This window comes from Dendrobium catenatum, unplaced genomic scaffold (genome assembly GCF_001605985.2).
Source record: "Dendrobium catenatum unplaced genomic scaffold, ASM160598v2 fragScaff_scaffold_273, whole genome shotgun sequence".
Classification (NCBI taxonomy): Eukaryota; Viridiplantae; Streptophyta; class Magnoliopsida; order Asparagales; family Orchidaceae; genus Dendrobium; species Dendrobium catenatum.
The window spans coordinates 1,444,554-1,516,642 of NW_021318735.1; the positions used below are offsets into that span (position 1 = coordinate 1,444,554).

The window sequence follows — 72,089 nt, forward strand, 5'->3', positions numbered from 1 at the left end:
AAATATCTCCTATTTTAACAACCTTTAAACCATAATCAATTCAATTCACTTAACCATACTGGTTACCACTAGGTAACCTAGGCTAACGAGGCTATTAAGTTAACCCCAAGGAAGGTGAAATAAACTTCACAACCTCGATGATAAAGAAAGATGGTAGCTATTTAATATTTAATATATATGTTAAAATAAATTTTAAATTATTAATATTTAAACTTTAATTAAATTTTCCCTTGAGCCTTCCAACCAAATAGAACATCAAGACAACTCTAACCAACTACCATATATAGGATATATCCAAATCACATAGCCAACTTCATGCACTTAAGATAGTTTGCAAGGAAAACAAACTCTAGTCTTAGGCTAGGTTGGTGTTCACTATTTTATTTTGTGCTAAGTTTTTGTGGTTTTCACTACAAGCTGGTTGCTAGTATAAATTGATTTATTAATGTGATTATATTACTTAATTTCTATAATATGTGTGTTGATGTGATGGTCATTAGATTACCCTTAGGTTATGGGCGCTTTAAATGATAATGTAATCTTATGTAGGTGGTCATACTTATCCGAAATGAAAGGGGCCAAATAAAAATTAAGCATTCAATTAACAAATTTTATGCAGGTGCTACACAATGCTAAATCCCCCTTTAAATTAAAAGAACATAGTAATGTGTGCCTTATTTGAGAATTTTAAATTTTATAGATTATTTAAATATTAATTTCCTAGGATATTCCTGCATGTTATTTTTGTCTAGATTTTTACTTTAATATTCAATACAATTTAATTATAATTGAGTTATAATTAAGAATTGTAATGTTAAAGTATTTTGAGATGGGATGTTATAAATCTAGTTTGGAATCCAAAGAGAAAGGAACATCCCTTAGGAGAGAGTTTCTTTCCCTTTGAAGATTCAAATTTAGATGATTTAAAATATCCAAAAGGAAAAGATAACATCTCTTTTGAGGGGGAGTTTTTTTTCATTTGGATATTCGAACCTGATGGGTCCAAAGAATTTGCAGAAGGACAAAGAAATGAAGATTGAGAAGAATCTCATTCTCAAAATCACTTGAGTCTTCGGAGTAGAATCTAGGTTGGTGTTAGTGGTACTCGACCACTTTACTTTATATAATTTTTAGGCTGTAATTTTAAGTGGCACTTGCCACATGGACTATTAAATTTAATTAATTGATTTAATTTATTTTTTTGATTTATTTACTCTACTTGTGATTAGGATTACCTACTTTTTTTAGTTTTCTTTGGCAATTGCGTGTTATAATTTGCTGTAGCCTGGAACCAATCAAAGGCTCATGAGGGTATGAACAAATTTTATACACTTTAATTAAATTTAAAATATTTAAGTCAACATAGAAACTCTAATAATTTTAAAAAGTAAGTACGAAACACAAAGGGTCTCATATATACATTTTGAATACTTCTCTTCCTTATTAGGCAATTCCCTGCCTACAGATTCTAGATAGCCACCTGATCTATTAGGGTGCAGTCCTATCACGTGGAAGTTATGCATTCCTTAAGATAAAACCAAATTTTAAGCTTGATTTTAAAACTACTTCATATTTTTTAAAATATTTATCGAGTCAACTAGCAAGCATCATATTAAATACAAATTTAAAGTATCTAAAAATTTAAGTGTATTTTATTTCAAGCTTCATACCGCCCTACATAAGTTAAGGTGTAAAATTAGGATCTGCTATAGATGTCAGCTTCATTTCCCCAAACTTAATTTAATCAAATGTCCCTTCCACTCTAGCTTAAATGATAAGACCCATGGATTTAAATTGCTTAGGTGGTTAGTTTGCTCTCTAATCTAGACAGGGGTAAGTCTAAATTGGCACTACATTTGCTAGGTTCACGTTACAAATTTTTAGTCCCTAATTTGGACATAAGTTTTAAGGCTGGTTCAAACTATAAGACCTCAACCTTAACGAAATGAATCCCAATTTTCTAATAAAATTAATAACTCAAACTTAAATCTCTTTTAATCCAGAATTTATGCCCAACACTTAAGGTATTCTTGGGTTTTTTTAAAGTGTTTTAGAATCTCAAGTGCCTCCTACGTTTCTTCCTTTGACTACAAAAAATAGTTTTTCAATCCTAATCCAATCCCAATTGAAATGCAAGCCTTACTCCTTTGATATTAGTCTTAAAAAATTCAAAATAAAATTTCTACCATTATTTTAATTGAGAGTATTCATAGGAGAATTTGATTTTCCTATGATATAATTAAGTATGAGGGCTTACACTCATAGGAGATTTAGAAACCGAGATCAAATTTTAAAAAATCAATTTTTTAAAACATCAATTAATTATCTTTAGGAAAATTAAAGTCAACAATCATTTTTGTCATATTCAAATGAATGATAGTAGACGATATCCTCTTTCCTTGAGAATATACATCATTTATTATCATGACTTTGATTCTAAAATTAATGATACCTTATCCAGATTATTATAGTTAAACACTCGATCAAACATCATTTTGACTCTCCAGGGTCATATATGAATTCCTTGAGTTTTATTATGATAATCATGATGAACTTGTAATTTTATAATATGAACTCATTAGGGAATGATATTTTTACCTCTTGGGAAACTATATTATTCATATTGATGTGTTCATTCTCAGAATTGAAATTTCAAAAATTAAATTCTCCCAAAGGAAATTAATCTCTTAAAACTCCAACAATTTTTCAAGTCAAACACTTACTAGATTGAATCTAATCTAACAACTTTAGTATTCTTTGTCACACCTTTTTTGCTTCAAAATTCTTTCCTGCATAGTAGGTTATTCTAGTATGTGAGTAATTAAACTGGATTCCAAATCAATTATCTTTACCACTTCCAACTCAAACCTTTTCATATCACATATTAGATAAGCAGTAGAAGTAAGCATACTATTTACTATTCTAGAATATTTTCTTGTCAACACTTCTACTACTATATTAGCCTTACTAGATTGATACTAAATACCCATCTCATAATCTTTTATTAGCTCAAGTCACCTTCTTTATCTTAGATTTAATTCTTTCTGGGTGATAATATACTTTAGACTTTGGTGGTTGTTAAATATCTCATACCTGGCCCCATACAGATAATATCTACAAAAATTTTAGAGTAATATAAAATACTGCCATTTCCAGATAGAGAGTAAGAGAGATCATTTTATTTGTTTTTAATTGTCTCAAGGCATATGCTATTACTTTCCTCTGCTTCATCAGAATGCATCCCAACCTTTAGGGAAACATCACGAAATACTTGAAATACTTTCATACAATATAGGATAGTCAAGATCAACGATGATATTAGATAATATTTTTTATTCTAAAAACTATATTCATAGTCATCTAATTTCTCAAAAGACAACAACTTCTTTGTCAACCTCATCAAAGGAATGCAATATGATAAAATTCCACTCTAAATTTTCCTTAATTCCAATCATACTCAAATGTTATGTACTTTATATGTAGTAAAAGGTCTTGGCCATTTAGCATATGCTTGTACTTTTTAGGAATCTATAAAAAATCCTTCACTTTCACCATATGCCCCATCAAAGAAATATTTTTTCAGCAAAAATTCACATTTATAAAATTTTTCATTTAGCATGTTTTGCCTTAAAGTCTCTAGAATAATCCTCAAATATGATATATGGTCTTCTTCAAATTTAGAATATACCAGAAAATCATTGACAAATAAAATAATAAACTGATACAAATATTTTTTTGGTATTCTTTTCATTAGATCCATACAAATGATAGGACCATTAGTCACCCAAGAGGCATGACTAAAAACTCAAAGTTACCACCTGATGCTAAAGGAAGTCTTCTCTACATCAACTTCTTTCACCTTGAGCTTGAGATATCCATATCTCATAATAATTTTTGAAAACATAGAATCACCCGCCTATTGATCAAATATAATTTATTCTTAGGAAGAATATATTTATTCTTAATTATTACCTTATTTATTTCCCTGTAATTTATATGCACACTTATTGTTCCATACCTCTTCTTCACAAATAGTGTTAATGAACCCCAAAATGATAACTAGGTTGAACAAATCCTTTATATATTAACTTATGAAATTACACTTTTAACTCTTTATTTTCTTAGGTGTTATCCTATATAGATCTTTAAAAATTGGCGTTGTGCATGGTAGCACTTCAAAATAGAGCTCTACTTTCCTGTTAGATGATAGACTAATCAATTCCTCAGAAGACACATCAAGAAAATCTTTTACCATAGGGATATTCTCAAATAATATAGTAATTATTTTTGTATCTCTCGCATATGGCAAAGTATTATATTCCCCTTTTTCATATTTTATCAACTTACAAAGTAGATATTAGACAAGATATACTCTTCTAACTCCCTAAAAATAATATATCTCATTATTTAGAGGTAAGATTTTTATGCCTTAGAATCAAAATTGAAAGAATTATTCTTTTATCATTTAATAATAATAATAACCACGAGAGCTATCTAATTTATTTTATCAAAAATATAAACTAGTAGTGGAAATCATTTTACTAATCAAAATAAGAAATTATATCTACATTCCAACTCTAAACATCATATCAAATATCTAGGAATTACGCAATCACAACATAAAATGTATCTACCCTTGACTACAAAAGAATAATTAAAGAAAATAATGGAAAACTAGAGGAAATTGTAACTAATCAATCGCACAAGCCCAATCCTCTACCTGATGGAAAATCACATATAATTAGTGAGTAGGTTACTAAATCCTACAACTGAATTCAAAGCATAGTAAAAAAGTAATGTACATGTTGTTAGTCAATTCATAGTAGTACCAGTCAATATAATCATGAATTTATATAGAAATAGTAAAGCACATATAATACTAGTATAATCAATAAAATAATAAAATTATATCATATAAAAACTAGTAAAATAGTGTGATACTAAAATTGTAGAATCATTAAACCAATAAACTTGTGAGTTTGTAGATTAATAGATTAATAAATCAGTATGGTGGTCTAATCAAATAAGAAGTAAATAATCCTTCCCAAATCATACATCGTAGTAGTAAGAAAATCATGTAAATTAATAAACCAAATATATCTATAAAATTTGTTGGAATACATAACAATGCAGTACGATCAAATTAGCATACATAAGATTCAATCATTTTATATCAATAGCCAATAAGTATTTTAAATCACAAGCTTAGTATAAGAATAAGGTGTTCTTTTTTTTTTTTTAAGAAATGCAAATTGCATTAAAAAGAAGAAATAACTAATACAAACTAGAAAGCAAAAATAAGCCCTTTAAAAATATCATAATGGATATGCGATCTACTAAATTCTATTTTAAATCCATTGGGGTGATGGGGACACCAAATATTAAAATAACCCAAAAGGTTGGTTAGTATCCCAGAGTTCCCAAAAGATAAAAAATGAAATCTAGTAAAAATCCCACATTTTATTACAATAATTTCAAAAAGAAAGAAAAACCTACAAGAAAAAAAAAACAACAACAAACTACAATAAGAAAAAGAATAACTAAAACAGTAGCCAAAACATCAAAAAGATCTCCTTCAACATCCTTAGAGGTCAGCGAGCTCCAATCAAGAGTTGAATCCACTGAAACCTCAATGCATCCAATAACAACCACCATGGATGAACAAAATAAAGTCAATGAAGAAACAACACCGACACCCACCTCAAGAGGCTAATAATCAGCCTCAACATTGCCAAAGCCATACGAACTGATAATCACCATCACACATATAATAATGGCAAGAGAAAAACCAGTAAAATTCAAACCCTTTAAGTCTTTAACCAATAAGACTTGTTCTTCAAAGAACAAATAATAATCCATCTTAAGCCTTGATAATATATGCTCCCACCAAAAGCAAGCTCAAATACGTCTTTGATGATCCAAACAACTTTCCATATATGAACGAAACAACAATAGGACACTTACATCAATAACTCTGGCTTCACCATAGCAATTTTCTGAATTATCTCCCATGGAAGATCCACTCAAATCTATCAGAATAACTACATACCCAGCGGCAACCCAACTACTCCAAGTGGTAACAAAATCGAGCAAGAACTCATCAACCATTTCTCTAAGATTCTTGAAGAAATAATAATAAAAAAAAAAACTGCTCCATATATAAATCTCCAAACTAAGTCGAATAAGACAACCAACAAGAAAATTTCTGCATACCATTCTTCAATTGAAGAGTCACATTCCTTAAATGAAAACAAAGGAACAACATAACCTTCATCAACAAATCTTTAGAACAAAATAATCCACATCTATAAGAACAAAATCTACAACAAATTTTCTTGAACAACAAAAAATTCCACTTCAAGAACCTCTCATTTTCAAACCACAAACCAGAAAAATCTTCGGCTCAACGCACCAACTCAAAACATTCATAAAATTCAACCAAATTCAAGCAGCAATTACGATAAATAATGTCAAGACTAACTCCAGCAGAACAACCAAACCACAAGAAACCTTCGGTCAAACATTTTGCCATCATAAACAATGGAAAAATCAGGTCCCAAGCAGAAAAAATTCCAAGAAATACTAAAGGCAATGTCGAGCAAATGAGAAACCTCCTCCAAAATTGACTTCAGATTTGTAATCTTACCAAAATCAATCAAGAATCTAACATCAGAAGAATAAAAACAACAAGCGCAACCATTCGCTAAATCAATACGACGGATAATTGACATCTCTGCCAAAATCAACTTCAAATGGATAGCTTCTTTGCTGAAATACCACCAAGGACCTCTGTCGGCCATACCAGGCCGACAGAGAACAACCGATCACCAAGATTCTGACAAAATCACAAAGATCGCCAAGATCACCTTCTCCTTCGCTTTGCCTTCGACTCAAAGGGATAAATTTCAGCCTAAGATGTTCAATAAAACTAAATAAATTAATTAAATTAGTAAATAGTGAGTTAATAGTAGACTATAGAACAAAGGCTTTAATGTTGTGGCGACAATATCTAGAACCACTACACCTAAAGGCCTAGCAAAGCATGCTCAACACCACAAGCTCTAGTTCATATGAAAATTTATATCTTTCATTTTAAATTTAATTTTAAAAATCATGTTGTTACAAAGGTTACCCTCTTTTTCAAATAATCTATTTGAGCTCTATACAACTTAACCAATCCATACCAAAAGTAACATCAAACATAAATAGAGGTAACTAAATTTCCATTTTTTATAAAAGAACTCTATCTCACACACATAAATATAGCTAGCTTTTGTGTAATTACCAATAGGAATAATAATATTTAAAGCTTATCATAATAAAAAATAAGATAAATTCAATAGAGTAAAGTACATTTCAAGTATGAATGAATGGCTAACCCCATGATAAATTTAAATGCAACATGAAATAGTAAAAATATAAGCTATACATTTCACCACATCATGTGTAATTTATGCCTCATGCTGAGTCAGATTATAAACCCTAACCTAAATAGGAATTGGAGCAACATATGTACTACACTTTTTCTGACTAACTATCCACTATCTCCAAATCAAGATATCACCATCTCAACTAGAATAACTCTTAGTAAAACTATAGGGTTGGACTGCTATCGATCTCTCTTCTATCTACTCTCACCTTAGAATATTTATCGGTTCTAACCCATGGATAATCATCCGTCTTATACCCATTATAGGCACATAAAAAATACCACCTAGTCATCTTATAAAACTACCCCAGATATATCCTTCCATAACTCTAATAGATATATATTCCTTTTATAAACCTTGCAGATCCTATTATAGTACTACCAACACACACACACAAAAATAAACCACTCCTGAAATCTCTAGGTCTACAAACACACACACACACACACACACACACACACACACACACACACACACACAAATAAACCACTCCTAAAATCTCTAGGTCTAAATCTTATATTCTTTCCACTAAAACAAGTACTAGAAGTCTCTACTCCAAATCCCTTCCTCCTAACAATCGACCTCTGCTAAGTAGTTGACAAATTTTTCTTTATCTGATAGGATCTCTCCATAAGTTAAAAAGTATTAAAAATACATAATGACACTAATAACTTCCTCAAGCTATCTTAGAGCCCTTTCAAAATTATATAACATTTCTTCTTAGAACTGCTAACCAATTATGGAACATACCTGACTAAGATAGTGAACTCTGCCTCATCTTGCATCAATGTTCGACTCTCTTGAACTATCCTAAAAAATGACTCATGTATCTATTGCATATTAGAGGGAGGTTCAAACCACTCTTGCAACATATTAGTGAACTCTTCTTGAAATATCAGAGCAATTCTTCCCTAAAATTTTAATTACTGCTAGCCCAACCACCAGCACACAGCCTCTCTATCTAATAAAAGATAGTTAGAGGAACTTTCCTTTAAATTAGATATGGCATACCTTATTTTTTTTTTAACTCAAACCAAACCTTTACTCTTTCGATTCAATAGCACCCTAATCTTTTAGAGGCTTTAGCATTAGAAATATTTGGACATGTTGTTAGTATCAACATATCTCTCTATATACATCCTACTTAGGCCCTCACACATTAGTTGTTCTACCAATCCAACAAATTGACAAATATAATCATAATCGATAGCTCTTATACTCTATACTGATAAAGCTTTCCTAGAACTCTGCCCATCAATTATATACGACTCTTGTTGATTAAACAAATATAGTCGCAAAAGGTGCACTTTGGAATAATATATACACATGAAAATAAAGATAAAATGAATATATGACACTATCCAAAACTTTTTCAATTATTTATAGATCAATCAAAATTTTTTTATTACAATCAATTCATCCAAATCATTACTATGATTCCAAATATTTCTATCATAACCTTGTCCAACATAACTCATTATAGAATAAGTCATATCGTGTCATATTGTAACATGATGGATTTTCTGAAGACCTGTTTGGAGAGAATTTTAGAATTCCCAATTGTATATATACTATAAATCCACTAATTTACTTTAAATAATTACTAAAAATAGTCATAAGAAAATATCTTTTTAATTTATCTAAAAAATTAGATATACATTAAAATAACTATTTATAAAGAGTACTTGACATAGAAGAATACAATAAATGACGACAAGCCATGACTATCATAATCTATAACAAACATACCTACAAATAGATCAAAACTTTGAACCTCTCTCCACTCAATTTACCCTTTTCTCTTAACCTGGAGTTGAAATAAATGTATAATATCAGGTATGAGAAAACTATAACTCAATAGGATACATTTATTTTATCAAATTTTCTATAAATAAAACAGTATAATTTAAGCATAATAGAATGAAAAGGAAACAAAAACTATTTGTATAGATCATTTAACAAATTAGTGATAAAATTGATTAGTAATAGAATACTCAAAACAATGTCAAAATCAAATTAGTGACTCAAAACAAGCCTAATAAATTAGGACACAACATATAATAGAACTAAAAATAGTAAATATAACATACTAGATCATTGGCAATAAAAATTAAACACAATACAATAATTATTCAAAATAAATCACATTCATTCCCTCAGGCTCTTATACCTCCCAATATATATCATGTAAGAGTACGTCATAGGGGATTGTTTGCATGTTTTGTAAATTTTAAAAATATTTCCTTATGGCACTGCTATCACAACCCAACCAAATAATACAAATGAGATAGGCCCTAACATGTTAGTTTACAACACGTCAACCCCATGATCTAAGTTTTTGAAATTTTTTTGATATTTTCTTCAAAAATAACTGACCACATAGCTATTAATAACATCCAGTGTACTAAAAATAAACTCATCCATAAAATTTTCTTTTCATTTTATTATCTAAATATATATATATGTAATAATTACACTATAATATATAGTTATAAATAGGAATGCATAATAGAGTATAATAATAAATATCCATGATTGTACAAAATAAAAAAAATAAAAAAAATGAAAACTTATACAAACTTAAACCCCTAACTCAGCTAATCTACAAACTCTTTTCCTCTCTTAGATCCTGAAAATAAAAGGAAGAATAATTATAAGCTAACTCAGCTCAGCAGATCATATTTACAAATCTAAATTTCTAAATTATCATTATAAAGTGTTTAACTGAATATTTAAAAGTGGTAGATAATTCACCGTGTTGAGCAAAATAGTAACTGTAGTTATCAAATTTTTTTATAATAATATTAGGAAATTAATCAACAAGCAATTCATATACCAAAGTAAAAAATAAAAAATTTTCCCTCAGGTCCTTCTGTCTCTCATAAAAAATAAATATCATGATTTAGATCCTTATAAATCCCCTTGTTACCATAACATAAAACTGACCCTTATCACTCCCAATGTTTAATCTATTTTTTATTGATGAAATATAAATACAATATGTTTCCTACTCATTCTCTTTTCTATTGATGTCATTTAGAGAATATGCATCAATGATCACTCAGTCAAGTGTGAAGCGATAAAAAATAGATTAAACCCTTCCAACCTTAATAACCCTTTAAACTCTTATAGTTTGTTACCTAATAAAAAATCTGCTGACAGTTGAGCTCTGCGGCATCCATGTTGCACTCCCCTTGACTTAGCGGTGCTGGAATTTGACATCGTGGAGCCGTGCAGATAAAGATTGGCCATTTTCTATATTTTTCTATACAAACACAACTAAAATATCATATTTTCACTGATAAATTAACACATAAAACATAACATTATTTACACTTATTAATGACTCCAAGTAAATTCAACATCAAAACTTCCATAACGTATTAGACCTTCTTAGAACCACACATTTAATTTCTTAATAAAATAAGCACATAATTCATTGCTCTATATAAATGAGCTTATTCAAAATTTTACAATATGCTATAACAGCGGACAATACACCACTATATAAAATTCACTATTTTAGAATATAACCAAATTACAAATGAATATGGAAAATATTATTGTAAGCCTTTAATTGTACTATAGCATTATTTTTTTAGTTCAAAATTATTTTCCACATTATTAATAAGATAAAGTTTTCAAAACTCATGTTATAAAATTTCTTGAAAACTATCTAAATTTCTAGAATTTCTATCTCTATAATATACAAAAAATTATGCGGCGTAAGTTTTGTTGGTATTAAATTATCCTTATTTTTTACACAAAAATATAAATTAAGTTATTTTTTTTTAATTTCAAAAATTTGAAAACTAAGAAAGGCAAAATTTAACCTACTCAATCCAAAAAACTTTCAAAACTAGACCATCAACTAAAAAAAGATTAAAGTCGCCTAAATTCATCTCTCTCTCTCTCTCTCACTAGCCTACAACCCTTAATGAATAGAATGAAAATGATATTTTATAATTTAAAATTTAACCTAGTAATGCCCAATGGCTTATTGCGGTCCCCAATTACGCTTGTTGCTACACGCTGTCAATGAGCTAATGAACAGTGCCACAATGCCACCCTTAACACGATTCATTATTTCTTTTTTTTAATTCCAGAGAGCTTAGCATCAAGTGCCACCAACCCCAGCACCACGAGGCCCTCGGTAATGTTTTAGATTTTTTTCAAATATGCAAAGGACTCTCAATACCCACTTTGAAACACATGTAGACTCTCACATGTATATAAAATATTCACAGACACATAAAAGGTTTCAAATACAAAAATTTAACAAATTACCTTAAATCTAGTTGGGTAAGAATGGGTTGAACTGTATAATGACTTTACATGTGTTACATGAAGTCATTGAAAGGATTGCAAAGTTTGCCTTTAAATCACAGGTTCGAGATTATATGACTTATATTCACAACATATTTCATATGTTTCTTTTGAAAAAAATAGGTAGCTAAATCTAGAAGATGAACATCAACAAAAGAAATTTATGTACATTCAAATCTTTGCTATAGAGAAGAACTAGAGAGAATTTTGGCTTATGATGTTAGGAGATTATGAAATAAACATAAAGTTCAATGGAAGAATAAAATGGAAAGAGAAGATACTTTCTACTTGGGAGAATGAATCTGATTGATAGTTTGAGTTTTGAAATATTGATGACGAGGGGAGATTTTTAAGATCTGTAGATTGAATATATAGTTTAACCTATTATAACCCAACTTAATTCAAGATATTCTACTTGATATCTTCATTTGAGCTCTATTGCCTATGTTAGGAAATAATTCATGTTGGTAAGGTATTGAAGCATGGTGATATTACCCATAGAAATGTGGTGAAGTTCATTCTTAAGTTGTATAACTCTGGACCTTTTTGTCGCCTGCAGGCGACGTTCCAGTGTGCTCTAAATGTCACCACACGTATCCAAGTGAAGAATGTAGGAGAAGATACCAAGTGAAATGGTGGCGCAGATTGCCATTGCAAAGTTTTGATCGATGTGAGTCCATCGATTGTAGGCTAGGATGGGGATGGAGGTGCCACTGATGTCTATTAGGATGTGCCGGGGAGCTGGAGATGATTTGTTTAGGAATCCAACGTAATTATTTGAACGAAAATGTTTCAGGATCTAAGATTTTTGTGTGGAGTAGTTTTCAATTGAGATTTGAAGGGGAACTATTGTTTTTATATTGGAGATAAGAAATTTGAGAGAGGAGGGAGTGAGGATTCACTATTAAATTATATCTTTATGGGAGTCAGATGGATAGATATCTAAAAGTAGCAAGGGAGGAGTGCTGTGGTAAGAGATGTTCCCATGTGTAAGTTGCTTGTTAGTGAAAATGGGAGATAAGTTAATGTAAGAGGCATCCCACTTAATCAAGACTCTACCAGGTTGGACATGGCTGACGTTATTGTAACTTTCCTCATAATGAAAGAGTTTGTGATTGTTTCCGAGTCATTTGTAGCTTTGCTGTTGACTTTTGCTTCAAGCATGCAGAAAAAGTTGAGCTTATGGACATTGATAAGATTTTTGCATGCACGAATCCTATCAAGGCCACTGAACCTTCTGACATTCCCGCAAGCAAATGAGGGGAAGATCATAGGGATTTTGTTAGGGTGGTAGCTAATTTTTGTGGCCTTAGTAAACTTTGCGGAAGTTGTATTTTTCTTCTAATAATTTTTTTGTCATTTCAGTTAAATAATTGATAAAAAAAGACTTAGTGCTTTTGCGAGTGTTCAATCATGGCAGAGTTTTCTTAGGGAAGGCTTTAACGAGACGAGACCAAAGTGTTTGATGAAGAAGAAGAGTTGGCGACGAAGTGGAGTTGGTGATTGTAATTGAACCTTGGCTCGAATAAAGATTTACAATTATGTTTGAACTAATTTTATAAATTCTCTTTAAAATTCTCTATTTTTTCTAAATTAAGATCCTGATCAGAAAATATTACTATTTCTCTCATAAATTCTCTATTTGAATGACAATCATGTCTTTAGGGTCTATTTGGGATGAAATTATTCTGTTCGGTCACCAGATGCGATCCAAAGGTGAATCAGGACGCACCACGTTATTTTTTTGCTATGTGCCAGTACTGTGTACTACCACGTATCGGGTGCCGTGGCGCATCATGATTCGCCTCCGGATAATCCAATGAACGCACAAAATAATCTCTCCTATTTGGGAAAACTACAGTTTTTGTAAAGGTTGTGGAAAATAATTTTTCAAAAAATTATTGTAGAAAGTAGTTTTCTAGCACAATATATATTTTTTAAATAAGCCAAAAAAATAATAGACCAATAAAAATCACGATTACTTTTTTTTTGGAAATAAATCATTATAATTGCCATCTAAAAACAAAGCAAAACAGTAAGTTTCCTAAGCTCAATCCTAGGTACTTAGATTCTTTTGGATAGAATATAAAGGTTTTGACATCAAATCTCTTCTTCAAGAACCTTGCCATAACAGCATGTGATTTAAGGATTTTCTAAGCTCGCTTGACTCGAAACTCCTTTTTATTAGGGGAAACCCGCAGAGGGGCCTAAACATAGATTAGAATAAAAAATACAAGATCCTTAAAAGCTATCTCGAGCTCACTACTGCTCAAAAGAGCTATAAAAAAGTCAAAGAAAAACTTAGAAGTAATGATATACAATAAATTAGTGATGTGACATGTCCTGATTGACCACCGGTTGATATCCGGTGACCGCACGTAATAATTTTGCACATCATACATATGCTGTTCTTTTGATTCAATTTTATATTGAATATTTAGTTTCCATATAATTAATGGCTAATTCAATTTAATTTTGAGCACATAGAAGTTGTATTTTTCTTTTAATATTTTTTTGTCATTTCAGATAAATAATTGGTAAAAAGCATAATGCTTTTGCGAGTGTTCAATCATGGCAGAGTTTTCTAAGGTAAGGCGTCAAAGTGGAGTTCGTGATTGAATTTGAACCATGGCTCGAATAAAGTACAATTACGTTTGAACTAATTTCATAAATTCTCTATTTTTACTAAATTATTATAAGATCCTGATCGAAAAATTTTACGATTTCTCTTATAAATTCTCTATTTAAATGACAATCATATTTTTTGAGTCTATTTGGAGAGAAATTATTCTGTACGGAGGCCAACCATAATGCGTCACATAAGCGATACCAAGCCGCGACACCGATCCACCGTACCTAACAAAGGGGTGACGTGTCGCATTCTTGTTGGTCTCCGGACATCGTTCGGCGTCCGCACAAAATAATTAATCCTATTTGAGGCAATTATAAATTTTGTAAATGTAGTTATAAAAATGTTGTGGAGAGTAATTTTTTTAAAGTTATTGTAGGAAATCACTATATTTTTTTTAGCACGGGTGTGATCTATCTGATGACATCCCTCATAGAAGACGTTTGACGACGTAACTAATTCCTAAACCAATCTACCCGAAATCAGACCCAAAAAATGATAGACCAATAAAAACTATGATTATAATTATCATAAGTTTCCTAAACTATGAGCATAGCAATGGCGTCATCGATATGCTGGGAAGTGGCTTGCACCGGCAAATGGGACATGTTGGATGTTGTCGGAGCCATTCATCCACACACCCAGCGTGGAATATATGGCGACAATCAGGTAAGAGTCGTAATATCTGAGAATCTGTATAATCCAATAAACAGATTGAGCAGAACGGATCATTAGCAGTAGATCCCACTTCATCTTCACCATATATGACCTTCGGGAAGCTTTTCAAAGTCGTCTCATCAATCCCCTGCTCCACATCAGCCAGCTCCACCTCCACAACATCGTCGCTCTGATGTTCATAGGCTCTGATGTTCTTGTTTCTCCAACGAAGGAAGTAGTAGATGATGAGAGTAACTGCGGTGATCAGAAGAAAGATGCCCATGGCGACCGCCATGCCATAGCCAAAGCCATGGAAGCCATCGGAGTTTAGGATGCTAACTCCCTCAGTGGCAGAGGAGGAGGAGGTGGTGGCCATGATTAGAATTTGAGGAAAGTAGAGCTGATTGGGGAAGAGAAAGGGGAGGGTGAGGCGATTTATATGTTGGTTGTAGAAGAGAAGGAATGTTGGTTGTGAGAGTTTTTGAAATGCATTTACAGTAAATACTGATCTTTTTTTTGGCTTCATTATGTGATGTTTAAATTAGTTAAAAATATAATATTTTTGAATAATAAAAATATTATATAGAGTTTATGTGGGACAAATTTTGAGCTGCTAATTTTCTTTTATTATTATTGCTTCATGCTTTCAGTCCTGATAATCAATTAGAGAGAGTCCAAAATGTAAGAAATTTCTCTCTCGTTTGATATTCCACCATTATAAATTCTGTTCTTTGAGTCGTTTGACTCAGCAAAAATGATGAAGATAACAAAGGAGATTAAAGAAATCAATTTTAAGCCTACACATTATTTAGGAATCAGAGAGAATTTGAATACAGAGGCTTCATTTGGAATATCTTTTTTAGTACTTTCTAAAGCAGCTTTTTAGTGCTAAATTTTTTGTTCAAAAAATTTGTGTACTAAAAAGTCATTTTAGAAAGCAATAAGAAAATTGTCCCAATTGAAGCCTTAGTTTCAATATAATTATAGTTAATTCAATGTATAATATACATTGAAATAAAATATATTAAGCTTCTCTATCATTCTTCTCACCCTCATTTACTCAAGCTTTTTGTCAACTCTTAGGATTCAACATGGTATTGGAGCTGTCGCCTAATAATACTTTCATGTTTTCTATTTTTTCGTCACCAAAATCTACTTCATCCTTATGGTTGATTCTCCAAACTTCTGATTCTTTGGAAACCTCTAATGTTAAAATGAGACAAATCACAAACCCCATCCCCAAATTTTAAACTTAATTTTATAATGTCTAATATTATACATATTGTTGAAACACAATCAGAGATCTAAGAGTTTGAAACTTTTTAAAGACAATTCTTTTAATAGCTATCTTTATGAGATTAAATTTTATCCTAAATTGCTCCTTAGCCACATTGGCCAAATCTCACGAAACCCAAAATACAACATGTGGATGCTTATAGATAAAAACTTAAGACTGGCATTATTCTTTACATTTTTGCATCAATTCAACCTCATATTCACAATGGAATTTTGTTCCTAGATTTGTCACACCATTAAAATGTTGCTTTAGTCCATAAACCATTATTGAGTTCTTTTTTATAAAGATGAACTTCATAATGTCTTGATGAATACTAAATCTATGACATGATACTTTTCCAAAATAAATTCATGGCCGATGACATTGCAATGACTATTTAACATAGACATTAAATATATTATTCTACATATTTTAACGCTTGACCCAAAATTATCAAGCATTAAAACTACTATCGTCAATAAACATACCCTTATAAGCCTTGAGGATCTTTATTATACGAGAAAATAAATCTTGTCATTGAATCCTTCAAAGACTATTCTTCGTTGATTCCTCCTCTCCATTGCACTCCATGGTTACTTTATTGCAACTAGAGGGAAACAAGAGTCACTTACAATAATATACCCTTTGTTGAGGTTTCTCTTCCGAAGCTTACCCGACTCATTTTGCTCACTCTCCTTCATTGGCAGAAGGTGGTTAACTTTGCTCAATTTACATCAAATGTTAAATTTATGCCAAACATAGACATTCTACCCCTCAATGCTGAAACACCAAAAAAACTTTAATTATTTACCCCTTCCATGCAACAAGCATTCATTATCACTTTTCCAACTTCAACCCCAAATTGGTTCTTAGATTCTAGAGCATCTTCACACTCCAGTTCAAATCTCTCTTCGCTTCGCCAATCCACCATGCAAAAGTATGACAAGTTCTTCATAGAAATGAATATTCATTACAAATCACATAAAAGTTTTATGGTTGCTTCCAACTTTTTCCCACAAGCTTATTCTTTCTCCTCTGCTTCACATTAAAAATATATCTCTTAATTTGCTTTCTATTCAAACAATTATTGTTGATAATCATTTTTTTTTGTCCCTTGATTCTTTTGGATAGAATATAAAGGTTTTGACATCAAATCTCTTCTTCAAGGACCTTGCCATAACAGCATGTGATTTAAGGATTTGCTAAGCTCAAGCCCAGCATGACTCGAAACTCCTTTTTATTAGGGGAAACCCACAAAGGGGCCTAAACATAGATTAGAATAAAAATTACAAGATCCTTAAAAGCTATCTCGAGCTCACTACTGCTCAAAAGAGCTATAAAAAAGTCAAAGAAAAACTTAGGAGCTCAAGATATCAACAAATCAACAATACCAAAAATCCTAGGTACATTCTAGGGAACCAAAAGGCCAACACCTTAAAAATAAAGAGAGAGAAAAAGATTGCCCTTAATCTCCATCTCTCCACCAATAAAATTATGAAACAAAAATCCTGCACAAAAAGGAACATGCAAAAAACGTATGAGAACGAAAAGTTCAAACAACAAAATTCAAACCTAGCATGGTAGTTAACACATATGTTGAAAGAGTCACCTGCAAAGATAAAGATTATAGCCAAATAAATGCACCCAAAATAAAAAAAAAAAACTCAAAGGGAGAGTTACATATTATAAATTTAGAAATAAGATAAAGTAACACAATTCTCCTCCAGTAAAAAACTATTATAAGACTATCACCAAAATGGTCAAACCCATCAGCATAAAATAGAACAAAGAGAGCATGGAAATCTAACAGTAGAGAGAAATCAAGCAGCCATCGAGAGGTAGCACCAAAACCCCCAGGTAAAACACAAAGTCGTATGAATAGGTGAAGTAATACACATAGCAACAAACATCTGAATAAATTTATAACTTTTAATTGAAAAGAGAATCACAAATCATCTCATAAACTAGTTGATAATAATCCTTCAAAATAGCCCCAAATCACTAAGGTTAGCAATATCAATAGTTACGTTATAGCCATGGGTTAAGCAACAATAGATATCATGATAATCACAAGGGAAATAAGCCCAAAGATCCCCCACATTCAGCAGCATATTTTTAAGCCACATATGGAGAATAAACATAGCATGAAGGGTCCTAATCTGAATGATACAATGTTTCAGGTGTGCATTATCATGTTAAAATAACCCATATAAATTACCTAGTACTATATTCTAAACCACCACCGATGCAAAAAATAATATCACCCAATGAGAGAAACCCCATTTAAACCATTAGTAAAAAGGGAAAAAAATCCTAGTGTAATGAAATAGATACATAGCATATCCCACTATATTCCACAGCCAGGGAGCAAAAATTAGTACACCCATCTCCAAAATCGGCAAAACAAATTCCCAAATCAACCAGCCACTAAGGATATAAAAAATAAGTGATTCCATCCGATCATCCATAACAATCACAAGGCAATTACTCTTCCTTAGATATAAGAAAAGCAGCATATGAGATTGTGGCTATAAAAAAATACATTCCAAACATTTCCAGCAAAATTCACAACTAAAATAGCACTTTTGATGGAAAAAAACAAAATAATACAACAAAATCTAGTCCAAAAAAACCCAGGAAATCCAAAAGAATAGAAGGGTAAAGCTAGAACAACGGTTAATGAGGAAGAGGAGTAAACCACTATGAGTTTCTAACATAAGGAAACCCCAATTTGTCTAATATGATGAGACCTTTAACAAAAAAAGGTAAATTATGATAAAAAAGAATAGTACGAAATTGGAAATTACAACCAAGATTGGTTAACCTATCAGCATAAGCATTTCCCTCTCTATGAACATGAGATATTTTAACATTTAGCAGATTTATATAATGCTAAATGTCTCTAAGCAGATAGAAAAGATTAGGGGTACAGGTAACCCTAGTTATATGCCTTCTATTATGCAGACATTAAGGATTTTTTTTTTTTTTTTAGATTCAATATATTCGCATAGATCAATTGCCATTGCTGAACAAGTGCCATTGATGGACCACCACCTTCATTGGACCACCACCAACATTATAGTGTCTCCTAACCACCATTGTTGGATGTTAGCAACCTGACCACAATTACCAAACCACTTCCATTTGTCAAATCACAAACATCAAATCATTGCAACTTGACCACTTCATTTGATATCCACTATTTAAGCATCATTATTTAATAATTGCCTTCACTAAACAACAACCATTGGACCATCTTCGCCCAATCATAGTTATCAGGTCAGCATTACATGTCCAATAATATTGGATCATCGTCACTCTTCTACAACTATTTGAATGCTTTCTACACAATATCAACTTTGTGATATATTTGTACTAACTTACCATACACTTATAAACTTGTCATCTCCAAGTCAAGAGATAGCCAGACATTTATAATCAACATTTTCATACTAAAATAATCATTTTAGCTAGGAAAAGGCCTCATGGTTTTCCCTTTTTTGAATTTTTTATATAAAAAATTTAGTGTCATTTATGCTCTTTTCATTTATATATTTGTGAATAATCACACATGCATTCATAAATATCTACCAAGTAATGATAGAATAACACAGCCTTTAATGGAGTCCTATATGAGGACTCAGCTGTCCATATCAATAGAGGTCACTCACCTATGTTTTTAGGCACTCATTCTACATGGAGAAACTTGAAAGTTTCCCATCAAGTCAGCAACTAAGTTTTCACCAAATGCCTCATCTCTCTATCAACAATTGGCTTCATCTTACAAAGACCATCCCTCAATCTAATATCAGCTAAAGGAAAGTGCCCATCTAGAGTTCCTAACTCACCCTATCAGTACCTACCTACCCTCGATCTCTCAGCTAGCTCAACTAACTCACCCCATTCCTTCATGATGACTCAAGATTCATCATATTAATTTAGCAGCTTCTACTCAACATCATATCACCAAATGCTTTTCATTCTATATTTGCTAGGAAGATTAACCAATAACATGGGGTTTATCTTCTTCTGAATTCACCTAGTGAATGCTTAATGCCACCTCACTCACATAAGGATAGATCATTTATTAGGAGACTACACATGCCGAGGGCATAGTGTAATGTTGTATACATGGATTATGTAACATTATATACTTTTACCTTTTCTTTATGTGACCTTACTTGTATCCCCCATAGACCTATATATAAGGGATCATGAGGAATAATAGGGGAAAGATACCTTTCATTCTTCTAATAATGGACATTTTGTATGAAAGATCTAATCTTATTCCCTTTCATTCTCCAATTCCATTTCTTACTCTCCATCCTCACTTATATTCCTAACATTTACATAGATATCTTGTCAATATGGTTGAGCATCATACACGAATAGATTCAGATCCAATATTCTCCATGGTGCAAGGAGCATGTATTTAGGCCAAGGATCAAAAACCATATTATACTAAACCAACAAAATTAATAGGAGCCATCTGTGAAAATGGAGAATGTGAATTACATGACCCACCAGAATCTCATAAAAAATGTATGAAAAAATCATAAATACAATCCAAGATGCCTTGGGTAGATTCTATGGGGAGTCAAAAAGACAACACTCCAAAGAGTTCTTTTGACTCAATGCTCCTTCACAAAAGACTCACTAGCCAAACAACATCCTTGATGCCCATCTAAAATCTTGCTACATGGCAATGAATGATGATGATTATAACATGCCTTCAAGTTAGAAGCTATTGTTAAAAGATAATCAATCCCTAATGAAATAGATATAGCAGTGGCTTTCTAGAAACCCAAAGCATTCAATTGATCCATGATATGTGAGGTACATGTCATTCTGAAATGATTTATTAATCTACTAATAAGTCTTATCATAGAGATTTTATCTATCACTTTATTGTTAAATACTAGATAGGTTCATTCTTTTATAAGGACCTTTATATTTTGTTGAGTAAGATTCCACAATGGGTTTGGGTTAGTGATTTAAAAATTGCCTTTCCTAAATCTTGATTCACACATAAATTAAGAAATTATGATACTGATGAAAATGGAAAGACCAGAATTCCCACAAGTATGTGCATCACTAATATAATTTTTAGTTTTTATATAAAGCATGAGTTATATATCTTATGAGTAGGACTGCCTAAACCCTTATATGGCTTCTTCTATTTCTAGATAAAAAGAAAGACGACCAATAGTAGTTCGAATGTATACAATGAATTTCTCTTTTTACACTTCCTACTATTCAATAGTGCTTATAAATATAATTATAATTATCGAAATATTTATATTCAACTTCAATGTGAACTTCTCTTGAGTCAATGACGCATTGATCTAGTCTCCACCTGAGCCACAAAGGACTATTTTAATGGATTTTTTTCTGTTGATAAGCTGCAAGTGCATCATAAAAACTAGAAAAATTATTTCTTAATGTTAGTTGAGTCCCCAATTCCCTAGTTGATTCACCCACAATAATGTATATGTCTTAGACAAACTTACCAATGCCTTCTCCAGAGCAATCATGGAGGCCAGAACAACTACTAGGTTTAAGTTCCTAAGCTTAGAATCCTATAGAGGAAATACTAACCCCACTAACCATGAAATTATCTTTGACTCGATGAACTCTCTACTTGACATCATTAATGCCCTTCAATGTGTCTTTTTTCCTTATGAATCTCAAATAATCAGGCCTTTGGGTTACTCACTTTTTTGTCAGCAAGAGTGATCACCTCCTTTTATAAATTAAAGAGAAAGTTCATTACCCATTTTGCTTGTATCTTAAATCCATAGAAGAGTTTATAAGCTTTACTGAAAATGAGGCATGAATAAGGAAAGTTATTGAGGAACTTCATCTTGAAGTTCCAAATATATGCTAGATATAAATGATCTTAAACCAACCATTCTACAGGCTATACAAACCCTAGGGGCCAATTCAGATAATCCCTTGGATTGCAACAACTAAGAACTCTTGCTAAATTGTTATAGCTAGACAACAGTCATGTGAATGCTAATATTTACTATAAATTTGTTGAGCTTCCACATCTACTCAACCTCATGAACTTAACACTGGAAGAGAGGTGGTGAGAGGATGAAAAAGAGAGAAAATCTATCTTGTAGATAAGAGGGACAAAAGACCGAATCTATCTTGATATCGATGTTAACAATAGAACCAAATACAACCCTTCAAGATAGGCTATTGAGAATGGTGAGGAGCCAATTCGCACTGCTCACCCACATCATGAAGAAATCATGCATCATCCACTGACTTATCACACCCACATAATGCTATAAGTGTCCATGGTTAAACTTTTTGAGGTCATTAAGAATAAAGGGTTCTTTAGGCACAAAGTATCGATGAAAGTGATGTCACGCATCAAATAAACCTCAAGGTATTGGACCTTCCATTAAGATCACAATCATGACATGGAGGAGTGTATTCATTAAGAGGCCTTATGGAGGACCTCATTTAAGCTAAAAAGCTACAGGAGTTTATGCTCACAAATCCTAATTGGCTCCCAAGATTGATAATTAAACCCAACGAGCACCTCACAATTTTCCTTAGTAGGTTCCACCCTAATCACCTTCACTAAAGCCAATTGGGCCTTGGAGAGGAAACTAAATAATGATAGTGTGGTCATTACAACCATGATATTTAACTATCAGATCGATAACTTTTTTTTTTTTTTGAAGAAATGCAGAATTGCATTAATAATAAAATAAAGACAACCTAATACAAACTAGGTAAAAGAAGCTAATGATACCTTTTATAACAAGAAAAAGGTACCTTATTGGACATAAATTTGTAAATTTAAACTTCTTATAAATGACAAGAAACCCACTATTTCCTATTTTGAAACTGTTGAGATGCAGGGGATACCAAAATAATAAACAACCCGAGGGTTGATTCGTATCCTAGAGTTCTCATCCGGTTAGAGAATAAGACATAGTAATGATTCCATAATCAATTAGAAAAAGTTTAAAAAGACAAATTCTATGAAAAACAAAGTAACAAAAGCAAAAAAAGAAAGTACATTTAATTAGTAATTCCCAAAAAATACTTAAGAATATCATTGATAGATATTCAATAAGTTTTTCCCAATCTCCAAAATTAGCATTCAATGATTTGATAATCTGCTCCATCTTCAAGTATTTATCCATAGTGATGTTGTTAGCAGGATAACAGACTAGCATATTATTGAGATATAACAGGAGAAGAACCTTTGTTACCATTCTTCACTTTGACTTCAGCCGTCTTCCTTCTAGGAATGTCTTTCACCGGACCAAATGCTTGAAGTTCCTTGAACAATGTGTGCTTAGAACCGGGAGACTTACTCTTCCTAAAAAGACTATTGTCTTTTTTAAGAGCAGTTTTTTTAAAATTCAATGTAATATCTGAAAGTGGAGAAGATCCTCTTAAAGAGTCAAAACTATTTTTTAACTCAGGAAAAATATCTGAATTAACATTATGAGCCGTCAATTCAGTTAGAGGATAGACGTTAACCTCCTGAAAAGCTGATTTTTTGAATTCAAAATCCGGTTGGATAGTTTCTTGACTTTCAGCAATCTGAGATGAACCGGTTGGATCAGCCTCAACACCTTCCTTGATAGCTTCCATAATTTCAGGAAATTTTAATTCATTATTTGAATTCAAATTATTGCTGATGAGATTTAAATTGCTACATTCCACTTTAACGGTTTTAGCCATTACAGAATTTAAATTCTGGACTACCGGGATTTGATCCTAAAAAATTTCCAATGCCTTGTTATCCTCAATAATATGTGGGTTTTGAATTTGAATTTCAGTAAAATTTGGATGAATGGTGGAAGAATCATCTCCATGTCTAACTGCCATATCTTCTTCTTCCTTATTTTCATCCAAATCATGAGCTGTCAAAGGAACATCCTGAGCTGTCAAAGGAACATAAACTTCTGAACCAGTAAATCTGTCTAATTGTTTGTATTCAAGATTTGTAATTTGGGCTATATTCGGCTCAACCAACAGATTTGAATTAATGCTAACAGCAACTTCATCTCTTCCCTTGAATTCAGCAATTTTTCCTTCTGAATTTTGTACTGTCTTCAATTGCTGGTGAATTGAATTCCGGCGAGCTGGTTGAAATTCTGCTCCTTGATTTGAATGATAATTCCTCGTAATACTTTTAGTCTTTCTCTGAGGTTTGAACTTGACATGCATCCAAGGAAAGTAAGATCTATCTTCAACTAATGAATTATCTTTGTGAACTTCCTTTTCATTTAAATCCAGATTTTGAAACACCTTTGGACATACCACATCTTTATGTCCAATTCTTCCACATTTGAAACAAATGGAAGATAAACTCTCAAATTCAAATTTATGATAAAATTTGCCATGAACTCCTTAAACAAAAATACAACTAGGAAGTTTCGAGTTCAATTTGACCCGAACACATGCTCTAGCGAATTCCCTCCTCCCCCATCTAAACATGTTGCCATCCAATAATAATGGAGTTCCTATACTCGAAACAATTCTCGTAATGTTGGTTTCTTCCCAGCAGTGCAACGGTAAGTGGGGAAGATGAACCCAAATCGGAGAAGAAATTCCATCTAAGGAATGAGGAGAAAAATTGGGAGTCCATTTATCTAGCCCAATGAAAAAAACCTCCCACGTACCAAGGGCCTCCATTGAGAACTTCTTCCATTGTCTCCTGAGTTTGAAAGGAGCACAGGAACCAATCTAATCAAAGTGAAGTAATATGAAATCCTCCAAATTTAACCCATTGCTTTCTTAATTCAAAAGCACAATTTGAGAAGGGTAAGTTTCTGCAAAGGATCTTCACTACCAATGAATTTCTTAGAACATGGACATTGGATTTTTCATTTTCCAATTCAAGTTTAACCACACTAGCACCTATACTTCCTTCATGAATTTCATTTGAATTAATTTTAATGTGTGGTTTTCTAATCCACACATTAGTATTATTCAAATTGTGGTTAGTATCACTAGAGGTGGAAGCCTCCAAATCATTAGCTCTAGGGATCAAAACCGGCAAGGTTGAGCAAGACTTACTTTTCATATCCACCAAAATTTCTTTTCCTTTACCATTCTCCATCAAAGATGTTTTCTTAGAAGCACATCCTCCCTCTCTAATCACTAGAGGAGAGTTAAAAAAACTAGGAAAGCTATGATTGAATGTAAAACTACCTTTTGTATCTAACAAAGTTGGACGCATGGTAGATCTAAGGGAATAGGTGTTCCGGTCATCCAAGGATGACCGGCCACCATCCTACATTTACAAAGAATGCAGCCGAAAATTACCTTCCAAATCCTTCCTCAATTTGTGGAGCTTCTCTCTCTTGCACGTCCTCCCTTCAAGAGAATGTCAATTTGGGAGCAAAAAGTTAATTAGCTCAATCGATAACTTCTTAATAGATACAAGTATGAATATAATCTTTAATCTATTTTTGAAAGAATGATCATGTTTAAGTTCCAGCTCACCTCCACTTTCGGACCTCTCTAAGGTTTCTTTGGCGAGCATAGAGCTAGAAGGATTGCTCGCCCTTCTAGTCACATAGAGTTATGGCGACCATTGGTACATAACAATGGTTGGATTTATCATATTCAATGTGTTAGTAACTTAGAAAGCCATTTTAGGAGACCCTTTATCAAAAACTTACCCAATATGACAAAAATACATGACATGCCATATCATATTAAATGGTCAATGGTCAAGCCTAAGATCAAATTTTTCTTCAAAGTAAGCAATCACATAGCTTCTAATTAACGTCTAGTAAGCATAAAAATAAACTCATCCACAAATTTCTATTTTTTGTATTCATCTTCAAAATTTCTATTAAATAATTATACACTATAATATATGGCTCTAAATCAAAATAGAGATAATAAATAAATAAATAGACATAAATATACAAAAAATAGGAAATACTTATATAAACTAAAATACATTTGAACTAGGGACTAAAACTACTCAACCTACTCTATCCCCTTTCTCTGACCTTAAATAGAATGCAGAATAGGTGTGAGCCAACATAGCTTAGTAGGTCACACCCACCATTCTAAATTTCTAAATATTTCACTTATTATGCATTCAATTGAGTTTTAAAAGTGGCCAATAACAAGTCACTCTACTAAACATGATAATGCTTGTAGTTATTAGAAATAAAAATAATAATGTTGCACAATATAACTTCCTCCAACATCAAAGCTTCATAAAATTATGCAAATCAACCAAATAAGCATAGATATATCATTGCGTTACAGTAAAAGAAATATAGATATATCACCAAATAATTTATTGGTAGATAAAATATTTAACTAGCATATAAATCTATTAATGTACTCATAATTATGCATGTATTTTGCCAAAATATATGTTATACCAAATGACAGTAACTTCATGCAAATAATGTATTTCATGTCTAGATGTAGTAAACTAACCTTAAATATTTTGTACTTAGTATTACTCTAATCATTTCTAATAAAATGATATATATTCAAAAATAAAAAGTGAAATCTCAATATGGACTTATCTAAACATTCATGATAATGATATTCACCACATAACAAAAGTGAATCTTATTATATTTATGAGAGGGAAAATAGATAAAACTCAAAATTATCAAAAATAGAGGTTGGGTTAAAGTGGCATACCATGATCAAAGTATTTATTGTAACTGGAGTGATGAAAGATATTAGACTAAACCCTAATTTCTCTCTCCTCTCTCCTTTCCTCTACCCTTCTCTCCTCTTCTCCTCTCATCTCTCACCCAAGATGCAAAAGGGGGATGGGAATGGGATGGAAAGATGAGGTTATTTTATAAAATGGATTTAGACATTTTATATATGACATTACATCATCACTCAAACCCTTAGTGTTATAGTGCTCACTTAAATTATTAAAAAGCAGAGAGATTAGCACTGTAATGTTTCATAAACACAACATCAAAGTGCTCACATAAAAAAATTAGATTTATTAGAATTCTAGTGAAATTAAATTTTAAAGCTAGTACACTGACAACCCATTCAAAGCTATTCTTGCCAAGCTAGATATAGGAAGATTATTTAAGTGGTCGATGGAACTAAGTTAGTTACAAATTACCTACACACTATTAAGACCTAGGTGCTTGTTGACTTCCTAGTCTACTTCAGCAGTCCAAGTAGAAAGTCAAAGGTAGAAACACCATATAACCACTATAACCTATATGTAGATGGTGCATCTAGCTAGTACGAAGTTAACATGGGCATATTTTTAAAGAGCCCTATTGGAATAAGTGTTGCCTAAGTAGCCAACCTTAACTTCTAAGTCACAAACAATCAAGTTACTTCTTAATTGTCTATAACTCACTATAGGATTCAGGACGTCTCAATTGGTTATATAATATGACTCACAGTTAATGATAAATCTGATAAATGGTAAATATGAAGTAAGAGATGCGTTACTCATAAAATACATTTTCATGGTAAAGGAAAAAAAATCAACTAGTTGGAATACTTCAAAATAACTCAAAACCTAGAAAAGTATAACCAACTTACTGATTTCCTTTCCAAAAGGAAAATCTATATGTTTAACTAACAGTGAAGAAGATGAAATCATATAAATAGAGGGAAACCATCTCGTAGGTTGGACCAATCCTTTTATTCAATAGATGAAGATAGAAAAATCAACCTTGAAATTAGGGACCAATGATTGTTCAAGATAAAGGCATCAAACTATCTGCTAATGGGAGGTGAATTGTTAAGAGATCAATAACCACACTCAACTTGAGGTGCATTTTGGAAGATGAGAAAGAGTATTACTGAAAGAAGTTAACTTGGGAAAGTGTTGAAGCCTTTTTGAAGGAATGACACGCACCTACACAGTTTTAAGTTAAGGCTACTTCTCGATGACTTTAACGAAGCACTTAGAGGAATAATTAAAAAGGTTCCCTCATTGCTAAAAAAATCATCCAATGTAACTACAACCCTCACACAAACAATATTTTATTAGCAGCTCTTAGTGATTTATTATTTGGGGAATGGACTTTCAAGGACCATTCCTTAGAGAAAATTAATATTAGTCCTGGTTAACTACTTCACCATGCAGATAGAGTCAAAGGAACTCACAAAAACTATAACTCTTGTGGTAAGAAACTTCCTTTGGAAGAAGTTATTTTTTCAAACAAAATTGGCCACAATTCTTTGACAATACATTCAATTAGAACTGAAATACATTTATATGTTTACTGCAAGCAGTTCACCAGCAAAAAATTAATCGGCCACCAATAAACAGATCCTCAATATCTTGAGAAAAAAGGTAGAAACCCTAAAAGGTAAATGGGTGGAGGGGGTTCCATAGTCTTATGGTTGCTAAGGATGACCCTTTCATCTCCAACCAACCAAATGCTATTCTCACTCTCCAATGATGTTAAGGCAGTGCTACCCTCTAAATTCAACATCAAGGGCTAATAGGTCATTATTATCTTTGAAGAAGATGAATTTAGAGAGTGGAAGATGATTAATTAGGATGGTTTGAAGATTTTCAGCAATTTTCGAAAGGAACTCTAAGCACAAGGTACCCATAGACAAAAATAAATATAAAAAAGAATAACTAAGTACTACAACTCTAGTGTTATGGAGATTACATTTTATTTAGGAAACCTAGTCTTAATGAAAACTAACACAACTGCTCATAACCTTGCACTTGACAAGTTGGCAAGAAAATGGGAATGGCCTATCTCATCATGGTGTAAGCTAAGACTATAATACTTACACACCCACTTAAGAAAAGTGGAGCACTAATGACTTTAAAACCTTGTATTCATAAGGGAATTCCTTCCACTTTTACATTGTATCTTTATTCACATGCTAAAACAAAAAATGAATAAATTTTATCATCTCCCAATTTCATTCCTCACCTAAATTTATCATCTCCCAAATGAATATAAGTAACATTTATAGAGGAAGGAAAGTGTCCACTTAGGTGAGGTCGCTTCCCTATTTCTTATCAAGTCAATTTAGTGAGCAATATTTTTAATTCCACACTTTTATCCAACGAGTTCCTTAAGTAAATAGTAAAAATGTAAAATGAAAGGCAATAAGTTGTGCCATATGAAAATTTCTTATCTGCTATTGCACTAAAGCTAAATATAAGTATTATCACCTATAGGGCCTCATGAGTAGAATAAAAGATAACAAATATGTATATAATTATAAGATAGACAAATCAACTTGTGTTGTCACTAACTCCTTAGGGAAGTCTTTAAAGAAAGTAGTTGTAGCAAGAGAGGGCTTCTAACCAAAAGCACTTGTTAAATAATCAAAATCCTTCAATGGTGGCTTCTGTCACTATCTCTAATACTCAAGCCCTTGGCAACATTAATACTAGGTTTAAGGGAGCTAAGAAAGGCTCAAAAAAAAATTAAGAACACAATGAATAAGTTCAATATTATTCTATGGAATGTTCATGGCTTCAATAGTCAGAATAAAGTTTTTTTATGTAAAAACTTTTCTTGTTTACATAAACTTGATTTACTTTGTATTTTGGAAGCCAAAACTTTCCATCAATCCTTGGATGGGCCTTAGTTTTTTGGCTTCCCATCCTATGATGGGTTATTTTAGATGTTGCAGGTTCCCTAATAAAAAATATGGTGGGCAGTACTTGGCTATTAGTATGTTTTGATATTTAAATAGCATGGTTTTTATTAATGGATTACACGACTTAGCTTTTAATGGTTTATTTTATCCTTGGTATAATCATAGTTTGAAATTCACATTCATATTAGGCTGGATAGGGTGTTAGTTATTGGTCTTTGTCTTGAAAAGTGTCCTTTTTCTTTTGACGAGGTTACCTCTCTTATTTAATGCAATCACTCTCCTTTGATTTTATATTTAAATATATGTTTGCTTGTTAATCATAAGTTCATGTTTAAATATTTTTGGCTTAAGCTCTTGATTATTAGTAGCTCTTCTATCTGTTGTTTCTACGGCTTATCAGGGGGACCCTATTTCTATTTGGTATAAGATGGTGCTTCAGCTTAAAATTAATATTAAGATTAAAAATTTAGCTTCTTCTCACTTGCTTCATGGTCTCCTTTAGCAACAAAAATATTTTCTTTCTAACCTTAATGTCAATCTTGGATCTCATTCTCTTAAAAGCCATTTTAATTTTTTAAACACCATTCTTGCCTTTCTTCATGATTCCATTCTCTTAAAAGCCATTTTAATTTTTTAAACACCATTCTTGCCTTTCTTCATGATTCCATTGCTGCTTAGATTATCCAAAGGCCCAAGGCTATGTGGCTCCATTAAGGTGAGGATGACTGAAATTTATTTTTGGATTGATTAAGGCAATGTTGAACTATTATTGTATCAAAAGCAGTGAGTGGTTGTTCACATTTCCTCAAGTCATCAACCAAAATATGATAAATCATTTTAAAGTTTTATTTAATAGCACTTCACATTTATTTAATGCCCATCCCTATCTTCCCATTGACACTCCCATTCCTTCACATCTCATCACTTCTCAGATTGCTCTTGTTACTAATGAGGGGAGTAAGATAGTATTTTTTTTGTAGTTCTAACTCTTCCACTCTGTCCCTGATAGTTATACTTTTTAGTTTAATAAGAAGTCCTTGTTAGTGAAGGTAATCATGTGTGTATGGATACTAGACATTTCTTTCCTCAAAAAAAAGTCATAGCCTATGTTATTTCTTTGATCCCTGAGGGGCCTCATGATTCTTACATTAGGGACTATATGTTTAATTATTTTTGTAATAAATTTTTTTTTATGATTTTAGCATTGAAACTTAAGATTATGATGCACTTTATCATTCATCACAATAATCTATGTTCATTTAAGGTAGGATTGGCACTGATAATATTAGTGTGGCCTATAAAATTCTATATAAATTTGATGCTTAAGGGAATTCTAAGTTCTTTTGGGCTAAACTTGATATTTTAAAATATTTTGATACAGCTTTTAGGAGATATCTTATTCATATGAAGCTTCAAAAAGGTTTCCTAATAGTTTTTGTGTCCTGGGTTCATGCTTTCATTAATAAGGTTTATTTTTCCATTTGTTATAATGATGGCTTCATGGGTCTTAGGTAAGGTTTTGAAAGTCTAAAAAGGTTGTTAGATGAAAAGCAATTGTCCCAAGGCTAACCAAGAGTGGGGGGGTGGATATTTAATTAAAAACCCTCTTTAATTTTTCTAGAAAACCATTTTTTCAACCACAAAATTAAAATGCAGAAAAATAAAAATGAAATAAAAGTAAAACAAAGAAACACAAAATTTTGTAGTGGTTCGGCCCAACTAGACCTACGTCCACTACCTAAAGACTCCCACTTCAAGTATTGCACTATATCAAAGTGACTCTCCTTTTTTCCCCACAGCAAGGAGAAGAAGCCCTTACAATTTTCCTCTGTTCCACCAAACTTCGACACAGGAGATAAATTTTGTCCTTTCACACCCTCCAGGTATTAGCAGAGTATTGTTATCCTTTTACACCCTCCTGGTGTTGATAGAGAACATGCATTCTTTTACACCTACCTAGTGTTGGTAGAGAACCAAGCATCTTTTTTCACCCTCCTGGTGATGGCTGTGAACTAAGCATCCTTTCTCACCCTTCTGGTGATGGTAGAGAACCAAACATCCTTTTTCACCCTCCTGGTGATTGTAGAGAAATAAGCATCCTTTCTCACCCTTCTGGTGACAGCAGAGATCTAGATCTTTTCCAAAGATCTTCTCTTGAGTGTTTAGAAAGAAGTAAGAAAGAGATTTGATAAACTTACAAAGTGATCCTCACCTTTGGACAACCTTGAGAATCCTTCATAAATTCCACTTGCAAAATCTCTCTATCAACACTCTCAAATACTCTCTCTCAAATCACTCTCACACTTGCTAGCAGAGAAAAGATGAAGAAGGATTCATTTTTAGGTCTTTATATATGAGAGACACAAAAAATCATCCAAGAAAACTGAAATTTCAATTTGACCGTACATGATCGTATAGTACGATCGAATATCGTAAGTACAAATAGTTAAAAAATTTCTCATATAATCCTGTACAAATTGGTCTTGTACTATGGCAGTCAATCATACGAATTAACATCGTATAGTACGATTAGTTCAAAATTGAAGCAAATTGTATGGTACAATTCTATATGAACTGGTTTCATACACTGGATGATGTACTGTATGAACCCCATATCGTACAGTTTGATATATTTTAATCAAACTATGTTTCATTTTAGTACAAAAATGGAGGTGTTCATTTAGTACTCTGGAAGTTGTATGTACGTTCCAAGGATCGTACTGTACGACCAATTCAAAAAATTTAACTATTTGCATGGACAAAAAGATACACACCCATTTCATAATCTGGACGTCGTGTGTATGTACCATAGATCATAAAGTACGAACAGTTTAGAAAAATTTTTAGTTCATTCGTGATGAACTTGAGCGTATCTATTTTATTCTCTAGACATTATCTGTACGATGGTAACTTCGTACAGTATGAATAAGACTTAGAAAATTTTCCTTACACGGTTCGATTAACTACATTTTGGAGGATTGCTCAACTCAAATCATCCCGTACAAGTGGTTCCCATGAAGATCAAAAACAACAAACCTAAACCCAAATAAAAGAAACCAAAACAAAATTACTTGAACAAAAACACGTACCCGAACGAACATTCAAATATTCACAACATTTCAAAACATTTACACATGCACTCAAAGTATACATCAAAACATACACGTTAAAACATACACATTAAAACATACACATCAAAACATACACATTCATAATACACTAATCATCAAACAATATTCTGACTCCTTTTGAACATAATAAAAAGGGAAGTAAATCTTGAAATAAAAGGTTATTATAGTGAAACCAAAAGAGTTGAAAGAGAAAAAGATTTTAAACTAATTGCAAATACAATATCAATTTTATAATACTAAAATAAAAATTTTAAAAGTTTTAAATCAGAGAACAACTAAGATAAGAAAAGTCAATCAGAGTCATTGTTCATACTAGACCAAATAAATAAAATTGATTATTGCAAAAATGACTAAATGAAGATTAGTTAACTTTTAATTCAATATTTAATATGATTTCTAATTAGATGGATTTGGATTAAAGATAGAATGATAAAGGAAATAACTATAAACATTTTTAATTGGTGAGATTACGCATCTTTTTTATTTGGGCTAATTTTGTGCCTCTTTTCACTTTGCAAATTATTACGCAATTTTTTTTGCACGCTTTGTGCAATTTCCCTTTTTTTTTTTACTTTTTTGGTCTTTTCAATATCATTAATCTAAATTCAAATTATATATATATATATATATATATTGAAAAAGAAAATAAAAATAATAAGACATCAATCTTGCAACAATTATAGTTTAGATATATTTGTCTATAAGAACATGAAATTGATTTTCTTGTCTACATCCAATCAAAATTTTAATTTAAACTTTTTGAAAGATTAAATTTTGTAAGGAAATTAATTTGTAAAACAAAATAATTTATAACCCATTTCAATAATCAATTTTAAAAGGTTTTTCTCATTAAAGGAACAAACATTTTAAGAATTAAAAGTTAATACATGTCAACAAAAACATATCCCGTTTCATTGATACAAAAGGATCACATAAAACCATTTCATTAATACCACACATAACAACAATCATCATATAGATACAGAACAATATATAAAACCACTACACTCATAGATGAAATACATCAGAACTACAAGCATAACAACTCAGAAGTAAGAACATGATAGAAGTACATCTAAAAATCTAGGGGTCCTGATTTGGAGGAGGCTAGTTGAACATTGAAAAGTAGCTATTCATCATAGCTACATTCATGTTGATTGTGTCAAATTGACCACCGATCCAACCCATGTATTCCTGATATCTTGCATCTTGCTGATTTAAGTGATTCTCAATTTGATCAAAGTGTTGGTCAAAATGAGTTTTCAATTGATCGAACATCTGGACCATTTCCTTGTAGTAGTTTTAATCAGGTCTAGGAGCATGTGTAGGTGCTGGTACAGGAACTCCCCCTTCTTCCTTAGTATTATCTCCCTCAGAGCTTTGATCTCTCCAAAAAAGTGCCCAAAAAGAGGCATCAATAACATAAACAGGGAGTTCAGTGGGAGGATCAAGATGTACAAGATTGTACTTATTTTCAAGAACATAGGGAACTAAATGTACAAGAGCCACATTTTTCTTTCTTTTATGATAAGGAAGTCCAATTTCAAAAAGGTTATAAATATAGTCCATGATCAATAGGGCTTCATCAAATGGCTTTTAGTCATGATCAAGTAGGTGGTTGTGGATAATAAAGGAGTCATATTAATTCGATCTCTAGCTTTTGGAATGATATAAGTTCTCAAAATATGATGGATGATTCGAAAATTTTGATTCAAAGTGTAAAATTTAGGCAAATGAACCACTTGGGCAACACCTCTAAGAGTTTCGTTAATTTTAGACCAGTCAAAATCAGCTATAGAGGTTAAATTATGTGCATTAATCCCTTGGTTTTTCAAATTGATAAAGTTGTCTAAATCTTCTATGGTAATTTCTACTCGTTATCTCTGGACATAATATGTAATCCTTGAGTGGTCTTGATTTACTCTCATATTAGCCAAAAAGATTTGAAATAGTACTTTGTGGTAGGCATAAATGAGAGTAGGGAATGAAAGAGAGTTGAGTCGAAGCAAACAAGGGCATGACATAATAGTGAAGATCACCTTGAATTTGAAGTCTAGATGGGGTGATTTTGGCAACATAATATCTAAATAAATCATCCTTAAAATCTTTAGATAGAAAATCTTCATTCCTAGTGCTTCTAAAAGGAGAACCCTTAGAAAGATGGGGTCGTTTGCTAGAACTTGTCATTCCTGAGATGAGAGGTCTAGAGGGATTTGAAATTGATATAAAAGTGAATGAAAAATGATTTCAAAGACCCTTCTATTTAAAAGAAAATTACCTATCGTACAGTAAGAAATGGGAATCATACATATGATTTTAAAATCAAACATGATGAAAATATTTTCTTATGTACTAACAGAAACGACCAAAAATGAAACGACTTTTTGTAAAACGCCATTTCTGTGGCATCTTTTTGTACATGATTTTCAACCAAATGATTGTACATAAGAATTGGTGTTCGTCTGGGATGATCAAAATATTAAAGATCATTTTAAAGATGGTTAGGTTCATCCCCCATAGAAACTAACAATTGGATCATACAAATGAAATGTGATTTCATACATAAGACCGGTATTAAATAACTGACCTAACCAGAAAACCGTCCCCATACGTACAGATGAAAATGCATATCGTACAGTACAATGACATCATCATATAGTATGAACCATATTAAAACCAAGTTTCATGTGCTCAACTCGGAGACCTATTATGTACAAGCTAAAAAATTCGTATGGGATGAAAAATATTTTGTACAGTATGAACATAACACATAGAAAATAAGACATGATAATTAGAAAACATTCTCAAAACCAATATTTTTTATTAAATGAATAGCTTCACAGTAAAATAAAAATAAAATAAAAAAACATAAAAAACTAAACACACAAAAATAAATAAAATAATTAAACAAAGACAGACTAAACAATCACATATTTACAACAAATCAAGTTTGCATAATTTTCCATTTAAGTATTAATATCAATCACACCTAACCCGGTTCTTAAGATGCTAAATGTGCCAAAGGCTTGTGGTTTTGTGAAAATATCTGTAAGCTGATTTTTCATATCAACATGATACAATTCAATTTCTTCCTTAGCTACATGATCTCTAATGAAGTGATGCCTTATGTCTATATGCTTGGTTCTAGAATATTGAATAGGATTCTTTGAAATGAAAATGGCACTAATATTATCATAGAAAATAAGAATTGTGCCAACAAAAAATCCGAAGTCAATCAATTGTTGTTGTAACCAAAGTACTTGTGCCACACATCTACCTAAGGTAATGTATTCTACTTTAGTAGTAGATAGGGCTATTAAACTCTCTTTCCTACTGAAATAAGAAATTAAAGAGTTTCCTTGGAATTGATAAGTTCAAAATGTAATTTTTTAATCAACCCTACATCTTGTAAAATCTGAATCAAAATGTTCAATTTTTTTAAACAAAGAGTTGTGCTTAGGATACCAAATCCCTAAGCTTTAAGTTCCAAAAAGATATCTTAGACTTCTTTTTACTGCTATCAAATGTGATTCCTTGGGATCAGATTGAAATCTAGCACACAAATAAACACTAAACATTATATCTGGTCTTCTAGTAGTAAAGTAAAGCAATGATCCAATTATCCCTCTAAATTTCATTTGATAACCAGGTTTCCCTTAGGGTCTTTATCTAATTGAATAGATAAACTCATTGGTGTAATCACTATTTTAGTATTATACATCTCATATTTCTTGAGGATATCCTTAATATATTTTGACTGACTAATAAATATTTCTTCCTCATTTTGATTTAAGCTAAATCCAAGAACATAACTCAAATCTTCCAACAAATTCATCTCAAATTCACTACTCATTTTTTTGAAAAATCATCACAAAGATTTTTATTTGTTAGATCTAAATAAGATGTCATCAATATATATTTGTATAATGAGTATGTCATCTCCTATCCTCTTCAAAAAAAGAGTGGTGTCTACACTTCCTTTTATAAAAGACCTTTCTAATAGGAAAGTGCTTAACCTCTCATACCAAGCCTTAGGTGCTTATTTCAGTCCATATAATACCTTTTTCAATTTAAATATATGATTAGGGAATTTAAAATTTTTAAAACTTGAAGGTTGCTTAACATAAACATTATCTTGTATCACTCCATTCAAAAAGGCACTCTTGACATCCATTTGGTACAACTTAAAACCTTTAAAATAGATAAAGGCTAATAAAATCTTAATTACTTTAAGCCTGACTATAGGGACAAAAGTCTCCTCAAAATCAATTCCTTCTATTTAATTATGCCCCTTGGCCACCAATCTTACCATATTTCTAATCACAACTTATGAATCATTTATTTTATTTTTGAACACCCACTTAGTTCTAACAACACTTTGATTCTTAGGCTTTTCAATTAATTCCCAAATATCATTTCTTATAAATTGATTTAATTCTTCTTGCATGGACAAAATCCAAAATTTATTTAAAAATACTTGATTTATATTAGTTTGTTCAACCATCGATATAAAGGCAGAATGGTTCACTTCCTTCCTAAGTCCATGCTAAGTTCTAACACCCCCACTAAGTTCACTTAAAATTAATTCCCTAGGATGATTCTTAAAAAAAATTCATTCTCTAGGCAAAGGGTTTTCTTTTTCCACAACATTTTCTTTCATATTTATCTTTTCAGAACTTGGGAGATACTTTCAATATGATCCTCTTTTAAATTTGGCTCTTCCAAAATGTCAGATTCATCAAACACAACATGTTGATCTCTTCAACTACCAAAGATCTCTTATTAAAAACTCTATAGAATTTTCTAACACTGGAGTATCAAAGAAAAATTTCTTCATCATATTTTTGATCAAATTTTCCTAAAGGAGTTTTTCCATCATTATGAATGAACACCTTACATCCAAAAACATGCAAATGTGACAAATTTGGTGTTCTTCCCTTAATAAGCTAATAATGTGTCTTAAACAACTTTGATCTAATATTCACCCTTTTCAGAATATAGCAAGTTGTGTTAACTACTTCAGATTAAAAATATTTTGGAAGTGAGTATTCTGCTAACATAGCTCTAGTGACTTCAATTAATATTTTATTCTTCCTTTCTACTACCCCATTCCACTGAGGGGTCCTAGGTGCTAAAAAATTATAATCAATTCCTTTTTCTTTATAAAATCTTTAAACTTCTTATTTTCAAATTCTCTTCCATGATCAATTTCAATTAACAAAATCTCACACTTTAATTTTCTTTTAATCCAAGTTGAAAAACTTTTAAATTCCTCAAATAATTCATTCTTACAAGATAAAAATTTAACCTAAGTGAATCTAGAAAAATCATCAACTACATAAATCCAAACACTTTGCCTCCTAGACTAACAATGCTTACTGGTCCAAAAAGGTCCATGTAAATGATTTCTAATGGTTTTCTAGTTCTAAGATCCTTAATGGAATGAATGGAGGACTTCACCTATTTTCCTAATTGACATGCATCACACATGTGATCCTTTATAAAGTCTAGTTATTCCTCTAACCAGTTTGTTTTGGATATTTTTCCTAAGAGTTTTCATGCTAGTGTGATAAAGTCTCCTATGTCATAATCATGATTCATCAAAAATTATTTTGAGACAAAAAACATTAGAAGATTTTATATGATTCAAATCAAGCATGTACACATTATTTACTCAAAGTCCATATAAAACATCAATTCCATTTTGGATTATATCTTGCTAGTGGGAAAACATTTTACACTATAACTATTATTACATAGCTAACTAATACTCAACAAGTTATGCTTTAAGCCTTCTACCAATAAAACATTCTCAATGAAAAAAATTTTCAAGTTTCTACTCTTACATGTGCCTACCACTTTCCTAGTGGTATTGTCTCCCAGTGTAACCTTGCCTCCATTCCTAGCTTTTAGTAATATTAATTGTGTCATATCTCCAATCATATTCTTTCAATATCCACTGTCCAGGTACCAAATGCTCTCACGAGGTCTTATATGAGAGCGATTTTACAAAATAATCAAACATTATACTTGGGAATCCAAACAGGTTTAGGTTCTCCTTTTAGAAATAATAATCTTGATGCATTTTTTATATGCTATGTTTTATGCATCTTAGGTTTTCACACTAGATATAATTTTTTAGAATAGTGCAAGTATGATACATATGTCCAAATATTCCACAAGAAAAAATATTTAACTCCAAGAAAAGGATTTATTAGTCTACGTAAATTATAACATCTTTTCTTAGCTTTTCGAATTGTACACTTTTGATCAGGATTATAAAATTATTCAAGTGTAGGGGTGTCTTGTTTTCCTCAAGAGCTTTTAGTTTCACTTTAAGATATGAATTTGTACTTTTTAAGACTGAATTATTATCTTTCAAATTATGCTCTCTACTATCAGATTCATCCATAAATATTTTAAAATTATTTTCAAGTTTAGTATGTGATGATTTTAATAATTAATGCTCTTTGTTCTAATCATCAAACTCATCCAATAATTTCATATGGTTGTTATCAATCAGTGCATGATCATTCCTAAGGATTTCATACTCTTTTTAAAGTTCTAAAAATTCAATGTTCAATCTAGCATGAAACTTTTTTAGTTTCTTATAGGTCATATGAATTTTCTCATAAACAATAAATAATTCTTCATAAGTTAAGTCATATGCCTGTTCTTGATTTGATAGATTAAGCTTGTCATCCATTAAACACAAGTTGTGACTTCCTCCTCTACTTCTATTTCAAAGGATTCTGAAGTTGAGTCCGCCCAAAATGCTTTCTGCATCTTCTTCTTACCCTTCCTTACATTACTTTTCTCCTCAACCTTCTCCTCGCTAGAATTAGCTTTAAGATTTGGGCATTCTTATATGATGTGTCCAGGCTTCCCACATTTATAACAAATTACATCATTAGAAGCCTTAGTATTTTTTTGAAACTTACCTTTATTCCACTATTAACGCCTCCTTTGCTTCCTCTTAACGAAACTTCTGAATTGCCTTGCCATTAAGGCAATATCTTCATCATCCTTATGCTGAGATTATTCACTATCTGAGTCATCTAGTTTCATTACAATGTTCTTCTCCTTCTTCTTCTCACCCACATCAATCTATCTTTGATTCACTCCTTGCTCGTAAGTAATTAGTGATCCAAGAAGATTATCAATAGAATAAACATTTAAGTCCTCTGATTCTTTTATAGTAGTAATCTTTGCATCATAAGTAGTAGGTAAACACCAAAGAATTTTATTTTCTTTTTTAGCATTCGTTAGTTCTCTACCTAAAGCATGCAATGAAGTGATTATCTATGTAAAGCATGTATACATGGCAGTAATTGATTCATTTGGTTTCATGCAAAAAGAGTTTGTAATCGTGTAATAAAATGTTCTATCTAGACTATTTCACTTCATCGGTTCCTTCATAAGTTATGCAAAGTCTATCCAAAATTTCTTTTCCCATTTTACAAGTTGAAATGCATATATAATCTTCAGACTTAATTAAGTGCACATAAAAAGCTATTTAAACATTTAGCATTTAACTAAGCCAGCTCCCTTTCTTCTATTATCCAATAAGCAAATGGTGTTTCAATCCTATTGCCATCTACAAGTCTAGTTGGTCTAGTGTAGCCTTCTTGTATTAGAATCCACTTTCGATAGTCAAGCGAGTGAAGAAAAGTTGACATACAGGTTTTTCAAAAATTGAAAGGGAAGTTATCAAATAATGGATATGTAGTGATTAAATAACCTTCTGGTGTATTACAGTTTTTAAATATAGCCATGATCATTTTAAAAAAGTTATCTAAATCTTAATTTTTGAAAGTAAGCTCTGAGACCACTTGAAAGTCTAAAAAGTTTGTTAGACCTACAGTAATTATTTCAAGACTAACCAATAGAGAGGGTGAAATGGTAATTAAAAACCCTCTTTAATTTTTTTACAAAATTGATTTTTTAACCATAAAATTAAAATGCCAAAAAATAAAAAATGTAGTAAAAGTAAAATAAAGGAAAACAAAATTTTATATTGGTTCAATCCAATTAGACCTACGTCCACTCTCTGAAGACTCCCTCTTCAGGTTTTGCACTATACCTAAGTGACTCTTCTTTTTCCCCCACTACAAGATGGAGAAAACCTTATAATTTTCCTATCTTCCACCAAACCTCGGTGTGGCATAGTACCATTATCCTTTCACACCCTCTTGGTGTCGGCAAAGTATCGTCGTCCTTTTACACCCTCATTGTGTTACTAAAGAACCGGCATCCTTTTACAAATCTTGGTGTTGGCAGAGAACCAAGCATCCTTTCTCACCCTTCTGGTGATGGCAGAGAACGAAGTATCCTTTCTTACCCTCATGGTGATGGCAGAGAACCAAGCTTCCTTTCTCACCCTCCTAGTGATGGTAGAGAACAAAGCGTCCCTTCTCACCCTCCTGATGATGGCAGAGAATGGGATCTTCTCCAAAGATCTTCTCTCAAGCATTTAGAAAGAAGTAAGGAAGAGATTTGATAAACTTACAAAGAGATCCTCACCTTTGGACAACCTTGTAAACACTTCACAAATTCCACTTGCAAGATCTCTCTATCCACACTCTTAAACACTCTCCCAAAGCACTCTCACAGTTGCTCTCAAAGAAAAGATGAAAAAGGATTAAGTGTTAGTCAATTTTTAGGACTTTTTGTATGAGAGACACAAAAAATCTTCTAAAAAACTAAAATTTTAATTTGACCATCCATGATTGTACAATACGATTGAATATTGTACGTACAAACAGTTCAAAAATTACTCGTATGATCCTGTATGAACTGGTCTCGTACTCTGACACTCGTTCGTACGAATTGATACAATATAGTACGATCAGTTCAAAATTAAAGCAGATCATCCTATACCATTATGTACGAACTAGTTTCGTACACTGGATGGCATACTGTACAAACCCCACATTGTATAGTATAATATGTTTTAATCAAACCATATTTCATTTGGTATGAAAATTGAAGTGCCCATTTCATACTCTAAAAGTCGTATGTACGATCCAAGGATCTTATAGTATGAACAGTTCAAAAATTTACCTATTCATATGGATGAAAAGATACACACCAATTTCGTACTATGAACGTCATTTATAGGTACCATAGATCGTACAGTACAAACAGTTCAAACAAAATTCTGAGTTAGTTTGGGACAAACTTGAACGTATCTATTTCATACTCTGGACGTCATCTATAAAAGGGTAATTGCGTACAATATAAATAATACTTAGAAAATTTTCCTTACATGGTTCGATTAACTGCTTTTTGGAGGAATGCTCAAGCCAAATCATTCCGTAAGATGCAAAGTTGTACAGTAAGACTAGTTTTAAAAATTTAAAAATTTTTATACTCCCCTAGTGTGTGTATGTGTGCACAGTTATCCAATTACAATCACACTCTCTCATACTCAAGAAAAGTATAGAAAGTACATACTTAAAAAATAGTAAACCCTAATCTAATCTGACTTGAAGTCTTCAACAGTCTAAAGTATGATTTCCTTGAAATATTAGGTTACATAAATAACAAAAGCATTATTTCCAATATATGTTAGGAGAAATAGTAGTCAATACAATAATATTTTGGAATCATCAAAAACACACATGATATGAAAATATAGTTATGAAAAATAAGTTGCAACAGGTTGCCCCCTCTCTCCTTATTTATTTTGTATCATTAGGTAAGCTTTATGTAATCTGATTGATTGCCATATTCGTGTTTTCCCTTTTGATGGGATTTTATTTGTTGGGTCTAATAACTCTCATTTATCATTTGATAATGACTTATTGGTTTTTGGAAAAGCTTCTTGTGAAAATGCACAGGTTTGGCTAATAGGTTTCAAATTTTTGAAAGTGTATATAGTCTTAAGGTTAATCAAGATAAGAACACAATTTGCTTCTCTAAACATTCTGCTAACTATGCAGGCATTGCTAACATTCTTAATTTTCCTTTAGGGAAGGGAATCTTTAATTATTTGGGGACACCTATCTCCTCTAAAAGGCTTAGGGTTACTTTTTTTCTCCCTCTTATACAAAAAATCTGCAACTTCTTAGATTGCTAGAAGGCCAAGCTTTTGTCTTTTACTGGTAGATAGTAATTTGTTAGGTTTAGTATTTGGAACTCTATTACCTACTAAATTAGGGGCTCTATCTTACCTATGTCTTATTGTAAGTTTCTTAATAAGATTTGTGCTAGGTTCCTTTCCCATAGTAATGCTCAAGGTAAAAAATTATAACTTATTTCTTGGAAATAAACTTGTTTTCCCAAGAAATATGGTAGCCTGGCTCTTCCCACCATTTTTGACACATGCCTACTCTGTTACTTTGATCTGGATATTACTTTCTTTTGATTCTCTTTTTAGTTGTTGGTTTAAAAATTCTTATATTTCTTTTTGGAAGCTCATTTATGGGAATATTTTTTCATGTTAGAAGCAATTAATTAAGGTTGCTGGGTTGATTAAGCCTAGTATCTCCTTCAGGGTTGTTGATGAAAGTCATATTGCCCTAAGGTGGGACCCCTAGTGCTCTGGGAATTCCCTTTCTGAGGTGGCTTCTTCCCCTTTGGATAATATTTTTCTTAGATGCTAGACTTTCTATATTGGTTTCTAGAGATAGTTAGTCCTTCCCCCTATAACTTTTCTAGTTATATGCATAATGTTATTTCTGATAATCTAATTATAAACATATTTTGATTGCCCTCTTAGGTGTGGTTTTAAACATCCTACTTTTAAATCTTTTATAGAAGAATTTATTAAGATATGGAGGTTGCTAGATGGATTAGCATTTTGTGGAATACAAGAGCTTCTATGAGGTTTTACTCTTTTGCTTGGCTTATTATAGTGGGGGGTTTAAAATCGTCTGATTAGCTTATTTTGAGAAATATCCCTTCTTATTCTCTTTGCCTTTTATGTAAATGCCACAATGAATCTACTTCTTATCTCTTTTTTTAATGTGTTTTTTCATTTGAAGTTTTGATGGTCCTCTTTCATGGGGCTTATGTTTTTCCAATTCGACCTAACATCATGCATTTTTTTTTAATTATATCAAAGGATGCTCTCAATTCTCTAAGGCTACAAAGAATTTCTTTTATATGATTATTTGTTCTTCTATTTACTATCTTTGGCATGAACGTAATGGGAGGAGGTATGCTGGCGCATTCTCTTATTTCAATATGATTTTAATTTAGCCTTGCAAAGCTATTAAGGCCAATTCTTGATGTTAGAGCAATTTTTTTAAAGTATCTAGACTAATATATAATTTTTTTTCCTTTAAATATATTTTGATTATGAGGCTGGGCTATAGGACCCTTTCACTCATGTTGGTGGCTACTTTTTGTCTGCTGGGGAATTAATTTCAGTCAGAGTATGATGAAGCAGGCTTCCTTTATGCTTCTCTGGTTGGCCTTGGCTTTTCTTTGGCAATCTTTGTGGGCTTCTTTAGGCATCTACGTGTTTTTCTAGATGGTTTATTCATAGATGTTTCTAATTTTTCTATTTGATGCCTCCATGGACATCTCATAGCCTAGGAAACTAGGTTGTGCTCATTCTTCTTTGGCTATTTTTGTAGGATGTCTTATGTTGCTTCTAGAGTTTTGATCGCCATTTAGCCTTCTAGCTTTTTCTCTTTTATTTTTCCTTAGTTCCTTTTTTAACTTGTTTTCCAATCTTAGTTTCATATAGGTTCTTAATGTTATGTAATTTATTATTTTTGCTTCCTTATGGGACCTCTTTTTGTATGTCCCTCTTCAGCAATAACAAATGGGCATGTCCCAACAATTTCTCCAAAGAAAAATAGACTTTCTAAAGTAGCCCCAACTTTAGGGCACTCATTGGAGTAGATAATACATGACCTTCCATTAAAAGGAAAAGTAGCTCTCATAACCTCTTTTCGACATCTTCCTAAAGTGGGTATTTTTATTAAAAAGAGAGCGAAGAAAGGTTGAAAAAAAGATTGTAATGCCATTACTCTCCCAACACCCTATAGATGGTATTTTAGTGGGAGAAAGAGGAAGTTAGGTAGAAGCACCCGTTCTCTCCTCACTAGCCACATGCCTCAACAACTTAACTCTCCCAATAGGTATTCTCTTTTCTAGCAAAGTTTCCCTTAAATATGTATACTTCTTTTTTGCTCTTCTCCCACTGGTTGAGGCCCTTGAATATCTTGAGAAAATACCTTAAAACTTAGCTCGCCCCTAATGAAAGTGTGCGAGCCTCATGAAAGTATAAAAAAGACTCTATTGACCCACACACCCTTGAACTCATGAAATAGAACTAGTGTAGCTTCTTGAATGCAAAACCGTCTATTTATAAAAATCCCCAAAGGTGTTATCACATCACCGTCATCAATATGGGTCAAATATAGCTATCAAGGTTTTAATAAAGTGGTTGGGGATTAAATTCATGCATATATGAAGTTTGGTAATCACCTTTAATACTCTAATCGAAATAAAAGAGTACTTTCATAAGCAGATAAAAAAATGATGTTAGGCAAACTCTTGTGCCCTCGAGCCATCACAAGGGCCTCACCCATAACTCTTGCTCTCTTTGCACTTGAGGAACTCTCCTAGAAAAACAAATAGTTCCCTAATAAGTGCTTATACTTGCTAAACTGCTAAGCATTGAAACTCACTAGCCCCTAGATGCTCAACTCTAGCAAGTGTATGCTGAAATATAAATTCTTCAATTAGTAGCTATCATAAATACAAAAATTAAAAAAAAAATAAATATTAGCATTTTTAATTATTTATTTTTCATTCACAATTGCCTCTGATGAGAATTAAGCTGCATAAGCTTTATAATAATTCATGTGAAGAACCCATCTTCGTAAGAGAGAATATGATAAACATATAAAATAATAAAAAAATTAAACATCATATAGAAAAACAAATAATATGTTGGACATAACTTCATGGTGTTAATTAATTTTTAATCATTATTTCATTATGCTCTCATCATATTTTAAATTTCCTGACAAATTATTCCACATAAAGAATATCATAAAAGTTCAACAAACTGTGTACAGAGTCAAAATATAATAAATTTTCATATAATTCTATTCTTTTGAGTCTTTGGACTTAAAAATAAGAAAAACATAAAAATGATGAAGAAACAAACAAGATGCAAACTTCTTTTTTTATTATTATTATTTTTTAATCCTAAATGGCAAGAATGCATTTGCTTGAAGGAAAAAGGAAAAAGGTAAACATCTTACATCTCAATTTTATATTATATATTTAATTTCAGTATAATAAATTATATTTTAATTTATTTCAGATTAAACATTGCTTATAACTTCAATGAATTATGTTGAGAGTCCACAATACAAGAAATTTATCTTTTGCTGGATATATTCCATCATCATACATATGCTGTTCTTTGAGTCTTTTGACTCAGCAATAATAAAAATATGAGAAGAACAAATAAAACAAAAAACAAGAAAGCAAATTTTTTTTTTCTTAAGCCTAAATACTAAAGATGTCTTTTATTTACTCCTAGAGATCCTAAATAGAATAGAAATAGAGAACACAATACCACATTGCTTTGAACCTAGTGCTATAACGCTCCAAGAGTATGTTATTTCTACCTAGAAATAAAAATGACAACATCACAGAGCCAAGAATTTAGAAATGCAGTGCTCCTAAGATATTTTCACAGACATGAACCTTAGGATTCATTTGATGTAGAAAATGCATTTGGATACATTCACAGAAATACAAAATGAATTTGTCAACTTACCAGATCTATTCAGGTCATAATAGGATCTCTAATCCCTAGTTTATAGTATATGTCTTCTTTCATGAATATATTATGATTTTTTTTGTTCTTATAAAAACACATAGTTCTGTAGACATTAAGAAAATTCTTTCCAGTGTTCATCTTATACATTTTACTATGATTATTTTTCATATTTTTAACTAATATGATTATATTTGCTAGTGTCCCATAATTTACTTGCATTTATCTAATTATTTACTTGTATTTATTTTTAAAATGTAGTTATCACATGCCATAAAATTTAAGTTGACAAAGCACAAATCTCAATACATATTTGAACTAGAATTTTTACAATTAAACTTGATACGTCATAAAAAAATTATCTTGATCGGGCACGAATATCGATGAAAATTCAAATTGGAAACTTCCAAAATTAAAATTGGGTCAATCCAAACTCCGATTTCAGCAAACTTACAGTTGAATGGAATGTCTTGGAAATACGAACCCAACGACACCAAATTCGACTCAATCTGAGGCCAAATGAGTCCAAATCAAGGACCTAAAGCGCTGTTGGAAGTTTCGAACAACAATTTGGGTTACCAAATGATTTCTAAACATGACGTGCTTATAGTCAAATCGATATTCTCAACAAGACAAATCCGACGAGCCCAATATCGCCAAATTCTGGCATCATTAAGACCTTCAAATGTTTGACGAATGGTACACGATCAAGGGATTCAATATTGGTCATCCATCCAACCACTTTCAATTTACCCCTGATCTCTCACCTATTTATGGGCCATGCAACTCCATAAATCTATAAATAGACCCCTCATTTCTCTTTAAAAAGATCCAAGCAAGAAGAGAAGAAGAGAAGAAGAGAAGAAGAGAAGGAAGAAAAGGAAGAGAAGGAAGAAGCTCCTCCTCTACCACAACCTAAACTCTGCCAGACCATGAACTGACACTAGAGTTCTGTCAAGTCACTATCGGACTGCTAACAGACACCCCAACTTCCAAGTGACACCAGATTCAACACTAGACTTCAACCATACAGGTGACATTTGTAATCTAATCACCCTCAAGGATGAGTCATCCTATTGTACTCAACTCAAATTCTAGTGAAATCTTTTCAACTGGGCTAGGTCCCGTGGTTTTTCCCCTTTTTCAAGATTTTTCACATGAAAAAATCTGTGTTCTATGTGTGTGAGCTGGATATCCGTGCAACACTAAGATGTAAAATTACAACTCTGTCGCCGTGTATATTCTAGCCTGCAACAAAACTCGAGACCATCTTAACTCCATTAAAAAAAGAACTATTAGGCTCATCAAAAATAATCTAATGACACAAAAACTTATTCAATTTGAGGCCAAATAACTCCAAATCAAGAGTTAGCATAGTAAAAAAATTTAAAATTTAATTAAAAGATCAAAGGATCTTCAAATTTTGCATGCTTATAGTGAAATTGAGTTTTTAGATTTATGGAGTTAAGATGCCACTCTTGCTCTTGAATTGGAGTTATTTGGCACCCAAACTTATTGTCAACTCGATAACCACTACATTCTTGGATCACCTTCCTAATCAGTCATTTTCTTCTAAAGCCTACATCCTCATGCAAATTAGCCAAACTCAAATATAGGAAAGTGACTGTGAGCAAGGTTCTTATCTCACCTTGTAATGACCATCCAGCCTAGAACTCTCTCTTCTGACAGTAACATCTTAGTTACCTATCTCTCCTTAGATAATGTGAGATCTCCCACTCTAGTTCTCAAATAAATCATAGTGTCACCTCATCTCAGCACTCGCCTACTCGGCATAATTAGATCCACTAGAATAATTCATTACCACTAAGTTCACTAGGTATAGATCATTGAGGTTTTCTAGATCTCACCCTCCGGCTAACCAAGAGATAACATGTGTTTAGGGAAATATGTAGAGCATTGGACTAATCTTCTATATGACATTATACTTTTTACTTTTTAATGTAGTAATTTCTATAGCCCTCAGAACTCCATAAATAAGTGGTGATAAGAAGCTATTTGAGACTTTTTTTACTAATTATAGCGGATCGAATACTAGTTTGAGACAATAGCTTTCTTGAGCATTCTATATATTCTCTCTTGTTCTCTTTTTTCTCTCCATTCACATACAGGTTCCATGTTACTCACTCACATAGTTGAGTTGCCAGTAAGTTTGGGTGTCATCCATGGATAAAACTGGATCCAACATCTCTCACTATACCACCATGAATTTTCTAGCCGACAACAAGTTTTAGGATCCAATATTTTATAAGTTAATTTGAGAAATACCATATGACACATATATAAAATTTAGTATGGATAATAAAGTTAGTACAATTCTAACATAAAATGTATCAAAATATTAAGTTTCTCATAGTGAAAATTGAAATATAACCTGAAAGTATTTTGGATCTTCTTATTATCCTTCTTGAACATGGGTTTCTCTTCACCCTTTTTCTTGCTTGAGTTAGACTTAACTGAAGGGCAATCAGACTTCAGATGCCCAGGCTTCCTGCATTCAAAGCAAATAACATCAAATGAGCCTTTAAAATTCTTACCAGATTTACCTTTGTTCCACTTCTGATAATGCTTTTGTTTCTTCCTCAAGAAGCTCTTGAATTTCCTTGTGATTAAGGCCATGTCATCTTTATCAGAACCTAAAGGGCCATAGTCAAATTCATCAACCTTCAAGGATTTAACTTTCTCCTTCTTTTTCTCACCTACAATATGCTACCTTTGGTTCACTCTTTGCTTGTAAGCAATTTGTGATCCAAGTAAGTTATCAAAAGAATAATTATTCAAATCTTTTAATTCAATAATTGCAATAATTTTAGTATCAAAGAAAGAAGCTAAACATCACAAAATCTTATTCACTTTTTTATAGTTAGTAAGATCTCTTCCTAAGGAATGCATGGAAGTGACAATCTGTATAAATCTAGTGTACATCTTAGAAATTGATTCATTGGGTTTCATATAAAAGAGTTCATAGTCATGTAATAGAATGTTCAATTAAGATTGTATAACCTCGTTAGTTCCTTCATAATTGATGCACAATCTATACCAAATTTCTTGACCAGTTGTAATGTTGACACATATATGTAGTTTCAGATTTTAGTGCAAAAAAAAAATAATTTAAACATTTTATATTAAGTTGTGATAAATCATTAAAGGAAAGGTTACACTTGGAGATAACACCACAAGGAAAGTGGTTGGGTCAGGTATTATTGGAAATCTTAAAAAAACTTTTTTATTAAAAATGTACTACTTGCAAAAGGCTTATAGTATAATTTGTTAAGTATTAGCCAGCTATGTGATAAAGGATACTGTGTAAAATTTTTCCCTACTAGCTGCATATTAAGCCTAAATGGTAATGATGTTTTGAATGGCATAGGGTAAACAATGTATATATGATAGACTTGAATCGCATTAGAACTCCTACTGCTTTTTGTTTAAAAACTATTTTTGATGAATCATGGCTTTGGCATAGGAGACTTTGTCACTCTAACATGAAAAACCTTAGAAGGATTACCCAAAATAACCTAGTAAGAGGTATACCAAAACTAGACTTTACTAAAGACCACCTTTGTGAAGCATTTTAATTAGGAAATAGGTAAAATCATCTTTTCAGTCCAATAAGGATCTTAGAACTAGTAAACCATTGGAGATATTACATATGGATCTTTTTTGACCAGTTAGAACTGTAAGTCTAGGAGGTAAGGTATACGAATTTGTTATTATGGATGATTATTCTAGATTCACATTAGTTAGATTTCTAAATCATAAGAGTGAATCATTTGAGAAGTTTAGAAATTTTTTGACTTGTATTCAAAAGAAACTAGGATGTGAGATTATGGCAATCCAATGTGATCATGAAAAAGAGTTTGAGAATGAAAAATTTGAGGATTTCTATAAGGAGAAAGGAATTGATCACAACTTTTTTCCACCTAGAACCGCTCAGCAGAATGTGGTAGTTGAAAGGAGAAATATAATACTAATAGAAGCCGCCCGAGCATGAATATTTTTTCTAATTCAACTTGTAGTTTTTTTAAGGAACCATGCTCATCAATTAATTCATAATGCTTCTTGTTTACAATGTCAAATTCATCCAACAAAGCCATGTGATTACTATCAAGAGTGGAATGATCTTTCTTAGAAATTTATGCCCTTTTTACACAGGTGAAAAGTCAGATTTAAGGCTAGTATGTGATTTTTAAAGCTTCCTACATGCAGTATGAATTTTTCAAAAACATCAAATAAAAGATCATAGGTAAGCTCACATACATCCTCTTGATTGGAGTGATCAAGATAATCATCTGCCATTAAGCACAAGTTGGTTACCTCTTCTTCTTCTTTAGTTTAAGAAGAGTTTGATGCTGAGTATTCCCAAAAATCTTTTTTAGCCCTTTGCTTTCCCTTCTTGAATTTAGCTTTTTCTTCACCATTCTTCTTACTTTGGTGAGCTTTAAAAGTTGGGCAATCAGACATCAGATGCCCTAGCTTCCTACATTCAAAGTATATAACATCAAAAGGAATTTTAGAATTTTTACCTTTCTTACCTTTATTCCAATACTAATAATGTTATTTTCTTTTCTTTAAAAATCTCTTAAACTACCTAGTTTTTAGTGCAATGTTATCATCATTTTATCTATAATAGTCACTATTAGAGTTATTAACCTTTAAGGCTACAATTTTTTATTGTATCTTTTCACCTGCAAAAAGTTGCCTTTGACTCACTCCTTATTTGTAGGCAATGAGTGACTCACGTAAGTTACCAATAAAATAAACTTTTAGATCTTTAGATTCAATAATTATAGTGACTTTTTCTTCATAAGAATAAGGTAAACAATGAAGAATTTTTTTTAACTTTTTTCATATTTTGTAAGCTCTCTTCCTAAGGAATGCAGGGAAGTGACAATCTGTATAAATCTAGTGTACATCTTAGAAATTGATTCATTGGGTTTCATATAAAAGAGTTCATAGTCATGTAATAGAATGTTCAATTAAGATTGTATAACCTAGTTAGTTCCTTCATAACTGATGCACAATCTATACCAAATTTCTTGACCAGTTGTAATGTTGACGCATATATGTAGTTTCAGATTTTAGTGCACAAAAAAATAAATTAAACATTTTATATTAAGTTGTGATAAATCCTTAAAAGAAAGGTTACACTTAGAGATAACACCCAAGGAAAGTGGTTGGGTCAGGTATGATTGGAAATCTTAAAAAAACTTTTTTATTAAAAATGTACTACTTGTAAAAGGCTTATAGTATAATTTGTTAAGTATTAGCCAGCTATGTGATAAAGGATACTGTGTAAAATTTTCCCTACTAGCTGCATATTAAGCCAAAATGATAATGATGTTTTGAATGGCATACGGTAAACAATGTATATATGATAGACTTGAATCGCATTAAAACTCCTACTGCTTTTTGTTTAAAAACTATTTCTGATGAATCATAGCTTTGGCATAGGAGACTTTGTCACTCTAACATGAAAAACCTTAGAAGGATTACCCAAAATAACCTAATAAGAGGTATACCAAAACTAGACTTTACTAAAGACCACCTTTGTGAAGCATTTTAATTAGGAAAATAGGTAAAATCATCTTTTCAGTCCAATAAGGATCTTAGAACTAGTGAACCATTGGAGATATTACATATGGATCTTTTTCGACCAGTTAGAACTATAAGTCTAGGAGGTAAGATATACGAATTTGTTATTGTGGATGATTATTCTAGATTCACATTAGTTAGATTTCTAAATCATAAGAGTGAATCATTTGAGAAGTTTAGAAACTTTTCGACTTGGATTCAAAAGAAACTAGGATGTGAGATTATGGAAATCCATTGTGATCATGGAAAAGAGTTTGAGAATGAAAAATTTGAGGATTTATGTAAGGAGAAAAGAATTGATCACAACTTTTCTCAACCTAGAACCGCTCAGCAGAATGTGGTAGTCGAAAGGAGAAATAGAATATTAATAGAAGCCGCCCGAGCCATATTGGCATAATATTCACTTCCTAAATATTTTTGGGCTAAGGCGTTTAGCACTACATGTTATATTCTGAATATGACGAATATGAGATCAAACTTAAATAAAACACCCTATGAGTTACTGAAGGGGAGAATGCATAATTTGTCTCATTTTTTTGTCTTTAGATGTAAGGTATTTATTTATAATAATGGAAAATCTGTCTTAGAAAATTTTGATCCAAAATCATATGAAGGAATTTTTATTGGATACTCAAGTGTTAGAAAATCTTATAGAATATTCAATAAAAGAACTTTGATAATTTAGGAGACCACACATATTGTATTTGATGAATTTGGAAGTTTGAAAGAGCAGATTGTTGAAAAAAATGAGAGAAATTAACTCCCAAAAGATTGAGAAAGTGAATTTGAAAAAAAAAATTTGAGGTAGAAAACCAAGTGCACAAAAATTTGAGATTTTCTAAAATCTCCCAAAGGAATTGATTATAGGAGAACCTAGTGAGGGTGTTAGGACTAGACATGGACTGAATAAAGAAGACAATCATTCAGCCTTTATTTCAATGATAGAACCCATAAATATTAATCAAGCACTTTTGAATGAATTTTGGATATTGGCTATACAAGAAGAGCTAAATCAATTTATAAGAAATGAAGTTTTAGAATTAATTGCAAGACCAAAGGATTAAAGTGTAGTTGGAACTAAGTGGGTATTCAAGAACAAAATGAAGGACTCAGGAGTAGTCAATAGAAATAAAGCTAGATTGGTGGCTAAGGGGTATAATCAGATTGAAAGGATTGATTTTTGAGGAAACTTTTACCCCTGTAGCTAGACTTGAAGTAATTAGGATTTTATTAGCCTATGCATGTTTTAGAGGATTTAAATTATATCAAATGGATGTTAAAAGTGCCTTTTTAAATGGGGTAATTCAAAAGAATATTTTTGTAGAACAACCTATAGGTTTAGAAAATTCTAAATACCCAAATCATATTTTAAAATTAAAAATTGTATTATATGGATTGAAATAGGCACCTAGAGCTTGGAATGAGAGATTGAGCATCTTCCAACTTGAGAGATCTTTTAAAAAAAGGAAGTGTGGACACAACTCTTTTTTTGAAGAAATTGGAAGAAGATATACTCATTGTATAAATTTATGTTGATGAAATCATTTTTGGATCTACAAATAAAAATCTTTGTGATGATTTTTCTAAAATAATGAGTAGTGAATTTGAGATGAGTCTAATGGGATATTTGAGTTACTTTCTAGGCTTTAGCATTAAGTAAATTGAGAAAGGTACATTTCTTAGTCACTCAAAATATGTTAAGGACATCCTCAAAAAGCATGAAATGGATAATGATAAACCTGTTAGTACACCTATGAGCTCCTCAGTTTAGTTGGATAAGGATCCTAAGGGAAAATCTGTTGATCAAAAAAAAAAATTAGAGGGATAATTGGATCTTTGCTTTACTTGATAGCTAGCTGACCTAATATGTTGTTTAGTGTTTGCTTATGTGCTAGATTTCAATCAGATCCAAAAGAATCTCATTTGGCAGCAGTAAAAAGGATTTTAAGGTATCTGTTGGGAACTCAGAACTTAGGAATTTGGTATCCTAAGTTTAGCTCTTCATTTGAAATAATTGGATATTCAGATTCAGATTTTACAGGTTGTAGGGTTAATAGAAAGAGTACTTCTGAAATATTTTAATTCATTGGAAATTCTTTAGTCTCTTAGTCCAGTAGAAAATAAAATTCAGTAGCCCTATCTACTGCTGAAGCTGAATACATTGCATTAAGAAGTTGTGTGGCGCAAGTACTTTGGTTGAAACAACAATTGATTGATTTAGGATTAACAATAGGATCTATTCTCATTTATTATGATAACACTAGTGTTATTTACATTTCTAAAAAGCTTATTCAATATTCAAGAACCAAGCATATAGACATCATGTATTATTTCATAAGAGATCATGTATCCAAAGGAGAAATTGACCTCATTCATGTTACAACAGAAAATCAACTTGCAGATATTTTTACAAAACCACTGGTCTTTGATACTTTCAGTACATTAAGAATAAGGCTTAGTGTGATTGATTTGAATGCTTAATTAAAATGATTCTGTAACATTGATGTGTGTTTTTGTTAGTGTGTTGTGTGTCTTTTGATTTTGTGATTTTCTTTATATTTTTTTATTGTTTTGTTCAAGTTTGACTTTGCAAATATCTGTCTGTTTTATTTTGTGTTCTCTCACATCTAGATTCATGATTTTGAATGTTGACTTGGAAACTTGAGTGTATATCGTCTGTATGAAATTAATTTTGTACGGGATGAAGTGTGTAGTGTATTAACTGCCAATTTGAACGGTTTACATGTAGTTTTTCAGTTTTTTGTATCACCATTCGTATGTACGATCATCACGATCATCCGGACGATGTATATTTAATCATATGTACGCATGTAAATGGTTATACATATAAGATCAGTTTCTTTATTTCTGATCGTACGTAAGATTGTTCAATTCTTACATATGAACTTGTGGTGATTCAATATAGGGGTGTTTCAAACTGTCATTAAAACAATCTTAAATAAGATCGTCCTGAATGAATACCTGTTCATCTGTACGATCTTTTGGTCAAAAGTCTGTACGAAAGGATGCCTTGTAACTTACATGTTTACGAAAAGCCGTTTCTTTTTGGACCCATTCGTTCGTCCAGACGAAAATTTTTTTGTACGTATGAACCCAAATTTGTGTTGGACAAAATTTTTTCGTTCGTACAAAACGATCATTTTCTCTTTAAATTGGAAGGTTATGAACTCAAACTTCATCCCCTCAAAAATCACTTTCAATCTCCATTCTCCTAGATCTTCTCCATGGCTAGTTCAAGCAAAAGGTAAAAGGTTCTTGCTAAGGGACCCCCTAAAATTTCAGGAGATAACTTTCTGTCCAAAGCAAATGAGGAGTCCTTCCCTAGATTTGCATCCTCTAAAATCACTCCCTCTAAAGTCCTTTTCCAAGAACAACTCATTTTTAAGGTAATGCACCTTTTTTCTTCCACCCAATTTGGTCTTATTCTCACTCTAATCCATCTCCAAACTGTGATTAGCTCGTATGTTTTTAAGAATAAAGTGGAGATCACTAAAGAAGACTTAGGAATATTTTTGAACTAAAGGACTCAAGGGATTAGAGCTCACACTTTGACCTCTTCCACCAACTTTAACTGGACCGCAATAAATCAAGTGATTAGAGGATGTAGAGGCGTAGACCATTTTCCTAAGGTAGCAACTCTTAATCAAAATGCCCAAATCATCCAACATGTTCTTCGTACCTCCATTTATGGACTTTTTGAGATTGACCATATCTCCCACAAGAGAAAGAAAAATATGGCCTTAGGACATCTTGTGACCTATATTTAGGAGAAGAAATATGACCTAGTCCATCCAGTTCAAAATCTAGGAGAGTCGATCTACTACAATGATGGATCTGTCCGAGCAATCATTAAAAATATCCACATGTAATAAGTAGTAACTCATAGGAGGAAAGAAGAGGACCTCCACATGAACCTTTTGGTACTCTAAACTTTCAGGATATGGTCCAGCAATTTGATCGTCTTGAGACTCATTTTGCTCAACGCATTGATCAAATTAAAACTCATCTCCAACAGCAGGATGCACAGTACCAGCGGGATATGGGATGGATGCAAGATCAAAAGGATGGTATAAGCTCGAACATGGTTATGATTAGTAGCTATTTTAACTTCTACAACCAACAACCTCCTCCGTATCAGGGCCCCTCTGAGTGATGACTATACTTCTTTATGATTTTCTCTACTAAATGTGATGTGATGTGATGTTAGCAATTATGTTTTTTGTTTTATGTTGTGTTTTGTGTTAGTTAGTCTTGTATTTTATGTGTTTTTCAAATGTCAGTGTATTGATATCATTTATGCTCAATGTATCATCTTCTATCAATGATATCAATAAAAGTTATTCTGTCTTATTTTACCATTTCTGATTTCATTTCAAAAATGTGTTTTAGCCTATATGATCATCCTCAAAATATTTTATCTCATAAGAGCTATATCTTGAATTATAATTCATAAAATTTAATTCATTAGAAAAATCAAAATTTTCAAAATTTAATTTGTGATTATAACTTGATCTAGTTAACAATATCAATGAGTCTCTTGTTAGACTAATATAATTTTTATATTATTATTGCAATTATGATGTTTTCTTATTTTATATTTCTCTTATCAATATAAATATTATTGTACTTAAAGAAATTTGAGATTTTAGATTATTGATTTTGGAAAGATCAAAATTACACTTGAAAATATATAAATGTACAAAATATTAAAATAATGCGCAATGATTCACAAATTGAAAAAGAGGCACAAAATTAGCCCAAAAATACAAAAAATGTACAAAATGTGCCACAAAGATTGAAAAGATGCGCAAAGCGCCACAAGTGGTATTTGATTCTTTCCCTAATCTTTAAATCTTTCAATTCAAATTAATCTTCTATATGATTTTATTTAATATTGAAATTTGAAATATACAAATTTTACATTCATCTATTTTGCAGTAATTTTGCTTATCTCATTGTCTAAATTGATTCATGTTTTTGATATTTTTTTCTTGTCTATGTTATATCTCTTCTTAAATCATATGAATTCTTCTATTTCTCTAATGATCTTTAATTTTCTTTGCAAAATATATCTCAATCTCTTTAAAAGATCAATTATCCAAGGATTATCATATGACTTCTTATATTTTTGTATTTGTTCTTTTTTCTTCCTTTCTTTTTACTGTTGTCAAAAAGGGGGAGAAAATATTATTCGTAACGTTTCATTTGTTCATAACATTTCATTTGTTCGTTTCATTAATTTGTTTTATCATTGTTTATTGTACTTTGTGTTGTGGTTTGTGTTTAGTGATTGTGTGTTTAAAATTTTAAAACAAAATTTTTATGATCAAATGCCCCTTATTCTCACATGCTTATTAATACAGGGGGAGTTTGGGAGAAACTTAGGAATTTGAAATTTATGCAAACAATAATTATTTTGCCATCATCAAAAAGGGAGAGATTGTTAAGAAAGTTGCTACTTAGCTTTTGCATGTTTTATATTCTTGTAACTTATTATTTTGATGATTCCAAATATTATTGTATTGGTTATTTAATTTCTCCTAACATATTTTGAAAGCATTGTTTTTGGCTCTTGTGTGTTCTAACATTTCAGAGAAATCATACTCCAGATTGGTGAAGACTTCAAATAAAAATCTGACTATATTATTTTATAATTTGAAGTCTATATTTTGTTAATTTTGAGTTAAAATGAGTGTAATTGTAATTGAGTAACTTAGCACACACACTTGGGGAGATCTTTAAAAGCAAAAATTCTTATATTGATCGTACGGGACAAACCATATTCGTACAGGACGATCAGGTCAGTTATACCCCTCGGAGAGCAATGGAACGAAAAGAAAAGTGAGAAAAATTTTCTAAGTTCTGATCGTCTGGACGATTTTACGAAGTTTTTCCCTGGACGATATCCTATGATTTCTCATTTTAAACTATTCATCCATATGAAGTGTACCATTCATCCCTGGATGATGTTCTTTGATTTCTCACTATGCATTATTCATCCAGATGAACTTATATGTTTGTCCTAGGACGATGTCCTCTAGACTCATGCTTTATACTATTCTTCCAGATGAACTTATACATTCATCCCAAGGTGATGTCCTCTGGACTCATGCTTCATCATGTTCCTCCAGACGAACTTATATATTCATCCCAAGATGATGTTCTCTGGACTCAAGCTTCTTACTGATTGTATCGGACGAACTATGTTCATACGGGATGATAATCAGGTACGAATTCATTCGTACCAATGCACATTAGGCTCGTACGCAACAATTTTTTCAATGTTCGTATGTACGAATTACGATCGTACGAGACGATCGAGTACGCACAGAATTGAAAAATTGTAGTTTTTAGACGGTTTTTTGTGTCTTTTGTATAAAAGGTCCTACAAAAACTATCTTGTAATCTTTTTGTTCACTGGTCTTCATGCAAACTGAAGAGAGATTGAAGGAGTGAGTGTGAGAGAGTGTTTGAAGGAGGATTCTTATTATTGGAGCGTGAAGGATTCACTTGGAACTCAAAGGTAAGAATCTCCAATTGTGAATTGTGTTTATTTCACTCTTTTCTCTCATCCTTCTAGATTTCTCGTGAGAAGATCTTTCAAGAAGATTTGGTTCTCTGCTGACACTCATGGAGTGTGAACAGCAGGAAGGTTCTCCACCTACACTTGGAGAGTGTGAAAGGACAAAGGGTTCTCTGCCTACACTTCAAGAGTGTGAACAATGGGAGCTACTCTGCCTACACTTAGAGGGTGTAAAAGGACGACGGTTCTCTACCACACTGGGTAGTGGTGGAAGAGAGTTTTTGTGAAGGCTTCTCCATCTTGCTATGGGGGCAAAAGGAGTGACACTAGTGGTATTAGTACAATACTCGAAGGGTGCCTTCAGGAAGTGGTGTAGGTCGTGTTTGACCGAACCACTATAAATCTTGTGTCTTTTTATTTTCCTCTTTCTTTTTTTACTTTATTTATTTAGTGTTAATTTATGGTTGAAAAATCTTTTTCAAAAACTTTCATTAAAAATTTTATCATTTTTAAAATATAAAGAGGAAAAAATTTTAAATTACCAATTCAACCCCCCTCTTGGTTAGTCACTGGGACATAATCTCAGGTCTAACAACCTAATTCATATTAAACAAGTTTCAACACTAACACCTTCAGAGGGGTCTCCTAAGATCAGTTCTTTAGGATGACTCAAAGAATATCTCCAATCTATAGGAAAAGTGTTATAAGGTTCTACCCTTTCCTCCATATGCTCTCATGAGGTCCTATGTAAGAGTACACCTACAAAATCATCAAACATCAGATTTAGGAACCAAAACATGTTTGGGTATCTTCTCATGGAAAGAAGAATCAGATGCATACATGCTATGCTGTGAGTTTTGTTTTCTTGGTCTCCACATCAAATGTGTTCTATGATGAATGGTGCAAGTGTGAGAGATATGTCATAGCATGCCACAAGAAAAACATCTAACACAAGGAAATGGGTTTACTAGTCTATTTGGGTAATAGTGCCTCTTCCTAGGTTTGTATGCATGCTGTGAACATTTGTTGTGAAACTATAAAATTGTATGGGGTATTTCATTTTTCTTAAAAGCATCCATTTTAGCTTCCCAAAATTTGTTTCCACTTTCAAGAATTAAGGACAAAGGGTTCTCACTTAAAGAGTGTGAACAACGGGAGCTACTCTGCCTACACTTGGAGGGTGTAAAAGGACAACGGTTCTCTACCACACCGGGTAGTGGTGGAAGAGAGTTTTTGTGAAGGCTTCTCCGCCTTGCTGTGGGGGCAAAAGGAGAGACACTAGTGGTATTAGTACAATACTCGAAGGGTGCCTCTGGGAAGTGGTGTTTGACCGAACCACTATAAATCTTGTGTCTTTTTAATTTCCACTTTCTTTTTTACTTTATTAATTTAGTGTTAATTTATGGTTGAAAAAATCTTTTTCAAAAACTTTCATTAAAAATTTTATCATTTTTAAAATATAAAGAGGGAAAAATTTTAAATTACCAATTCAACCCCCCTCTTAGTTAGTCGCTGGGACATAATCTTAGGTCTAACAACCTAATTCATATTAAATAAGTTTCAACACTAACACCTTCAGAGGGGTCTCCTAAGATCAGTTCTTTAGGATGACTCAAAGAATATTTCCAATCTATAGGAAAAGTGTTATAAGGTTCTACCCTTTCCTCCATATTTATAATTTCAACTCCTTGGATAATCTCTCTACTCCATCAGTCTTTTGAGGCTCAACCATTTTCTCCAGATTTATAATTTCTACTCCTTAGGTAATCCCTCCTACATCAGTTTTTTTCTCAACTCTAGACTTCTTTAGATCATATTCATCAAACAATACGTAAGTAGTCTCCTCCACCGCCAATTTCCTTTTATTAAACATTCTAAAGGATTTTCTCACACTTGAATATACTAAGCATACTCCATTAAATGAGAAAGGTTAGGTGTCCTACCATTAATGATCTCATAGGGTGTCTTATTTTTTTTGAATCTAATATTCACCCTATTCAGCACATAACATGTTGTATTTATCACTTCTACTCAAAAGTACTTTGAAAGTGAATATTTAGCAAGTACGGCTCTAGTAGCTTCCACTAAGATTCTATTTTTTCTTTAAACTACCTCGATCTATTGAGGGGTCCTAGAAGCTAAAAAATTATGACTATTCCCTTGCTCCTCAGAAAATGTTCCAAATCTCACATTTTCAAACTCTCCACCATAATCACTATGGATGGTCAAGATTTCAAAAACTAACTTTTTTTTTTTTTGAATGCAAGTGGAGAAAGTTTTAAATTCATCAAAAGACTCACTTTTATGTAACAAAAATCTATTCCAAGTGACCTAGAGCAGTCATCGATAATCACAAATCCATAGACATTCCTCCTAAAATGGCAGTGCTAATGGGTCCAAATAAATCCATGTGAAGGACTTCTGAAGGTCTAGAGGTGCTAATATCCTTAAGGGAATGGAAATAGGATTGGACTTGTTTTATAATTGACAGGCATCACATAGGTGGTCCTTAGTGAACTTAAGCTTGGAGACACCTCTAACTAAGTCCTTTTGGGTTACTCTTCTAAGGTTTTTCTTGCTGGCATGACATAAGATCCTATTCCACAACCAAGACTCGTCAGTAGTAGTTTTTAAGCAAAACAAAGCAGCACATTCAATATTATTTAAATCAAGCATGTAGATATTATTGATCCTTTTCTCTGCAAAATAATGTTATTATTTAAGCTTACAATATAGTTGGCAGCCAAAAAAATTATGTTGAATCCTTTATCACTTAGCTGGCTGATGCTAAGTAGATTGTGTTTCATTCCATCTATAAGTAAAACATTTTCAATTAAAAGGTTCTTAGATTTTCTGATTATACATGCGCCCACCACTTTTCTGGTGGTGTTGTCTCCAAGAGTGATCTTGCCTCCAGCCTTGGCCTCTAGTGAAATGAATTGATTAGCATCTCTAATCATATGACATTAGCATCTACTATCCAGTACCATATGCTCTCATGAGGTCCTATGTAAGAGTACACCTACAAAATCATCAAACATCAGATTTAGGAACCAAAACATGTTTGGGTCTCTTCTCATGGAAAGAAGAATCATATGCATACATGCTATGCTGTGAGTTTGTTTTCTTGGTCTCCACATCAAATGTGTTCTATGATGAATGGTGCAAGTGTGGGAGATATGTCATAGCATGCCACAAGAAAAATATCTAACACAAGGAAATGGGTTTACTAGTCTATTTGGGTAATAGTGCCTCTTCCTAGGTTTGTATGCATGCTGTGAACATTTGTTGTGAAACTATAAAATTGTATGGGGTATTTCATTTTTCTTAAAAGCATCCATTTTAGCTTCCCAAAATTTGTTTCCACTTTCAAGAATTGATTTTTCAAATTTTAATGTATGTTCCCTATTATATAAATCAGCTGTAAGAGTATCCAAATTAATGTATGTGAAAGTTTGTTAGGGTTGTTATGCCCTTATGAACTAGTCCCAAGGCTAACTAAGAGGGGGTGAATTAGTTACTTAAGAAAATTCTTACACAAATAAAAAGAAATATTTTTATCCTTTTGAAAATTTCAAACACGAACAATTTAAGCGAAAGCTAATAACCAAAATTAGATATTTCAACCTCAGATTAAATCATAGAAATATAAGAAAATTAAATGCATAAAAATTAAATGAAAAGAGCACTCAAGATTTATAGTGGTTTAGTCAACTTGACCTATGTCCACTCCTTGGAGCTTCCCCTATAGGTGTTGCAATAAACATTATAGTGACTCTCCTTTTACTCCCAGAGCAAGGTAGAGAAGCCCTTACAAAATCTTTCCACCGACACTGGTGAGGCAGATAACCTTGACTCCTTTTGCTTCCTCCTAAAGTAGGAATAGAACCCTAGAATCATTTTTCTTCCTCCTGAAGCAAGCAGAGAATACTAAACTTCTTTTGCTTCCTCCTTAAGCAGGCAAAGAACCTAGATTTTTTATTGATGATCATCAACCTAGAGCCATCAAAAACCAAGGATGAAGAAGGAAGATGATGATTAAATCCTTACTTAGAGCAACCTATGTGAATCTTCTCACAATCTCCCCCTCACAATATCCTTTCTCTCTCTTTAACTTTCCTTCTCCTCTAAGCTCTCTTAGAGTGGAAAAACAAGCAAAACATTTTTTAAGAGATGGTTTAAAGAACTTGAATAGAAGGCCTCAAAAAATAACCTAAAATTCAATTTGCCGACTATACTGTCTAGGATGATATATAGATCATCCTATACGATCAATAAAAAAATAGCCATTTTACAAGGATGATTGTCATGGTTTGGATGATCAGAAGAGAACTTTTCTCCATATCATCCAAGATGATTTAAATATCATCCAAGATGATTAGTTCAATTTGAATGGAAAATGATAAATCGTCCCGAAAACATCTTAGGACGTCTAGGATGATATTCTGGACGATCAGAAGAAAAATATGGTTTTCATCCGGACAATTGAAGATCATCCCATGAATTTGAAATGATAATCGTGGACGATCAAGGATAATCATATTGTACGATGGAATTGAACAATTAAACCATAATATTCTCCTTAATTAAGGGATCTTTTATGGCAAAAATATAAAGAAACGTCCAAGATGATACAAGTATAGTCCTGTATAATAAATTGATAGCTAATTTTTTAGTTTAAACATATCATCTAGGATTATGGGATAATCGTCCAGGTGAATTAAGGTGAAACAGATCATCCAGGACAATATGATCGATCAATCAAACCTTAATTACTTTTCTTAATCACTAGACTAATTTAGGCATAATTATAACGAAACTTCTAAGATGATATGATATTGTCCTGTATGATCTTAACAAAATCCTTTAAAATAAATATTTCCTAAAGGAGTCTAACGACTGGGAATTTTTTATTTGAGCATATCGTCCAGGATAATGGGAGGATATCTAGGAAGATCTATTTAATTAGAATGACTTAACACAGCTAACCTCAATGGGATTTATATTTTTATAGATTGTCTAGGATGATTTATGAATCATCCAGTACAATGTGATAAAAAATAGAAACACTCTTAAGCCTACAGATTTCCCCCCCTGAGTGTGTGTGTACAAGTTTACTTAGCATCAGGATCCACCTTATTATATTTGACTCAAAAAAATTTAAAATAACTAGAATTACCCTTATAGACTGACTCAATCCTAATCTACCTAATCTTGAGCTGGCTTAATTTGCAATTGAGCTTATGGACTTGAAATGTTAGTAGGTAGGGTAGTAGTAGAAAAACTAAAAATGCTTTAAATGTTTACTTTCATCAAGATTATTATCCTTGAATCTAGGTTTACAACAGTATGCAGTTTCTAGTTTAACATGTAATGCTTTCAATAAATCATGCTCATCAATTAAATCATAAAGGTTTTTATTCAACTCATCAAATTCATCAAATAAAACCATGTGATTGCTATCCAAAGTGGAGTGTTCTTTCAATAAAAATTCATGCTCTTTTTGCATATTTAAAAATTCAATTTTAGGCTAACATACTCTGAATCTTAAGTTTCCTCTATGAAGAATGTATTTTTTTCAGAAACATCAAGCAATTGATTATAAGTTATCTCACATACCTCTTCTTAGTCAGAATGACTAAGATATTCATCTGTCATCAAGCACAAGTTTGTAGTTTCCTCTTCAGCTTCAATCTCAAAGCAATCATATGCTGAATCAGCCTAGAAAGCCTTTTTAATTCGCTTCTTTCCTTCCTAAACTTGGGTTTCTCTTCACTCTTCTCCTTGTTTGGGTGAGCCTTAAGTGTAAGGCAATCAGACTTAAGATACCCAGGCTTCGTGCATTCAAAGTAAATAACATCAGATGAGCCTTCAAAATTCTTACCAGATTTACCTTTGTTCCACTTCTGATGATGCTTTTGTTTCTTCCTCAAGAAGCTCTTGAATTGCCTTGTGATTAAGAATATATCATCATCATTAGAACCTAAAGTTCTAAAGTCTGTATCATTAGCCTTCAGTGCCATAGTTTTCTCCTTCTTTTTCTCACCTGTATCAAGCTGCCTTTGGTTCACACCTTGCTCATAAGCAATGAGTGATCCAACTAAGTTATCAATGGAATAAACATTTAATCCTTAGATTTAGTTATAGCAGTAATCTTAGCATCAGAGGAAGAAGGCAAACATTGTAAAATCTTGTTCACTTTTTCATAGTTACTAAGCTCTCTTTCTAAGGCATGCAAGGAAGTGACATTCTGTGTAAATCTAATGTACATCTCAAAAATTGATTCATTGGGTTTCATGCAAAAGTGTTCATGATCATGCAAAAGAATATTCAGTCTAGATTGTTTAACCACATTAGTTCCTTCGAAAATTATGCATAATCTATCCCAAATTCCTTTACCAATTGTACAAGTAGACACACACAAGTAATCTTTGGATTTCAGAGCATAGAAAAAATAGTTTAAACATTTATCATTCAATTATGTTAAATCCCTATTATCAAAAGTCCATTCAACAAATCGAAGTTCAGTTTTAATGCCATTAATTTCACGTGATGGTGGTAAATAACCTTCTTTCACAAGCATCCACATGCGATAATGTATAGATTGTAAAAAGGTGGACATGTGAGCTTTCCAAAAAATAAAAGGAATATTATCAAACAGAGGTGGCCGAGTAATTGAATATCCTTTTGCGGTGTTTCTTTTACCAAAGTTAGTCATGGATCAAAATTCAAAAGTTGTCTAAAATTTAATTTTATGAATCCCTCTCTAATACCACTTGAAAGTTCATTAGGGTTGTTAAGTCCTTATGAATTAGATCGAGGCTAACCAAGAAGGGGGGGGGAGTGAATTGGTATTTTAAAAACTTCTTTTAATGAAAATAATAAATCTTTTTGTTACATGCAGTAGAAATGAATTAAATCAATAATGAAAAGATAAATCACATATTTCACCGAAGTAGTTAATCACAGTAAAAGTAAAGTGTGGAAAATAATCATAAAGAATACACCAGATTTTATTGTTGTTCAGTCAACCGACCTACTTCCACTCCCCCGAGCCTCCCCTCTAGGTATATCACTAAAACAATAGTGACTCTCCTTTTGCTCCCACAGCAAGGCATAAAACCCTTACAAAAATCTTTCCACTGACCCCGGTGAGGCAGAGAACCTTCATTATCTTTTCTTTCTGCTGAAGCGGGTAAAATACCCAACTCTTTTGTTTCCTCCTGAAGCAAGCAAAGAACCCAACTCCTTTTTCTTCCTCCTTAAGCAAGCAGAGAACCTTAATCTTTATGCTAAACTGGACCTCCCTAGAGCACCAATGAACAAGGGATGATGACTAGAGAAGATGACTTGAATCCTTGCTTGGAACAACCTTTGTGAACACCTCACAAACTCTCCCTCACAAGATTCTTTCTCTCTCTCCCAAGCTCTCCCTCTCCTTCTCTTGGCTCTCTCAACTTAAGACAACATCCAAAGATTTCTCCTTGAATGAACAAGAGATCTTATGAAGAAGGGCTCAAAATTTTCCCTAATTTATAACTTGCGGTCAAAGATTATCATGGACAATCTACATATCGTCTTGTACGATCAATGTAATTTTAGACCTTTCAGCCAGGACAATTTGGGAGGTCTAAATAATTAGAACACATTATTTGTTCTGATCATCCAGGATGATGTGGACATCGTTCTATATGATTAGTTCAAAACACAACATATCATCCAAATAATTATTCGAGTCATCTAAGAGAAACATGCTGGAGAATTAAAAACACATCTTATTTTCTAGGACTATTCATGGATCATCCTGGTTGATTAGTTCAAAATTATAGAAATAATCCATTAAATTGTTTAGGTCATCTAGGTTATCCATAGAAGACTTTGGTTTTTTTAACTAATCATCCAAGATGATCTAGTTAATCAGAATGACTTAACATGGCTACCCTAATTATGGTTTTTATTTTTACAGATCCTCCAGGATGATTTATGATGTGTCCAAAATTAGAAACACTTAAGCCTACTAATTTTCTCCCCCTGAGTATGTGTGTGCAAGGTTGCTTAGCATCAGGATCAACCTTATTATATTTGACTCAAGAAAACATAAAATTATTGGAATTACCCTTATAGACTGACTCGGTCCTAATCTATCTAATCTTGAGCTTGCTTGATTTGCAATTGAGCTTATGGACCTAAAAATTTAGTAGGCAGGGCAGTAGTAGAGAAAATAGAAATACCTAAAATGTTTGTTGTCATCAAGATTATCATCCTTGAATCCAGGTTTGGAACAGTATGCAATTTCTAATTTAACATGTAATGCTTTCAATGAATCTTGCTCAATAGTTAAATCAGAATGCCTTTTATTTAACTCATCAAATTCATCAAGTAAAGTCATAGATTGCTATCCAAAGTGGAGTGATCTTTCAATAAAATATCAAGCTCTTTCTGCATATTTGAAAAATAAATTTAGAGGCTTGCATGTATTTTTTAAGTTTACTATATGATGAATGGATTTTCTTAGAAACATCAAGCAATTGACTGTAGGTTAACTCAAATACCTCTTCTTGGTCAGAATGACCAATATGTTCATCCACCATCAGGCACAAGTTTGTAGTTTCCTCTTCAACTTCAGTCTCAGAGGAGCCAGATATAGAATCTGCCCAGAAAGCCTTTTGAATATGCTTCTTATCCTTCCTAAACATAGGTTTCTCCTCACCATTGTCCTTGCTTGGGTGAGCTTTAAGTGTAGGAAAATCATCTTTTACATGTCCTAGCTTCCTGCATTCAAAGCAAACCATATCAGAAGAACCTTTAGAATTCTTGATACTCTTACCTTTGTTCCATTTCTGATGGTGCTTTTATTTCTTCATTAGAAAGCTTTTTAATTGCTTAATAATTAAGACAACATCATTATCAAAATCGAAAGAGTCAGAGTCTGTATCATTAGCCTTCAGCGCCACAGTTTTCTTTTTCTTTTTCTCACCAACACCAAGTTGTCTTTGGTTCACACCTTGTTCATAAGCAATGAGTGATCCAAGTAAGTTCTCAATGGAATAAACATTCAAATCCTTAGATTCCATTATAGCAGTAATCTTAGCATCAAAAGAAGAGGGAAAACATCTTAAATTTTGTTGACTTCTTCATGGTTAGTTATCTCTCTTCCTAAGGCATGCAGGGAGGTAACAATTTGAGTAAGCTTAGTTTACATTTTATATATTGTCTCACTAGATTTCATGCAAAAAAGTTTGTAGTTATGAATTAAGATAGATAACCTAGATTTCTTGACTTCCCTTGTACCTTCATAAGTGATATATAATCTATCTAAAATTTCTTTACCGGTTACGCAAGTTAAAATATGTATGTTGTCTTCATACTTGAGTAGTCAGAAAAAAAATTTAAATATTTTGCATTAAGTTGTGCCAAATCCCTATCATCAATAGTCCATTAAATAAACAAAAGTTCAATTTTAATGCCATTAATTTCACGTGAGGGTGCAGAATAACCTTCTTTCACAAGCATCCACATGCGATAATCTATAAATTGTAAAAAATTGGACATACGAATTTTCCAAAAATCAAAAAGGAATGTTATCAAATAGAGGTGGTCGAGAAATTGAATATCATTATGAGGTGTTTTATTTTACCAAAGTTAGCCATGGATCAAAATTCAAAAGTTATCTAAACTTAATTTTATGAATCCCACCCTGATACCACTTGAAAGCTCATTAGGGTTATTAAGCCCTTATGTCTAGCCCGAGGCTAACCAAGAAGGGGGGTGAATTAGTATTTTAAAATTTTCTTTTAATGAAAATGAAAGATATTTTTACTAATTGTACCATAAATTAATTAAATCAAGAGTAAAAAGATAAATCACAGATTTCACCTAAGCAGTTAATCATAATAAATATGAAGTGCAAAAAATAATCAGAAAAAACACACCAGATTTTATAGTGGTTCGGTCAATCGACCTACATCCATTCCCTAGAGCATCCCCTCTAGTTATTGCACTAAAATAATAGTGACTCTCTTTTTTCTCCACACTAAGGCGGAGAAGACCTTGCAAACTCTTTCCATCGACCTCGATAACGTAGAGAACCTAGACTCTTTTTGCTTCCTCCTAAAGCGAGCAGAGAACCCAACACTTTTTGGTTCCTATTGAAGAAAGTAGAGAACCTTGATCTCATACTAAATACGACCTTCCTAGAGCCACCAAGGAACCAAGAATGTCTACTGGAGAAGATGGTTCAAATCCTTGCTTGGAGCAACCTTTGTGAACACCTCAAAAACTCCCCCTTATAAAATCCTCTCTCTCTCTCTCTCTCAAGCTCTCCCTCTACTTCTCTTAGCACTCTCTTAGGTCAGGACAGTAGCAAAAGATTTTTCCTTGAATAAATAAGAGATGTTATAAAGAAGGGCTCAATTTTTTTTCCTAATTTGCAACTTTCCATCAAAGATTATCCAGGATGATCGATAGATTGTCCTGTATGATCAGTATATTTTTAGCCCTTTCGGCCAATATGATCTGAGATGGCTGGACAATTATAGCACATTATTTAAACTGATTGTCCAGGATAATCAATACAAATCCATGAATATCATCCAAAACTTAGTTCGGGGCGTCTAGAAGAAACATGTTGTATGATTAAAAATATAAATTATCATCCAGGATGATGCACAGATTGTCTTGTATGATTAGTTCAAAATCATACATATCATCCAGCAAATCATTTTGGTCATCCAGGTGATCTAAGAGAAGATTAAGGTTTTTTTAATTGATCATACAGGATGATTCTGAGATCGTCCAGGATGATATGATCAATCAATCAAACCTTAATTAGTTTTCTTAATCACATGACTAATTTAGGCATAATTGTAATGAATCATCCAAGACAATGCAGTATCGTCCTGCATGATTAGAGTAAAATCCTTTAAGTAAAAGCTTACCTAAATGAGTCTGGCAGCTGAGGGTTTCTGATTTGAGCATATCATCCTAGACGATGGGAGGATCATCGCGGACGTTGGGAGGATCATCCCAGATGATCTACTTAATCATACTGGCTTAACACGGCTACCCTAATTAGGGTTTCTATTTTTACCAGATCATCCAGGACGATTTGTAATTCATTATGTATGATGTGATAAAAAATAGAAACACTCTTAAGCCTACAAATTTTTGTTGAAACTTGTTTAATATGAATTAGGTTGTTAGACCCAAGCTTATGTCCCAGCAGCTAACCAAGAGGGGGGGTGTGAAATGGTAATTTAAAAATCTTTTCTCTTTATATTTTAAAAATGATAAAAATTTTAATGAAAGTTTTTGAAAAAGATTTTTCAACCACAGATTAACAATAGAACAATAAAGTAAAAAAAAGCAGGAAAAAAAAAAGACAAAAGATTTATAGTGGTTCAGTCAAACATGACCTACATCCACTCCCCGGAGGTACCCTACGAGTATTGCACTAATACCACTAGTGTCTCTCCTTTTGCCCCCACAGCAAGGCGGAGAAGCCTTCACAAAAACTCTCTTCCACCACTACCTGGGGCCGCAGAGAACTGTCATCCTTTTACACCCTCCAAGTGTAGGCAGAGTACCTCCCGCTCTTCACACTCTCCAAGTGTAGGCAGAGAACCCTTTGTCCTTTCACACTCTCCAAGTGTAGGCAGAGAACCTTCCCACTGTTCACACTCCACGAGTGTCGGCAGAGAACTGAATCTTCTTGAGAGATCTTCTCACGAGAAATCTAGAAGGATGAGAGAAAAGAGTGAAGTAATCATAATTCATAATTGGAGATTCTTACCTTTGAGTTTCAAGTGAACCCTTCATGCTCTAGTAGTAAGAATCCTCCTTCAAACACTCTCTCATACTCACTCCTTAAATCTCTCTTTAGTTTGCTTGAAGATAAGTGAACAAAAAGATTACAATACAGTTTTAGTAGGACCTTTTATACAAAAGACATGAAAACCCATCTAAAACTACAATTTTTCAATTATGTACGTACTCGATTGTCATGTATGATAGTAATTCGTATGTACGAATAGTGTAAAAACTATTGCGTACGAACTCAATGTGTATTGGTATGAAATGACTTCATAACCGATCATCATCCCGTACGAACATAGTTCCTCTAGTACGAACAGTTATTTCAAGACTTCTTTGAAAGATAACTACAGGACGGTTCAAAAGTTTAAGGAATAGAGGACATCGTCTTGTGATGAAAGTACAAGTTCGTCTAGATGATTAGTTTAAATCATGTCTCTAGAGAACATCATCCTGAAACGATAGGAACAATTCGTCTGGACAATTAATTAAGTCATGGTTTCAGAGGACATCGTCCAGGGATAAATAGGACATTTTGTTTGGACGAATAGTATAAAGTGAGAATCCAGAGGACATCATCCAGGGATGAATGGGACATTTCGTATGGACGAACAGTACAAAGTGAGAATCCAGAGGACATCATCCAGGGATGAATGAGACATTTCGTCTGGAGGAACAGTAAAAAGTGAGAATCCAGAGGACATCATCCAAGTATGAATGGGTTAATTCATCTAGACGATCAGGACTTAGAAAATTTTTCTTCACTTTCTGTTCGTTCCATTGCTCTTCGAAGCGTATAACTGACCTGATCATCCCGTATGAACATGGTTCGTCCCGTACCATCAGTATGAGAAATTTTTTCTTTTAAAGTTCTCCCCAGTGTGTGTGTGCTTAGTTACTCAATTACAATCACACTTTCTTTGACAAAAACAATAAACAAAATACAGACTTTAAAATACAAAATATTATAATCAAATCTTTATTTAAAGTCTTCAACAATCTGGAGTATAATTTTCCTGAAATATTAGTACACACAAGAGCTAAAAATACTTCTTCCAAAATGTGTTAGGAGAAATTAATAATCAATACAATAATATTTAGAATCATCAAAATAACAAGTTGCAAGAATATAAAGCATGCAAAATGTTAAGTAGCAACTCTCTTAATAATCTTCCCATTTTTTATGATGGCCAAACAATTATTGTTTGTATAATTTTCAAATTTCTAAGTATCTCCTAAACTCTCCCTGAATTAATAAGCATGTGAGTACAATGGGCATTTGAACGTAAAAAAATCTTAAAATTTTTAACACACACACAATCACCTAAACACACACAA

General features: G+C 32.3%; 1 protein-coding gene across 1 annotated transcript; it reads right to left on the minus strand.

The window, feature by feature from the left end:
- Positions 1-14,929: 14,929 nt before the first annotated feature.
- LOC110106884 (RING-H2 finger protein ATL70-like) lies at positions 14,930-15,418 on the minus strand. The gene has a single exon (XM_020836962.1). The coding sequence runs from the start codon at positions 15,416-15,418 to the stop codon at positions 14,930-14,932; it is 489 nt and encodes a 162-aa protein (XP_020692621.1).
- Between the last annotated feature and the right edge of the window lie 56,671 nt (positions 15,419-72,089).

Bases quoted from the DNA above. Each gene is read 5' to 3' on its own strand.
- LOC110106884 (XM_020836962.1), bottom strand. From the start codon at position 15,418: ATGGCCACCACCTCCTCCTCCTCTGCCACTGAGGGAGTTAGCATCCTA.